The sequence below is a fragment of the Lytechinus variegatus genome, chromosome 16 (assembly GCF_018143015.1).
Source record: "Lytechinus variegatus isolate NC3 chromosome 16, Lvar_3.0, whole genome shotgun sequence".
NCBI lineage: Eukaryota > Metazoa > Echinodermata > Echinoidea > Temnopleuroida > Toxopneustidae > Lytechinus > Lytechinus variegatus.
In genome coordinates this window covers 24,814,378-24,886,466 of record NC_054755.1, presented here as the reverse complement: position 1 = coordinate 24,886,466, position 72,089 = coordinate 24,814,378, and the positions used below count along the sequence as shown (strand labels likewise).

The 72,089-nt window shown below is 38.1% G+C and overlaps 2 protein-coding genes across 2 annotated transcripts; both read right to left on the bottom strand.

Annotated features, from left to right (window-relative positions):
* Window positions 1-16,362: 16,362 nt before the first annotated feature.
* On the bottom strand, window positions 16,363-31,251 carry LOC121430304. Its single transcript, XM_041627583.1, has 7 exons — window positions 31,062-31,251; window positions 25,655-25,954; window positions 24,945-25,212; window positions 23,694-23,821; window positions 19,790-19,951; window positions 18,060-18,203; window positions 16,363-17,327 (listed from the first exon to the last, which is right to left on the bottom strand). The coding sequence occupies exons 1-7, from the start codon at window positions 31,159-31,161 to the stop codon at window positions 16,363-16,365; spliced, it is 2,067 nt and encodes a 688-aa protein (XP_041483517.1). The 5' UTR covers window positions 31,162-31,251.
* Window positions 31,252-39,089: 7,838 nt separating this feature from the next.
* On the bottom strand, window positions 39,090-71,798 carry LOC121430302 (BRCA2-interacting transcriptional repressor EMSY-like). Its single transcript, XM_041627581.1, has 21 exons — window positions 71,621-71,798; window positions 69,199-69,405; window positions 62,263-62,337; window positions 61,744-61,919; window positions 60,371-60,451; window positions 59,314-59,561; window positions 57,609-57,747; window positions 56,595-56,825; window positions 55,388-55,531; window positions 54,175-54,345; window positions 52,578-52,696; window positions 51,300-51,566; window positions 49,232-49,409; window positions 48,700-48,855; window positions 47,097-47,605; window positions 46,705-46,903; window positions 45,147-45,291; window positions 44,260-44,342; window positions 41,791-41,870; window positions 39,607-39,771; window positions 39,090-39,179 (listed from the first exon to the last, which is right to left on the bottom strand). Exons 2-21 carry the CDS (start codon window positions 69,357-69,359, stop codon window positions 39,090-39,092), a joined length of 3,417 nt encoding a protein of 1,138 aa, XP_041483515.1. The 5' UTR covers window positions 69,360-69,405; window positions 71,621-71,798.
* Between the last annotated feature and the right edge of the window lie 291 nt (window positions 71,799-72,089).

Sequence of the window (72,089 nt, the reverse complement as noted above, 5' to 3'; positions counted from 1 at the left end):
GACAACCAGAGGGAATGAACCATGCAGCGATGGCTTCGATCTCAACTACACCATACCAATGTTTGAGATCTGTCCAGGAATGCTTGGTGAAGATGGTGAGATGAGGCCAACTATCCCGAAGATCATTCCAGCTTACCTAACACAGAGACACGGATGCGAGAACCAACCCAAGAAGCGTCTGTCAGGAAAACGAATATGTCGAATCCCAGGTAAGTTAAAGACGCATGTTCAGTCTTGAACATTATTTTCCATTCTGCTGATCGACATTGATTAAGATATTTTTCCGGGGGGGGGGCACTTCCATTAACATTGAGTATTGACTGTTTACATGGTTTGTGTTCAATATCACATATTTACATGATTGTGAATCCCTAAAAAGGATATTGACCATTCATGCATTCCGCAACATGTGTTTACATATATGGAAACTGAAAATTCGAAGCTTGTATCCCATATTACACATTTACTGAACAGGGATATTGACTGCTTATATGCTACTTCATACTTTGACATACTTATATTTACATATATGGAATTTGAATGTTTACTATTTGTATTCCATATCTCATGCGAATACTGCAAGATGGTCAATCTCCTTTTTTGATTATACAAAGTTTATCTCCTCTATCGAGAGCTCAGCAGCATGTACACACATGTATCATTTTTATAGAAGAGCATTTACGAAAATCAACTCTTGTTCCACTATGTATAATATTACAGTTATGTAGCCATGTTCACTCACCCCCCCCCCCCCATTCTGATGCTGGTAACATTCCCCTCATGCAACTGATCATGTACAGATGTACAACTGCAATCGTATTCTCTTCTCCTTTTTCAACCATAGGGTTATAGACTACCTTAACAAATACGTTTCATGATGATCATGTATTCAAATTCTCGTTTTTGTTATAGCTATCAACTGCTAAGCAAGCTACTGTACACTCAAACGTCAAGGGATGCTCTTTTCTTGTAGCTGCTCTTTGTTATTCAAATCTTTTCAAAATAACGTTTGCTTTCTCAGTGATGTATTCGTAAACCATTCATGACAAATTTAATTGTCTCAATCTTGTATACATCATGAAATACCCTTCCTTGCGTATTCGTGCAAGTTCACCATTCACTTCTCTTTTTCAATCTTGAATGTTATTGTTAGCAAAACTTAGCAATATCCAAGCAGGTGGAAATACCTATTATGTAACACTCGCAGAATAATACTCTCATACATAATCACTCATGTACCATAACCTACATTGCACCCATTCAATCTATCCATCCGCTAGATGAGAGCAGTTTTTCCCTTATGACAGATCACCTATTTATTAACCGGTGTTTTGTCCAGTATAGGCTATACCTATGCGTAGTATGTTGTGTGCGTTATGACACACGCGATTGCTCAGTTTGTCCTAATCTGACTGAGTTTTCTTTTATTTTGTTCTTAAACACACAGCGGGGATGGTTTATTCACTCTTTATTTTATTTATGATTTTTTTTTTTTCTTTCACGCTTTCCTTTTTTTTTTACTTCTGAAATCTGGTATAGGAATGTACAGCCATTCCCATTTAATGTTATTTCTATGTTGATAACGGTTGGGCTCCGCTCAGTCAAGCTCGTCCTATGTGGGTCATGACAGGTGTTATCCATTCACAGATAACTCTTTCTTGCTTTTCATATTCGCATATGCACCTGCACGCAACTGCACAAGCACCTACACATGTTTTCTTATCTGCATTTCCCTTCTGGGGTTTCAATAATTTATCATGGCGATGAATAACAATCCTTTTATTTTTTACAACGCTACAAATGAATATCCTTTTGAGAGCAAATATTATACTCCTACTGAATTCAGTGAAACATTTCAAGATGATATAGAAGATGTTAAATTATTGCATATCAATGCCAGAAGCTTAAATAGGAATTTTGATGATCTTCAAAATCTTCTCGATTCATTGAAACATTTTAGATTCACTGCAATTGGAATAAGTGAAACTTGGTTACACCAATCTTCCCCACCATTGTTTAATTTACCTAACTATAATTTAGTCAGAGCTGATCGTATAGGAAAGAGAGGCGGTGGCGTCGCATTTTATGTAGCCAATCATTTAAATTTCAAAATTCGAAATGATATTAAATTTGATCAAACAGAAGTTCTCTTTATTGAAATTGACAATCTTCAATGCAAAAACTTAATTTTAGGTGTAATATATAGAGCTCCTGATACTCACTTTGATCTATTTTATGATAATTTCGAGCAATGCGTTAGCAAATTAGCAAACGAAAATAAGCAGATATATTTTCTCGGTGATTTTAATGTCAACTTTCTTCCATTGCATCAGAACAATCTCTCTAATAGGTTTCTGCAACTGATGAATTCATTTGGATTTTATTCTTTCATTAACAGACCAACTAGAATTAACATTCACTCCTCAACCTTAATTGATAACATATTTTCTAATATACACGACAAAAAGATAACTGGAGGATTGCTGTATTCCGAAGTATCTGATCACTTGCCTATATTTACTGTGTGTGGAAAATCATTGACTCGTTTTAAACCACCACAGCATTTGATGTATCGGAAAGAAACCCCTCGTAATATTGAAATGTTAAAACAAGATTTATTATTCGAAGAATGGAATGATATCCTAAATACAAATGATGTGAATACTGCATATGAAAATTTTAATTCAAAGCTACAATTCTATTACAATAAAAACATTCCACTTGTAAGAAATAAACGTAAACGTAATACACCCATGAACCCATGGATAACGAAAGGTATACTTAAATCTATAAAAACAAGAAACCGACTTTATAAACAACATTTGAAAAACCCTACGGATACAAGTCTAGTTGTGTACAAAACGTATCGTAACAAATTAACAAAGTTAATTCGTTTTTCTCGCAAGGTACATTTCTCAAACAAATTACAAAAGGTAAAATCCAACTCAGGAGCTACATGGAAAGTTATAAAAGAAATTATGGGAACAAAAAACGAGACTATACCTAAAGATAACCTTACTTTCAATGGTAACAAAATCACAGATTCTAACAACTATGCAGATAGCTTTAATTCTTTCTTCACTAATATTGGTCCTCAACTTGCCACCCAAATTGCTACTCCGAATAATGCTCATTTTACTGAATTCTTTTCAGAACCGATTCAAGACTCTTTATTTTTAAGACCGACAAACCCGAATGAAATCATTAATATTGCTAAATCATTAAATTCTTCGAAATCCAAAGGTCATGATAACATTAACACTTCACTTTTAAAGGAAATAATCCATTTCATTGCTGATCCACTAACACACATATTTAACCAGTCTTTACAATCCGGTATTTTCCCAGACTTGTTAAAAATAGCCAAAGTAACCCCAATTTTCAAAAAAGATGACCAACATGAAATCACTAATTACCGTCCTATTTCCATTCTCCCTAGTATATCAAAAATTTTAGAAAAAATTGTTTATAATAGATTATATAATTTTCTAAACTTCCATAAAATATTAAATCCAAACCAGTATGGTTTTCGAAAAAATCATTCCACGGATCTAGCTCTGGTTCAGATATATGATAAAATTACAGAAGCCATGGCCAAAAAAGAACACATTATTGGTATTTTCTTAGACCTTAGTAAAGCGTTCGACACTCTTAATCATGATATATTGTTTTCGAAATTGTATTCCTTTGGTGTTCGGGGCTCGGCGCTCGTATGGTTTAAAAGTTATTTAAGCAATCGAAAACAGTATGTGACTTTTAATGGTATTAACTCACGGTCTCTTCCAATCAAATGTGGTGTCCCCCAGGGATCTATCCTGGGTCCACTTCTGTTTTTATTATACGTCAATGACATAATCAATACATCATCACTGTTATCTTTTGTCCTATTTGCAGATGACACTAACATATTTTATTCTCATAAGAGCCTTAAGTCTCTAGAAAATATCTTGAATGCCGAACTAATAAAAATTTCGAAATGGTTCAAATGCAATAAACTTTCTCTCAATATTCAGAAAACCCATTTTATACATTTCAAGCATAACAATATCCATGTGAATAATAATCCAATTAATATTAACATTGACAACAATACAATCGAAGAAACGAAGAGTTCGAAATTCCTGGGTGTCATTATTGACGAGAATTTAACTTGGAATAATCACATAAATCATGTTACACTATGTATTTCTCGAGGCGTGGGAATTATTAATAAGTTAAAGTTTATGTTACCACGAGTAACTCTGTTTTTACTATACAATACACTAGTACTTCCTTACATAACATATTGTAATATTGTTTGGGCCAATTGTGGAACTACCAAACTCAACCCTATTCTCACCTTACAAAAGCGAGCTCTTCGTATCTGTACAGGATCGTCTTATTTTTCTCATTCTGATCCACTATTCTGTAAGCTCAAAACATTGAAGGTTTCTGATTTGAATGTCATGCAAGTTGCAGTTTTTATGTTCAAATACAAAAAACATCAACTTCCCTCCTCATTTCAAAATTTATTTAATCTAAACAGTACAATTCACACATACCCTACCCGTATTTCTGGAAATTTTCACCTAACAAACCCAAAGTTATTAATAACTCATAAATCAATTAGACACCATGGCCCCGACTTATGGAATAATTTACCCGAAACTACAAAAATGTGTTCCTCACTTTATTCCTTTAAAGCCACTATGAAGCGCAACCTATTATCATTGTATTCAAATCCGCCACATTGACTATACTTGTATTTTTTTTTAATGATGAATTTTGACCCCTCCTCTTCTAATGTAATTGCACTACACTTGCACTTGCACTACACATGCACTTGCACTACACCCTCATGACCTCTTGTTAAAAAATGTGTAAGTTTTACATGTCGCTTTTTTTACCTTGAGGCCGTCGTCAACATCAAGCAGGTCGCTCATGACGACGGTCTCCTGCGTTCTGAAATTGAGTTAAATAATATTTTCATATGCTTTTTTTATATTCAGAAAGAGATTGTAAATGATACGTGTGTCTAAAATGTATATATATGTAAAATCTATGTAATAATTGATTATGTTGTATTATGTTGAACATGTTGAACGCAGAAATAAATTTCAAGCAAACAAACAAACAAGAGGATACCATGCGCGACCATGGGGTCTCGAAAAGCACCCTAAACACGTATTTTCTATATTTTGAAAATGCATCCCTTAACACGTATTGGCGTGTGAAACCCTTAACAAGTATTGGAAACAAAACGACACTCTTGGCAAGTATTCCCTGAAATGAACCCCTAAACAAGTACAGGAATATTTTGTCACGGGTCCTTCGGTCGTTGGTTTTACCTTTTCATACACATCATTTGGTTTAGTACGACCCCACCTTCCACCTTCCTCGTGCAGATCGGACTCCAAACACGTAGTGTTGGGGCAAAAAGGACATCCTTTATATAACATTTTAATTTTGTTTTATCATCCCCGCAAATTTGACCCTAAACACGTAACTAACCTGGCGAAATAGATACATTTTTTTCATTATTTTTGTGTTTTTGACACCTTTATCACGTTACGTACGTAACGTGCCCTATCTTGAAAAAGACATCCTTTTTACGTTTTTTTTTTTTGGGGGGGGGTCGCGCATGGTATCCACTCGTCAATGTAAGTGGTCCCCTGGGGATATTTTGGCCAGATTGCTCCCTGTGGTGTTCCCGGGGCCAGTTGTAAAATAGATCCGGAGGGGGGGGGGGTCATTGGACCCCAGGGGTGAGATTAGTCCGTGGTGTCAGATTGTTCCTCAGGGGTAAGATTGGACCCCGAGGGTCAGGAGTTGGTCCCTGGGGTTAGATTGGTCCTCAGGCCGGGGGTCAGAATCGACTCGAATGTCAGATACTTTTCATGCTTGTGGCCACAATAAGTATTAATTTCTTCAACTGAACCCAATTAATATTTGCATGTCAATAAATTTCAATAAAAAAACAATATTCATTGAAAAACGACTAGAATGCAAATGATTTCCATTAGAAAAAAATGTAGCTTGATTTTTCCACGTTCTCTTTCCTCTCTTTCCGTATTTAAAACTTAACGATATTAAATATCCATTTTTTAATTTTCAAGGGGATCCACACTTTACAAGCATTGCATTATTGTATCCCCTCATTTTCATTTCCGTATGCTCTATTGTTTACTGCTTTTTAAAATTTTAAGAAATTCAATTTAATCTCATTCATATAACTTTTTTGGATGGAAATGAAATAAAGAATTTTTGTGGAATTGAATCTATCACTTTAAGAAATTGAACTAGAGACTATAGGCCAACACGTACATACGTGATTTTTTTTTACAGATTGTCATAGTAATCCATGTGAAAACGGCTGGTGTGAGGAGACTATGATCGGTTTCAAATGCCATAGTCCAGCAGAAAATTCTGGTAGGTGATAATTAAATGTTTTGATTTGACAAGAATCTTGTCATCTTTACCAGAAAAGTGTGGACTTGTGTACGGATCTATATGGGAGGTCTGGACAGCATCACTACACGGGATGAAAAACACATACATGTTAGATACTAATGTTCTTTAAAACAAAAATCAACGTATATGAGAAAACAGAATAAAAATTACAACAATAATAATGCATTAACTAATACAAACTGAGGGTGATACAAGTACAAGTTTGGAGGGGAGGGGCACTTTGTTTTACCGAAAAGGGCTAAGAAAAATTACAATAAATTGTGCATTCTTGCACAATTTAAAAAAAATCCATATTTTATTGTTCGAAATAGACACCAGAAATGAAATACTCCGAAAATTTGTTTTGACCAATTGATCGTGGGCCCGGCAGCCGCTGTGCAGCGCCAGATCGACGAGGCTCTATCCCTTTATTGTTGAACGCCAAACAGGGTAGCAGCAACTCCCATCTTTTAACGTCTGTTGGTCTGACGCGGCCGGGGTTTGAACCCCCGACCTCCCGGTTGTGAGATCGATGGGTTTTCGATGGTTATCGATGGGTTTTCCTGTTCTTAGCACTTATGCTATGTAAGGAAATTCAAAGTAGTTAATTGGAAGATTTTCAGTAATGAATATGAATCAGGGAGTAGCGTAGATAGGCATATTGGCTGTTTGCTTCTTCCTCACATCCCATTCATTACCTTATGTAATTTTCATTCTTATTTAACTTTATTTAGGAATCATTGGATTGACCCCCCAATACAGTATCGTATTTGTTATAGAGATGTGAAATAAATGAATTGTTGATAAACGGCGATAAGAGCACGCCACTTCTTTATGTTTGTATAGGGCCTACTCTAAGTCATATTACACAGCAAAAACTGTGGTGTTAACCGGTGTACATAGAGGACCACACCAGTTATTTTACACCGGTGTTAAATTGGTGGTGTTAGTTTTACACCTATAGGTGTTATTACAACACCTTTTGTTGTTACATTTACACTCTTTGGTGTTATGTTTAATCTCTAGGGTGTAATTTTAACACCTCAGGGTGTGGTCCTCTATTAACAATTGGTGTCAGTTTTAACACTGCAGTTTTTACAGTGTATATTCACCATATTTGAGAGGGGGAAATCTCTCTCTCTATTTTGCAGCCACTCTTCCTCGTTCTGTGACGACTACCATGACTAGAAGACAGAATGTTAACACCAACGCATCAACTTCTTCTCCAGAACCCAAGACAACCTCTCCCAAACCACAAACCACTCTACCAAGTAAGTCCAGGGTTAGTGATTAATCTTACGCTTGATTTTCATGAATAATTGTACATTGTACTCAAAGTAATCAATCGTTAAAAGAATGTTCTACAATTAATGCTAAGTTTTGTGTTACCGCCCCCCCCCCCATTAAGGTTCAAGACGAATGTCCTTATATATCCTTACATTGTTTGGATTGAACATTAGCTTGTACACTGTAAAAAGGCTGCTTTGAAATTTAAAGCCCATCACTATGGCAACTATATATATTGCTTATCTTTTAGGCAATCTGTTTGATCTTTTAAACAAGTTGAAGTTTTAGATTTTTGGGGGGAAGTATATAGGCCTAAACAATCGTTAAAAACTAATTGATGTTAGAAAGACGGGCTTAAATTTAATTGCTATTTAAACTTTTAGACAACATGAAGAGCAGTTTAAAATTTTCAACAAGTTGATTTTAAATGTTTAACAGTTGTTTAAAATAAAAAAAAATAGTTGTTAGAGTGACGGGCTTAAACAAGGTGCTTAACATTTTAAACAGCGTTTCTACAGTAAATGGGGTAAATATTACATGGTGCGATTTTAGGCCTGTAACTGATTAGTTTGTGACCGATTTGCGGGTGTTTTAAAGAAGGACTGAACAACCAAAATAAGTTATTAAAATTAATTTTACATTCAATGTGATATCTCTCATCCTATACAGCGATTGTAACAAATTATACGTCACAAGTGTCCTCGACCCTCACATCGAATTCTACAGAAGCTTGGACCACCACATTTAACCCTAACATCAGTCAACCAAGTAGGTTTTGTCTAATCAAGGTTTTCATTATCATTAATCCCAGACAGTTTCAAAGTAGTTATAATCAATCCCCTTTGTCCAAGGATACCCAATTACATGTTAATTCCTATTTTTCCGCTGAAATTGATTGAAATTGTTAATAAGTATCATTTATAGAATTATAAAAAACGCCCCGAATCCGTCTGCAAATATTACTGAAAAAATGAAAACATTTTGGGTAAAAAAAAAGAATATCAACGGTTTTATCAATTATCATCAAGCTCTGGGTCTGCGTTGCTTGAATGTGATATTCTTTTCAAGATTTGTAAGATTAAGGCCGTATTGGAGAAATCTAACTCATGGAATTTTCCACATCGATTCTCAACATTCAGTTTTATCTAATTTATCTGTGACGGTATACACGATATTGTGATTGTTTATTCTCGCCACTTTGAACTTGAAAAGGTATTTAATATTAACCACATGGCAGCCAACAAACCTGAATTGGGTGAAATTTACACGACATGATAAAATATATAATGTCCATCTATACACAGCACTGTTACAATGTGCATATATATACGTTTTGAAACATACATACATACATACATTTAATATTTATATAGCGCTTTTCCATGTAAACATGCTCAAAGCGCTTTACAGTATCATATTATAATTATGTTGAATATTCTGCTCTCCAACAACGTCAAAGAATTCATCCTACCAAATAACCATTCACCTGTGGGTAAATTTCTTGCTGAAGGAAAATACGCCATGGCTAGGATTCGAACCCACGACACTCTGATTGAAAGATAAGAGTCTTACCCACTAGATCACGACACCCACACAAGTAATTTTCATTGTACCTTCAGATCATGATCAAAGATGAACAACAAAATATAATGGAAAGAAAGAAAGAAAGAAAGAGAAACTAAAATAAGAGAAAGAACAGGTAACAGCACAAGGGGTGGGGTAGGCAGGTTAACGTAGTTGAGAGATCTTGGGAGATTTTTCCTGAAAATTACTTTTATTATCCAAGAAGAGTTCAAAAGGAAATTCGATCTTGAGGTACTATGAGAGCGCACATGCCAAAAAGGGTCATATTTTATTCTATGTTGCTCTTTCTGCTCTAGGCCTTGATGCCTGTTTCTGTCAAGCCTTGTAGAAATGGAGGTACTGGCTCGAGCACAGCACCCTCTGTGTATGAGTGCACATGTAACGCAGGACACACTGGAACGCACTGCAAATTAGTATGCAATTGAGAAAAAAGAAAGTGAATAAAATCTCGTATAAAATTCACTAGATTAAGAGAGAATTTGTCTTGTTTGGTAACTTTAATCCCTTCATAATTTGAAATATATGTTAACTATAAATTCAGAAGACAGGAGTGAAAAGCGATTGAAAATTCATTCTGTTTAATCTCTCATCCTATACAGCGATTGTAACGAATTATACGTCACAAATGTCCTCGACCATCACATCGAATTCTACAGAAGCTTGGACCACCATATTTCAGCCAAATACCAGTCAACCAAGTAGGTTTTGTCTAATCAAGGTTTTCATTAGTTATAATCAATCCCCTTTGTTAAGAATAACCAATTACATATTAATTCCTATTTCCGCTGAAATTGATTGAAATTGTTAATATCATTTATAGAATGATAAAAACGCCCTGATTCCTTCATTGCAGCACAATGTGTGTAAATTTCTTGCTGAGGGAAAAACACACCATGGCTGGGATTCGAATCCACGTCCCTCTGATTGAAAGACGAGAGTCGTAACCGCTAGGCCACGACGCCCCACAAGCAATTTTCATTGTACCTTCAGATCATGATAAAAGATTAACAACAAAATATAATGGGAAGAAAGAAAGAAAAAAAAGAAAGAAAGAGAGAAAGAAAAACTAAAATAAGAGAAAGAACAGGTAACAGCACAAGGGGGTGGGGGTAGGCAGGTTAACGTAGTAAGAGATTTTGGAGATTTTTCCTGAAAATTGCTTTATCCATAGGCGGAACCAGGGGTGCCCGAGGGGCCCGGGCCCCTCTATTGGCGGAGCAAAAAAAAGGAAAAAGAAAGGAGAAAAAGGAAGGAAAAGAAAGGATAAAAAAAGAAAAGGAGGAAGACGAGTGAATAAAATAAGATGAGAGGAGGACTTGGAAAAATATCTTTTGTGTCACTATATAAAATTTTCGCTCGCGCTCCGCGCTCGCATTGCCTGTTAGGGGATTCACATATTTTGTTCAACATGGAGCTTAAATATCTAGTTTTGGAAGTCAATATACAAAACATATTTCTCCTCGGAAATCGAACTTTTATTATTTTGTGTGATTTACAAATTGATTTTTAAAAAGTGTTCTGTAAAAATGTCAGTTTTATGGTCTGAATAATAACATTTTCTGCTCGCGCTGCGCGCTCGCGAATTTTGATTCATCAGGTACCTACTATTTTCATGTATTCCATAAAGTTTTCAAAATATCCCTTTTCAGGTCTGATTGTCAAAACGTATCAGCTAGCGCTGCCATGCTTGCATTTTGATTGGCGGGTTATGTATGTCTCAATATTGATTATATAACAAACTACTTAAATTCCCTTTTCATAACAGTTTATCAAAAATTTTGGCTCGCGATTTGCGCTCGCATTAATAATAAATATATCACTGATTACTGATGCATCCTGTTCATAATGATAAAAGTGCTTGAAATGTACAGTTTTGAGGCCATAATATCATCAGATTCCGCGCCCTCATTATGCATTAATAAAATAAGATATCAATTTAATAATTAAATTGTCCCTTTGTATAATCTCGCGCTTAGCAAGAGGAATAGGAAGATAGTCATCATATTCATATGATAACATGTAGGATGTCCCGGTCCTATGTCTCAAAGTAATAATAATGAAAAATATCAGCTCTTTATAAAGTGCGATTTATATCCACCTTTATTTTCCTACAAAGTGCTTGAAATATAAAGCTGAAATTGATCCCTTTTTCAGATCGGAATATCAAATATTTTAAGCTCGCGCTTCGCGCTCGCTTTTATTTTCATGATAAAAGATGTATTTAGAATGCCTAGATTCTAGGTCTAAATCTGAGAGACACGCGCGCATGTTCATTCAGTTATCCAGTTTCAGATCACAATATCAACATTTTTTCTGCTCGCTCTTTGTGCTCGAATTATTAATGTAGGAAGGTCCCCTATTTCTCATCCTTTTCATGATTTACAAAACATGAATAGAGTGTCCCGTTCTAGGTCAATATCCAGACTTTTTCCGCTCGCGCTTTGCGCTCGTATCAATTGTTTAGTTATATATCTATCCTGTTCACGATTAAAAAACTGATTAAAATTTTCCATTCTTTATGTAGAAATGTCAATTTTTTTCAGCTCGCGCTCGCATTATTTGATTTTTGAAATATTTAACGTCTTTTTGGCTAACTGCAAGCAGTCTTTAACAGGTAGGCCTACCTTTTCGATCAGTTTAAAACGTGTATCAAAAATTTCAGCTCGCGCTTCGCATTTTTAGTTTTCATTTAGTGCACATCTTTTTCAGGATAAAAATTTTGCCCAGAATGTTCAAATTTTAGGACAAAATAATACATTTCAAAAAAAAATTGCTCGCGCTTGGCGCTCGCATCATAAATAAGGTTTATGATATTATATGTTTGTGTTGATTTATAGAATAAAGCTAAGAAGTGACTTATAGGACCACCCCCTTCAAAGAAACAAACAGAAATCATCTTCGAGCGGCCGATCGGGAAAATGTGGCTGAAAAAAATCCGGGCACCCCAACCCTTCCTATTGGCGAAGGCTGGATCCGCCCCTGTTTATCCAAGAAGAGTTCAAAAGAAAATTCGATCTTGAGGTCCAATGAGAGCATGCATGCCATTCACCCATCGCCAAACAAAAAAGGGTTATTTTTTATTCTATTTTGCTCTTTCTATTCTAGGCCTTGATGCCTGTTTCTTCAAACCTTGTAGAAATGGAGGTACTTGCTCGACCACAGCACCGTCGGTGTATAAGTGCACATGTAACGCAGGACACACTGGAACGCACTGTGAATTTTGTAAGTGTGCAATTGAGAAAAAGATTTGCTCCCTATAAAAAATGAATAAAATATCAGAATAAATTCGCTAGATTAAGAGAAAATATCTCTTGTTTGAAATCTTAAATCCCTTCATGATATTTGAAATATATATAACCACAAATTCACAAGACACTACCAAGGGAGTGAAAAGCAATTGAAAAGTCACTTTTAAGTCATTTTACATATCCTGTGGGGGAGGCCGGGGCACTCAAGTATGATGTAAGAATGGGTATATGAAGCCCTTTGGACGCTCTCTTTACGCTGTTCCCAAGATTGAGCAACCCGTTTTCCCCCCGTTTACAGGCTAAGCATTTTCAGGCGTCAGTTCTCAACCCCCCCCCCCCCCCCATTTCATGAGGTTAAAATCCAGTTCCCAAACTCCCCTGAGTCAGATACATTATTGACGTCGATAGACGTGAACAGGGTGGTTTATTTATGACAATTTTCTGTCCAAATTTTTCATGTTTGCAGCTATCTGTCCTAAAGATTGGTTTTACTACGGAAACAAGTGCTACGTATACCTGTCTCAAAACAGAACATGGGGAATGGCTATTCAAGCGTGCAGCTCTCTGACAGTGCAGTTTCATGGCGAGACCGTCAATCGGCAACCGTCGATGCTTCTTCCAGAGAGTCAAGACGAAGCCGATGAAATGGCCCAACGATTTCCCGGCGCGGATGGAGCGGGAAGGATTTGGATCAATTGCAATGACAGGCAGACAGAGGGGGTGTGGATATGTGAGACAGACGCGAACGGGACAATTTCAAATTACAGGAGTAAGTCTGACACTTTGTAACCTTCGTCACTAATCAACCCCTTTCATGCCTTCTCGCAGGACAAATATTTTGTTCCTTCTTCCCTTGGCTCTGTTTGTTTAGCAAGTAGGCCTGGGGGTGTTTCATAAAGCTGTTCGTAAGATAAGAGCGACTTTAAGAACGACTGGTGATCGTTTCTTTTGGTAAATGGTATATACCATTGACGATGGTTTAGCGCGTAAGAAAGGTTCACCAGTCGTTCTTAAAGTCGCTCTTAACTTACGAACAACTTTATGAAACAACCACCTGCTCTGTGTTTGGAGTGTGTTTTCTTGCCTAAAGGGCTGTTCATTAGGCACTTCATACACTGTTTTTTAAAAATGTGATTTTACAGAAAAAAGAGAAGATTTTGCAGAAAGCAACAATAGAATCATTCTGTAAATTCATAAAACAGGAACCTTTCTGCAATTTGACAGAACAGGTCTGTTTAAAAAGGGAAAAAGGATGTTTTATTCAAGGAAATTTGTAAGATTCCATACATCAAATACCAATTTCATGTAAGATTACGCAATCTGGTAAGATTACAGGTGTTCTCGAGACTCTGCTGCGCAGGAACTTCTTTTATTTTAAGGGTAAATGTTCTAATAGTGTAGCCAGTTCTCATATTTTGCTATTGTGATTTTATCTTTATTTCAGATTGGTACAGAACTGAGCCAAATGGGGACGGTGATACTGCCTACCTAGTGAATCATTATATTGATCAGGCCAAATGGTTCGATTTCAACCAGTTTTCTACAGTCTCCACTCCTCAAACAGTGTGCCAAGTCATTCTGTAAACAGCAAATATTGAACAAGAGATAAAACTACTTTATTGCAGTTTTATCGATTCATATTTCTTAATTTCGCCAGTCATTAATTTTATGTCTTCAGCATTGTCATACATGACACACCGGAAAATGATTATTCCTTTTTTACCAGTTTTAATTCAGTGGGCCGTATTCTGAAGTCGGGTTTAACCTAAACTTAGGTTTAAAGTTGTGGTTTAAGTATGGGCAGCCAATTTTTACATAAATCACCAACAGTAGAGATATAATACTTCAGCTCGTTTGGCTCTCAATTCATTCATAATTGACGAGGAAGTATAAATAAATGATTGTCTTCACCATCGATGAATCAGGAAATAGCACAGTAAACATAAGAAACATACAACTTAATTAAAAATTTTGACACTTTTGGCTTCCCATAATTTTAGCAGACTTAGACCATGGTTAACTTAAACCTGACTTCAGAATACGGGCCAGTAAGTTTGGAAAAGGTTTGTTTTCGTGTATTCATGGCCGTACGCGGACTTTTTTTTCTGGAGGCGGGACGCATTGACAAAAATCGAAAAAAAAAGTTCAAAGCGAGAGCGCGAAGTAACAGAGCCTGTCATGGGAACGCTTTGCATTTTCTTAAGTGACTTTGTGCCCACTTTGGGATAATTTTGTTTCAGAAATTATTTAAAGAATTCTGGGGAAACATCTGCCCCCTCCCTCCGCTGCCTACAGCCGTTCGTGTGTGTCTGTGAGGTTGGATGTGTTTTATCCACTCTGGTAATATGTAACGTTATCATTTTAAACGATTTCTTTAAATAACAACTACATGTATACTGATGATGATGATATATGCCAACAAAAATAACTATGATGATAATACACTCTTAAAAAGGATTGGTCAAAATGACCAATCTGTTGGTTAATATGTGTCCGACCGATAAAATTGGTCAATATCAACCAAAATTTTGGTCGATTTGAACCAATAATTTGGTTGCTTTTGACCAATTTTATCAGTCGGACACATATTAACCAACATATTGGTCATTTTGACCAATCCTTTTTTAGAGTGTAGCTGTTTGTATATTTTTTTCTCGAATTCAGACACAGTAAGATATTCTACATAATAATGTATCTGCTTTTTATTGCTTTAAATGGAAATGATTTTAAAGAAAAGAGCTAAGTATGTCAATAATATTAATGAAAGTATAATGATAACGATGATGATGCATTTAGCTGTTAGCTGGCATTTGTCCACTTTGGCGCAATGTCAAATGGCAATTCGCCGGTAAGATCATATGTTTCCCGTGTTTGCGAAGGCATGAATACTAAATATGCCAGTATAGACGGCAAAGCCGTGTATATTTCGTAGTTTTCACATCTTTCGAAACGGAAATTTAGGTGTATTTTCAACCAAGACACACTCTCAGAAAGAGATACATTTTATTTGACACTATTATAATCTATTTGTACATACGCCATCATAGACAGTACACTATTAACTTGAGTTAACGATACAGCAATGAGCTAGACAATCAAGTATTATTTTGGTAATACTTACAATCAATGCTTTCTTATGCACCATTTGAGGCTAAGATGAATTTGTTTGATATCGATATGTTCTACTTCATTACATGTATAATTTATAATAAAATAAATTAAATCCATATGTTATTCTTCAAAATAAAAATCTAAAAATAGAAATATAATCAAAATAATTAAATTCTAAACGGAAAGGTAATTACAAATGAAGTTGAGGTAAAGACATTTTATGCTATGGAAATATTCATTAAACAAGCTTATAGTCGTAGTTATAACATTCTAATTACCCAGCATAACATCTCTGAACTTACAAGACAATATTTACATTGGCTTGTCACTTTTCAAATTATAACGTTGAAAGATTGGACGAGTGGCATTCGTTTCCTAATTTCATATCCAACCTTTGATAGGATAATGTTGAAACAACAGATTTAACGTTAAATCTAACTATTTATAGTGGTAATATTCGTAAATCCCTTATATTGCTTATTTGAACCTTTCATTTTTAGCGTGATGCACTTCCATTTCTTTAACTCTCTCAATAATGGGATAAACTGATTGAGTATAAAAACGAAGTATGATAAATTCTGTAACATCACTCATTAAGCAAGATTTCATTTTACACAAGCATAGCTGATCAAAATAAATATTAAGTAGATTTGTCCAATTTTGTTACTTGTCGTGTTTTCTTTTAACAGTTCACATAATTATACTAGATGTAACCTGGTTTTGTTTCGTTATCAATCAAGTAAGGTTCCTTTTTCAATCTTGGTAAAAATTTGAAGACAGAAAGAGAAGAGTTAAATCTGTTGGGTTTCGATCCATACTCTTGGAACGAGTTCAGATTGTCAGGCTCGAATTCATGGATCGAGTGCGTCGAAGAATGTGCAGGCGAGGAAGATTGGGACGATTTGCGTGAAGACAGCGATGATTTTGAAGTAGGACTACAATGTGATAGGGAGCTGGCTGGGCACGATTCAAAACCGGATGAGGATGATAAGGACATTGGCGAGGACGATGATGACGGAGACGTCGTCGATGGCATGGAGGATACTTGTGACCCTTGAGATGGTTGATCATGCCCGGACGAACTTGGAGATTGTCTTTCGTCACGCCATGACGTCTCTGTCCTTGTTAATCTCAGAACCTGTGGGTTGGAATTTACGTTACAATGAGTGTCTACAGGTGATGGACACGTCATCGATGACGACGATGGTGGCATTGTAATACATAACGACTGTCCACGAGAGAATCCGCTTCCTCGTCGACGTGGCGGTAGTCGAAGTCGCAACTGCTTCATCGCCCAATCATCCAGACGAGACTTTCCTTTCTGCTTCCATTTTATGCATTCGACATCATTGAGGACGTGATTGATCAGCTCTGCGTTCGAATCGGTGTTCGACAAGGAAGTCGGTCCCGAGTCTCGGTAGAGGAGTGGAATGAGGTGTGGGTGCATGGTGTCCAGTGCGTAATGGAGTTCAAATAAATGCCACTGATTTTCTGGAATACTGTCATCTGACAGTTTCACTGAAGATGATGGCGTGGTTGATGATGATGGATTACTTGCCGATGTCGATTGCGATGACGAGGTCGATGATTGCGTGTAGAAATCAGCAGATAATACCACGATACATCGCCGGCTTTTCGTCATTGCTTCAATTATTTCCTCGCTTTCAACTGAGGATACAAGATTACAAGAAGTACAAAAGAGATTAATGTTTCATCTTGGATCCTTAAAAATCATATGCCACAGAAGGGCTTTCAAAATTGCTGAATAAACAAAGCATGATCATAAAAGCCTTTACGTGAAAATGAAGGAACTAAGTTCCTAATCTGTCAAAAAGGTTATTCAATAAGGCAAGTATATTTCAGCTGATTCCCATATAATTGATATACTAGTATTATATTTACTATATAACTAAGGACGCAGCGCTCTACCTCGTATCATTCGATAAGATTGCGCGTTGCATACAATGTGCGCGTCGTCGAGATTATAATCATGATACAACTATGGCCTATATTCTGAAATCGGGTTTAATTTAAACTATGGTTTGCGTTTGTGGGTTTAACTATGGATAGCCAATAGTGGTATAAATCTCTAACAGTATCATTTAAATGTATCAGCTCGTGTTTTTTCTCAAATCATTCTTAACTGTTTCGGAAGGATAAATAAGTTCGATTTCTTTACCATTCACGAGTTAGGAAAAAGCACAGTTAATATAAGAAACATACAATATTAGAAATTTTTGACGTTTTTGGCTTTCCATAATTTTAGTTCAGAGTAGACCATGGTCTAAGTTAGACCTGGCTTCAGAATACGGGCCTCTGTCACATTTAGCTCTTTGTGAAACACCCCCCCCCCGTAAATGATATAATGATATCATGATTGTAATATAGAGCTGAACCCACCAGAACCGAATACTTTATCTCTCTCGTGGATGTATAGCTTATAGTGATCCGTCAGACTGGGACAAAGAATGTTGTAAAGAAAGGACCTATCCTCGCCCTCATAGCACGAAACGATGTAAGCGTCGTAGAGTTTGTCATCAATTTCTGTTGAGTAAGATACGGAGAATTTTTTTATATTAATTATAATAAAATTATTAATAACAATAACGTCATATTTCTAGCCAGGGTAGCCACTTCAGTTCCGAAAACTGCTCCCAGTGGACCCTGCTTAACACGACAACGTTATTATTGCCCCTGCTTTAGCAATGGCTACCTTGATCGGGCGTTCGAGGAATATTGTCTCCTGCCGGGTATTCATTTACTACATAGAACGGCAAATGTAGATAAATCCCATGCCGGAGAACGCGAGTTGGGATTCGAACCAGGATGGATATCGTGGAAAGAGAGGGAGAGAATATGAAAATTATAAGAGGAAGAAAGGGAAAAAGGACAGAGAGGGAGAAATTAGACAACGAATGAGGTAGTATACAGACACAAAAGCAGTAGTTATATGATACACTAACTTCAATATATTCCATTCGACAGAACATATAAACATATAGACATATTATTAATTAAAAAATCAACAATTGAAAAAGAAAAACGCAAATTATACGAACATAAAGCGGTTGTTGACTTACATGTATATTAGGCAAAAAAGAATCGAATTGAAAGTAAAGCAAAAGTGAGTTGAAATTGGAATTAAATGGGGGTTTTTACAATCGAAATATTTGGGTAAGTATACACCTGGACTAGTAATTGAAATAAAGAAGAGGAAATTTACAAAATTTATTTTAAACGTAATCTTGACAATACAAATGATCGACATTATATTTCGTAACTTTAAAAATTGTTGAAATACACAATGCATATTTTGCTACATCAAAATAAAGCTTATTTAGATTAAATAATTTGAATAATTTTTACAGTTCTCTAAAGAGCACAAACTGTAAATGCTTATTATTGTAATAACCAATCAAAATATTGGAATCATCATCAAAATTACAAATTTTGAAAAAGTAATGACCAAGTCTTGAGCCTTGTGGTACTCCATATAGAATTTGCATATAAAATGTAGTGACATCATGGCATCTTAGCTTCTATTATTAATGCTCTACCCAGGCTAAAGTAAGCCGAGGCAGGATCTAACCATATCTATAAAGTATTTTATCATCTTCAATTATTGCGCCAAGCTTTGCTTGTTTAAATCTTTTAGAAAGTCATATTATGTGAGTATCAATTGCAAGACGAAAAAATCAGTTAATGTTGTCAACTGAATATTCTTTTGACATCCAAATATATACATGAACTTAAATTGAGATTTACATTTATTACCAAGAAAATCATCGAAAAAATAATTTTCGCGAGTAAAATTAAAAACATCGGCTTTATTAAACACTATATTATCTTGAGAAATTTTAAAAAGATACCCCCATAATTTGGTGTTCTGTGATCAGCCACACTTTTTTGACTGACAAACCTAAAACGAGCTGAATCACGAGTGTATGTGCGCCCCCTCGCGGCCGTGCTGTGCCAATGGACTAATCTTTTCCGTTGAGTTAAAAAAGTTTAAAACTTTTTTGTCGGAGACAAGACTTAATGCACTTAAATGTATAAAGATAGTGAGAAACAACTCAATGAAGAGAGAGAGTTGGATCGATTAATAGAACAAAATAAAATTACTGTCTTACCTTCTGTTTCTAGTTTGGCGTGTTGGTCATGAAACAGAAGTTTGATGTCTGTGCCATATCGTTTCCATGACAACGTGAAAAGGAGTACGACGATGATCATTGTCACAACCAAGATCACTACGGTAGAAGTATTTGTGACAACAACAGGCTCTTCCGTAGTGGCTGTCAGAAAAACAAATATATCAAATATAATTATTTTTAGAAAAAATATGTAAAAACTATACAGAAATACGAACCAATTAAAACTTACTATATGCAAGGACCACTTCGTTATGGGACTAAATTCCTACCACAGATGTGATATTGATTTAGTTTTCTACTACCTTTCTACTCTCTCCCTCTTTAAAAGAAGATTGAAACAATACTTTACTTTAAAATATGTCTAATGTATCAGCTTTGTTACAATTTTATACACACAATATTGAACCCTCAAACATGTGTTACTTATATTTTTGTATATATCCTCCACCCATTACTTATGTCACCTATGTTTATTTATATATATTTCATTTCATTTCTTTTATGACTATACAGGCCGAATTATATCATATGCATCTATCTTAATCTATTTTTGTATGATCTATTTGTTTTTTTTTCTATTAATCTGTATATTTTGAAGTGTATATTCGATGTAAATATGCATTCACTGTTTTAGAGATGAAATAAATTGCGAACTGAACTGAACCGAACTACTATTTATTTTAGCTGTGGTTTATTTGCTAAAAAATATGGGTCATTTTTCATTATTTTATGATGGCACCATCATGCCCAAAGAACAAACGACAAAAAATAAGTTAATTAACCCATTGCCCACTAGATCCTGGTGGTCGCTGTACAAATTCTATGCATGGGAATTGCAGAATTCAGCAGTCCGCGGGTTAACAAACAATCTAAACTGGGGTGTGACTGCTAATGATTTTTTTTATAGCCATACTCAAAGTCTTGCCATATAAATCCCTGTCCTAAAAATAAAGCGCACATCATAATTATATTGCAAACCAGAAAAGATCATGGTCTTGTAACCTTTCGCCAATAAGTGGGGATGCATTGCGGTGCGTAAATTGTTAAAGGGCCCGTAACAAGTGACAAAGCAAAGCGACCAAGTCTATTTTAAATGTGTTTTTAGTCACTTTAATCTGAAAATTGTAGTAACTTCACGATAATGTGTTAATCAGAGTAACCTGGAATAAAATCTTAACATTTAATTTCATCAAGAACTACTAAAAAAAAACAGAATGGGGGAGTGCTGGTAAAAAGAAGCAGAAATAATGTCAGCTAAGACGCTTTCCCTATCCAGCTAAATTATCATTAGTATACAAAAAAATGATAGGTGAAATGGGCCGGATATATATAAAATAAGTTACAAACTCCCTTTGACATCATCATGACGATGAAAAAAAGGAAATTTGTCTAAAAATAACCGGATCATCCGGATGTTTATGTTCAGACGAATCAGAAAAGGATGAAACCAAAACGCAAGTATACTACAGTGCGTCCCCAAAAAAACTATACATTTTTAAAATGGCTGCCAAATAAGAAATGAAGCACTTTTTGGGAAAAGACTTATAGATATGGAAAGCCAATAAAGTCAACTTTCAAATGACACAAAAAGTTGGGAAATTATTCATGCTTGAGCGAGCACTGCCCACTGAAACAAAGGGTATGCAAATTAGGGTGGGCTGGAATTAGCCTTCCAATTTCTTTTAGATTTTTTGTTTGGTACTTGCAAAGTTGAAGGTTATTTGGTGAATTAAAGATCAGATGTGATCAGTTTGTTCTTTGTGAAAATTTCATACGTTATTAACTTGAAATTTAATGCATGAGTGATCATGAATTGCAATTTTTAGTGCAGCTTTATCATATGGATCATGTGGATCTCAACAATGTGTTCATGACAGTCAGGAGAAGAGGGGATAATATGACTTAGGTAGGTGAAGTAAGTTGATGGGATAAAGGTCAACAGAACATTTGCAACCCCTCCCTCCATCTCTACCCCCTCCCCCACTTCTCTACTCCTGAGAGACTAACCTTGGCTAGGCTGGGCAGGAATTAGCCATACATTTTTTTGAGAGGTTAGTCCTTTGGAACTTACAAAGCTAAGGGTGTTATGCTATTCATGAGTAAGATAAGTTTGATTTTAATAGGCATATTTCATGAATTACTAAATTGAAATGTAATGCATGAGTGAACAGGAATTGTAATTTTAGTGTAGCATATTCATCTTGTGGACATCAGAAGTGTGTTCGTGAGAGTCAGAGTAATGTGATGGTACATGTACCTGTTACAAGCAAGAGGGCGAGATATGCTAAGACTTGGATAAAAGGGCATTCCTCTTCTTTTTGTCCTTTTACAAATTAATAGTCATATGTACCTTCCCCTCTTCACCGCCACATCCAAATCCCCACCCCTTCCCCTCTCTCTCTGTCTCACCTCCTGGATTGTAGCCTTTCAAAACTTAACTGCCAAGTGACCGGTGGCTGATGGTCAGTTTGAATGATTACCAAAAAATTTAATGATTATGATGATTAATGAAATAATGTATTGGAAAAATGAATGTTTGTTTGATCACATTGCACATTGAATGAGTTGATTTACTAATAAATTGTTGATTAAATGATTGATAGGAAAAAAGTTGATGCCTAATTCATAATTAATCATTAAACCAACATTCTGCTCTGGACTTTGCGTACATGACAATAGCCATCAGTCTCTCAACCGGAGGGGAGGGCGGGAAAGGAGGGGGAGGGGGCTGAATGTTCTGTTGACCCTTATTTCATCAACCTACTTCTCCCACTTAAGCCCTATCTCACCCCTTATTCTCCCGACTGGCCGACTCCCATGAACACATTGCTGAGATCCCCATGATAAAGTTGAAATGCTGCTCCAAAAGAGATCCAAATGATAAAGTTGAAATGCTGCCCCAAAAGTGTAATTTGTGTTCATTCATGCATTAAAGTTCAATTCGATAACTTATGAAATTTGCTTAAGCATCCAAAACTGGTCACGGTTGATCATTAATTTATCACAACACCCTTAACTTTGCAAGTTCGAAAGGATTTGCCTCTCAACATTGAACAACTGACAAAAATTGGAAGGCTAATTCCAGCCCACCCTAATTTTCATACCCTTTGTTTCAGTGGGCAGTGCTCGCTCAAGCATGAATAGTTTTCCAACTTTTTGGTGTCATTTGAAAGTTGACTTCATTGGCTTTCCATATATGTGAGTCTTTTTACCCAAAGTGCTAGATTTGTTATTTGGCGGCCATTTCAAAAGTGTATAGTTTTTTTTGGGACGCGCTGTATAGGAAGGAAACGGATTGAATCGATATACTCATAATATATAATTCAAGATGAGAAATGGATATACAGTCACGTCATCGGATATGTAACTTTGGTAAAAAAGAACCACAGAACAGAAGTGCAGCTGAACCTAACGAAAAAAAAACGATTCCCAGTTCTCTTTTCTTTATATTAAGCAAATTCATTAATCATGTAATGAACCTGGAATAAAAACTAAACATTTAATTTTAATGAGAACTAAGAAAAAAACACACACGGATTCCGACTCAAACGTGAAGTTCTGAGCAAACTGAATAACGAAGAAGTTGATGATGAAGAAAAAGAACGAAAAGAAGAAGGTGGAGAAGAAGAAAACACTCAAAAGAAGAAAACAAATAAGGAGAGGAAGTACAAGGGAAAGGGAGCTGCAACAACTACTTCTACAAAAGCAACTAGAAGATGAAAAGGTATTTTTAAGAAAAAAAAAAGCATGAAGAAATCATTGACCAAAAAAAGAATGGGAAAACATGAAAATTTATAACAGAAGTTAGGCCGTCATCTTAAGTAAATCGTAGTTAAATCGGTGTCTTTTTCGCTAGATCGTACGGAAATCGTAGTAGGCTTACCAAGCGAGAGCGTTAGGTTGACTTTGGTTACGAACTGTGCAATCCGACATCGTACTTGGTACATTCCTAATGCCTCTTCCGTCACATTCGTGATGTTTAACCATGTAGACAAAATTTTAGGAGGCTTCCTGTAATTATGAATAAATCGTTCTGAGTAAAACATTAAACAAATTTAGCTGTTTAATTATTTCTATCATCAACTCTCTTATTTGCTATTATTAAATGTTAAGTGTAATAACTGTTCTGAGAAAAAAAATAGCGAAACTTTGAAATTCAATAATTTCCTATTCTAAATCCAACTTGGAAGAAATTGTCGATTCATCTTTGTTCAATATATTCCTCTAGGTTTTTTTTCATGAAATACCCAGGCCAGTGGTCTAAGTCGCCAAATATTTCACCTCGCGCTTTGCCATTAAATCATTGTTGTTTATTTCTATTCCCACACCCTGGTCATGATTACAAACAGCGCTAAGAATATCGAGTTTTAAGGTTAGTATTAGCTTTTATCTACCGATCGGGGGAAAATGTGGATGAAAATATTTCCGGCCCTCCTACTGGCAAGAACCGAATCGAACCTACAAAAGGTCCACTTTTGAATAAATTGGACCCACCCCCCCCCCCGTAAAATAAACAAGATCATGGCTACAGGCCTGATATCTTTTGTGGGATAGCACTTTAACAGCTTAACGGGAAGTTTTCGCATCCACTACGCATGCGCTTTCTGGAGCATTGGGAATCTATTGTCAAAAGCAGTCTTTGTCGAAAATCGGTGAACCAAATTCAGCAGTGTCCTCTGGATTCTGGACAAACGACATATCGTCGGCCTTATGCCAAAAGGGCCTTAACTGCTTTTGGCCATTCCGAGATAATGGCGTTTATAAAGGTTTTGGCCTCTCTAATAATCAAAAGTTTGTGGTCGTTTTTTTGCTTTTGAAGCCAATTTCGATAAACGTGTTAAGTTATTAAGTTTTACATGAAATGTGTTAAATTTATTATAAAATATTCAGAACCCCTAAAATCGGGTTAAGGCCCTTTTGGCATAAGGCCGACGATATTTGTGCATTTTCATCAAATTCAAATCTTAGGATGATCTGCTGTCCCGGTTCACCAAATTTCGACAAAGACCTCTTAGCTGTTCATTGTGATTTGACGGGTAGTTTCAATAGATTTACTATGTTGTAGAATATCCGTTCCTGTTGCAATTGTGAACCCACCCCCCCCCCCCAACGATGAGAAAACAATGGAGCTTACCCGGGACACCTCTTCCTTTGGGTGGTAATTTCATCGTCTTTGCTGCTTCCCTCCGAGAACTCCGTACCGGGCGCGTTATAGAAGTCGACCAACTCGTAACCCTTGATGGTGTCGTTAAACTTTCTCCAACTGTGTTGGAGGAAGGCTCCGGGGTTTCGGTACTTGAACTGGCAGAAGAAAGACGCGTTCCCACCGAGAACAGCTGTCTGGTTCTTACACACTAGACTGGATGACTGGTACGGGGTGGGCATGTTGAGCCATATACCCTCTGTGGAGACAGAGGTGGAAGGCGGGGAACAGGAAAGGGAGAAGGGAGTGGATCCGGGAGTGGATGGAAAAAGTTGGAGAGAAAATAAGAGAAAATGTAAAGAAAGGGAGAATACAAAATCATTTGACCTTTTTCAATCTAGATTGTGATAACTGAAGGCAATCACGGCACACAGGCTATCCTTTTGGAAGTCATTATAATTATGCAAAGATTTCAGCTCGCGCTTCACGCTTGAATTTAGAGAGGTCCATGGAATTACCACGAAAAGTAATTGAAATGTCCGGTTTTCAGGTCCGAATATAATAAAAGAAATTGTCAAAGCAATTTTCAACATTAGGCCTACTATTATTCCTTTTTTTTGTTGAAAATTTATGACAACAGATATCTTTTTCAATGCCTATCCTTCACGACCTCCCCTCCGCCTCCTCTAACTGAAGTTTACCTTGGACTTCAAGATCGATGCTTCGGGTGATATTCCTCAAGCCGTTGGATACCAGACAGGTAAACGTTCCTTCTGCGTCAACATCCGTAGAATGGAACCTGATGGTCTGGTTGTGATCTTCCAGATAGTATTTCGTGTCGGACTCCCTTCCCAAGCTCCATGAATCGTACGGGATCCCGTTGAAGAACCACTCGATCCTGCAGTAGTTGATGCTCCTGCATTGGAGGACGCGATACTCGCACACCGTCGAGAACACGAGGGGCGAAGTCTCATCCAGAAAAGAAAGGCCATTGACATCATCTGTGGGAACGAGAATTCGGAACATGGTTACTACCTATTTCCCACTGTGACGATAAATTCGCACCACGATTGAAAATTACCTTTTCGTGGATAAATCGTAGTGATCATATAAGATCGTATCAAATCATATAAGTTCAGTCGTGACAATCGTATTGATCATAGAAAAAGTTTCGCGATCAGTTACGAAAGGCCAAACGTAGAGTTCGCAACGGATTGCACCACAATGGGGACGAGCCGTAATACTACAGTTCTCCCTGTCACGATTCGAGCAACAAATGAACGGTGGTCTTACTCGTGGAGAAATCGTAGTGGTTGTATCGTAACGGACTGCACGACAGTGGGAACGTGGTATAACTTATAAAAAGTTACAGATATTATAATACTTCTTCAACAATTTGTTTTCCCCCATTAACTATGAAAGTTGAATTTAGCAAAATTAACTTATTTGAAGTTCGTAGTTATGCTAAGAACACGAATTTAAATTAAGCTTTTACTGCAAGCCGGTGTGTTGGCTCAATTGGTAGAGCGTCCGTCCCACAACCGGGAGGTCGGGGTTCAAACCCCGGCCGCGTCAGACCAAAAGACGTTAGAAGATGGGAGTTGCTGCTACCCTGTTTGGCGTTAAACAATTAAAGGGATAGAGCCTCGTCGATCTGGCGCTGCACGGTGGCTGCCGGGCCCACGATCAATTGGGCAAAGAAAATTTTCGGAGTATTTCATTTCATGTCTATTTCGAACAATAAATTATGGATTTTCATTTTCAAGCATTGTCTCCTGTGTCATGTTTTTTTCCAATGAGTTGAACTGAAATACTTTCAATTATCAATGTTGTTACAATTTCTCACCATGATCATTATCACCATTAATTCAATTATCATCACTTTGCAAAATAGATTTAATCAATATCATTATTATTACTATCATCATTATTATTATTTCAAATATTCTATTTTAACTTGTTGTATTTACACTTGCCAATGAGTCCCATATTTCAAATGTTTAATGTACTATCTTAGGGGGATCCACGCTCTACAAGCAATGCTTTTTAGTGGATCCCCTCATTTCCATATCAGATTCTGTTAAAACTATTTTAGAAATGTTTTGGAACTTGTAATTGATTTGTAATCATTGTTATCATATTTCATTTGTATTTGTTTATATTTATGATGTATGCTTGATTTGTATTTGCTTAAAATGTTGATAATGGAAATGGAAAATAAAACTTGAACTTAAACTTGAAAAATAAAAAAGAAAGAAAGAATCAAAGAATCATTACCACTGCCGTGAAAATCGTTATCATTATCATCGTCGTCGTCATCATCATCATACATACATACAATGTAAGGACCAAGTGCTTGTCCCCTTTTCAGCCCCCCCCCCCCCCCCCACTTAGAGCAAGATATAATAACATGATTGCGTTCCGGGATACATAATTTAATGATATATAATTTGTAATTGTTTTCCGGGACGGTTGCCACGCAGTCAAGCAATGTTTTTGGTGACAACCTTATTGAATCGATAAGTTACACTGTAAAAAAAACCCTGATTTTCTAGGGGAAAAAAGATTCTGCAGAAAGCAATAACAGAATCATTCTGTAAATTCATAAAACATGGATTTCTCTGCAATTTAACAGAACAGGTCTGTTAAAAAAAGGGGAAAGGTTATACATATACCTACCCTTCTTTCATGTAGGCCTATCTATTTTTTTACCATTAATAATAAGGTGATCAATAATGTTTCCGTGTTTTTGTATTACGCTGATATTTTATGTCTTACCCTGTTTTTCGATATATGCCTATTGTTATATGCCTATTATTGTCATTGCAATTTTATCATGTTTTTATACACCAGGACCAAGATGCAAAACAGTAATTTTATCTCTGATCTTGTGAACCTGTTTAAATATGTGTGAATAAATAAATAAATAAAATGTTTTACTTAAGGAAATTTGTACGGTTCCATACACCAAATACCGATTTCCTGTAAGATTACGCAGTCTGGTAAGATTACAGGTGTTCTCGAGACTCTGTTGCAGGAATTTCTTTTATTTTAAGGATAAATATTCTAACAGTGTATAGAAAATACAACTTTCTTCATTGTTCGCATGTGAAATATTGTGTGGCATACTCTAATTATTGTATTTCTTGGTTAATTTGGGTTTTTTTAAAAGTTACATTAACAAAAATAAAGTGACAACAATTAAGATTTAGTCTGTTGTTCCATTGGAAGGTATGAGTAATGGTAGCAGCACAAGCACTTCAATCGCTAATCTTGTTGTAGCACGACATTTGCTCTTGCTCCAGACTTTAAGTTGTCTCAGAGGGTATATTTGCCTGCATTGTGCTGCACTTAACCCAGGTGAGGTGAATGGGTACCCGCCATGGCCCTAGGAAGAGGGGGAGGGGGTGCTGAAGCACCCACTAAGCAGCACCCCCAGGTATTCTGGAAGATGTGTAAAAACGGAAAAGATGTTACCGAAATGGCCCTCACTTTGTAGTGAAACTTTTTTTTTTTTTGCTATTCAAATTTCTCGGGACATATTTGACTTCCACTTTGCAGTGATAACCTCTTTCTTTCTTCTTCTTTTTTTCAAATTAAAATCAGCACCCCCACTTGAAAAATCGTTCCCAGGGCCCTGATACCCGGAAGGAAGAAATTCATTGGGGCCGTTTCATAAAGCTGTTCGTAAGTTAAGAGCGACTTTAAGAACGACTGGTGATCCTTTATTGTGCTAAATGGTATATTCATTGGCGATGGTTACGTGCGCAAGAAAGGTTCACCAGTCATTCTTAAAGTCGCTCTTAACTTACGAACAGCTTTATGAAAAACCCACCTTGAATGCTTCAGCGCCTATGGCAGCACAGCTGAAGCCGGGGTTTGTATCCTCAGGCAAAGAGCGTTTTATGAATCCAGCTATTATAATTATTTGTTGTTGTTGTTTCCGGGTGTTGTTTTCATTTTTTTTTAACATTCTGCTTTGTATACACTCACTTTGTTAACCTGTTTGACTTTGAAATGAAAAAGAATAAATTCAATCAATCAAACAATTGTTAAATCCAAGGTTGAAGTTAGTCATTCAATTTAATGTGTTGAATTACCAATAGCAATAGCAATTGTCGTAGGAGCAAAATAATGTCATTAATCAACAGCATAATCAGCGTATTCATCGAAAAAATATGTCTTTTTTCTCGAAAGTTTGTCACGCGATCATCTAACAACCCAGGCAAAGAAAGATCGCATTACGCGATTAAAATCTAACTTTTATGCCTTCCACACTCATCTATCATGTCTATTGGTTGTAAACACGGGTAGCCCCTCGAAAAAAATCTACAAATATAATTAAAAAAAAATAGAAATGAAAATGAAAGCGAATCGGAAGCACTTAAAGTTGATCTTGATGCTGATTATTTTTATTATATTTATATGAAACTGATAACAGGAAGTGTAATTATTAAAAGATGTTCCCGAAATGGCCGGCCCTCACTTTGTAGTGAAACTTTTTCTTTTCTTTTTTTTTTGCTTTTCAAATTTCTCGGGACATATTTGACTTCCACTTTGCAGTGATAACCTCTTTCTCTCTTCTTTTTTTTCAAATTAAAATCAGCTCCCCTACTTAAAAAATCGTTCCCAGGGCCCTGATACCCGAAAACGTGTTTCCTTTTTTGTGGGACGCACTGCATATTATGATGAATTCAAATGCCACATGCAGCGAATGAGATGTTATTGTTTAAAACTGATAACAAGCAGGGGCCGCGGAAGCGGGGGCAGGGGGCTTCAGCCCCCCCCCCACTTTTTTCCAAAACCGTGTACAAAAACGTTAAAATAACGATGTGATTGTATTTTTTTCCTGTTCGCCCCCCCCCCCCCCCCACTTTGAGAACCGTTCCGCGGCCCCTGACAATAATAGTGTCAATAGTCTGAGATAGAGATAGGAGACGTGCTGATATTCTCAACAGAGATTATATTGCATGTCCACGAGGATTTCGTACACCTATTAAATATCAATTTTCATTCACCTCTTGCCTTTATCAAATACTTAGTAATTTGTATCGTTTATTTTTTATCTCACTAAAAAAGTCGTGTAATCGCATAATTTATCATTCGTTGTTATCATAGAGTTAAAGGGATTGTTTAACTTTGTGAGCAGCCGATTTAAAAAATTCTCAAACCAAGATGAAACATGTGTACAAGTGCATGTATTAGAACTAATAAACCCTGAAAACAACCATTATTGAGAATGAAAAGCTAAAACTACAACGCAAACCCCGATTTTGTAAATAGGCGTCTTATAGACGCCTAAATAGTACACATAAGTGTATGGGATGAAATTAAGATGTTTTTTATTTGGTCACTTTATATTTCAATTTTTGAAGCACTAAATAATTATTTTCGAATGCAATTTTTTCTGGGCTTTATTTTTGTAACATATCACAGACACAGGTGACAAGTGTGACCTTCTAGCTCAGATTTTTTAAAGTCAAACCAATGTTAACCGATCACTTTAAGGGGATGGTATGGAGTTACTACTATGGTCGTGCGATCTAGTGGTTAGAGCATTGAACTCAAGCACGCTGTTTAAGCCCGTCACTCTAAAAACTATACTGTTTAAACTTGTTAAACAACTGTTCAAACTTTTGAAACAAGTTGTTCAAAACGTTTAAACAATTATTGCAAAAAAAGTTTAATCAACTTTTTGTTAGAGTGCCAGGCTTAAACATTACAACGTGCTATTTTCTTATATTTTTTATTGTGTATAATGTTAAAGAAGGAATGTACCCCGGACTATACTATGAAGGCATACAATGGAATAGGGGATATTAAATAAATAGTGAATGACATCATCGACTCTCTCATTTGCATGTCACTGAGTTGTGCATATATATATATATAACTGTTTTGTGAAAAATAAGCAAAACTTTAATTTTCGTAACTTTCTTATTTTACATCCGATTTTGATGAAATTTTCAGCATTTCACTTGTTTGATTTTTGTCTATTGATTAGAATTCCCGGGTTAAAATTAAAGTTTTTCTGGGGTGGACTAGGCTTGACCTTTTTAATTATTTATAAAAATATATAGGGCCTATATAAATTATAAGCCAACTCACCGTCACCATCATGCAGGCACTCCACCAAGGCGTGGACACCAAGACCAAACCAACAGGTACCAAACCAAAGAATCACAAGCCGTATCATAAAATGAACCATGCTTGAACCATGGAGTTTATCTCAGACTTGGTCAGGAAGAGTCTACGAACTTGAAAAATAAGTTCTGTACCTTGAAGCAGTTAGGGAAATACATGTACAAGTGCCTGTACTAGCCAAGGCGATGTGACAGAGACTGCGCTATTCATGTGCGTTCTTTTAATTTAATTTCACTAGCTTAATCAAATATATTTGCCAATCCTAAAAGAATGTCCACTGGTCATCATGAGTTTAAGGATGGACCATGAGCATCGGTTCCTCCTGAACACGTGTTTCACGAACGGCGGCTGATGAGCAATGTGAACAGGGAGCTAGGCGCTAGCAGTCGACATCCACACACCGACAGATTTGATATATCAGTCCAAACTTTGACTCGGAGGAAGGAATCGACGGAAGTGATCCTTGTATATTTTGATGCCAGCGGATCTGAACTGAAGCCTAAAGTACCATATCACATGTCACGTCTGTACTTCCCGTCTATACCAGTGACTGACTGTGCTCAGCTAGGCGCTACTTCCAAAACACACCGGACTATATTGATGAAAATTTCAAGCCATGAAAGACATCCGGAATCCCGGAAAGTATAAGGTTAACACTTGAAACCTTTTTGTTTGCCGAGTATACTGATTTGTTTGCGGAGTTCATGTACATAAGCCCGTAACGCCTCCTACGTATATACCATACCTGGACCATTTCATGGTCTAACTGAAACCCAGTGGAACCGAATTCATTCAGTGATGAATCCATTTTTGGTGATTCATAATAACCTAATATGTATCATCGGGACGTCACAATACAGTATCTCACGCTCGAGTGAGCTTGTTTGAAAGGACGACAACGTACGGCCGGATGACTGGATTTTCTATTTTGGTCGCATTTATTTTTAAATAATGGACAGGTAAAACGACAAGGAAGACATACCAAGTCTGTGGTTTGTTTTGTCAAAAATGAACACTATAAAATAGAAGCTGTCAGAAAATGAAGACGGGCGTGGTGCGTGACTTCATATTTTTAGATCCGGGAACCAGCGGCGCCGCTCGAGAAGTGTGGCGTATAGGGTAATCTCACAATTTATAGAGATCAGTGTGTAATCTAGGGTAATCTGTATACGCGCGCGCGGGGACCGGGGCTGGCGCTACAATATTGCACTCCTTTGAACGTTCAATGATTTATAGGCTTCATTTGTTGTTTATGGACCTTTCTATTTTTCTTTTTTTTTAAATATATATATTATTTTCACCCCTCCCCCTTAATCTTCATGCCCTCTTCTAAGCTTCGTCCCCTTCACCTGTCTAGCTCCTTCCTGTTTTCTTTTCCCCCTTCTACTCCCTTTCTCATTCTTTGGCTTCTCAATTTTCGGCTTCTTTATTTCATTCTTTATTCTTTTTCATCTTCTTCTATATCATTATCATTATTCATCTTCTTCCTCTTTTTCCATACCGGGCGTGATGGATCAGTGGTATAGCGTCCGCGCCTCATAAGCGGGAGATCGTGGGTTCGATCCTCGAGTACAACGTAAACTTCCTTCTTGGTCATGTTGGTAGGCCCTCAGCGTTGGAGAAGGATACTAATGACATGATTATTATGTTATGCAGGGCCCGCTGGTAGAGCATAAGTGGCTACCCTGATTAAATAAATTATTATTATTATTATCATTATTTGTCATTTAGTATTAGTATCATCATGCTTCCTCTAGCCTGGACTATTGGGGATTGTTTAAGAGTACGTGGAATACATATTTTCTTTCGCAGGCTTTACTTCACGTACACAGCACATTCCTGAGGACAACAAGAACACACTTGTCGAAACGTCGAGATTGGGTGGTCCTTTTCAGGACCAACACTTGCCCAAGAAAGATACAATGGTGTACCGTGAAACCTACTATTCTTCTTCGCCATGGAAACCTTCAGAAGTTACACATCCATCGTGAATTGAACTTGTAAAAATAAAAAAAATTCTTGGTAGATAATTGCAATGCAATGAGGCGTTGGCCATCAAAAAATTGATGACCCCGAAATAGTAATAGTTGACATGAAAATGACGTCAGTCGTCAGCCGATCTCAGCTATCCGATATTCGGGGCAGGTTGGGGGATTCCCCTTCCATTGATCACCTATAGATTCGATGCATTGTAGAGGGTTTTCCAAGTACGTTCTTTCAAATGCTCTTTCCAAGATTTTATGGGGGCATGACAAGCCCGGGGGGAGCTAACTAAGGGGTTTGCATGACACCGGGGCATGACACCAATTACGCAAAAAAGTTTTAAAATAGATACAAACTTCTTTGACATACAAAGCTTCTTCTTGTTTGGTTTTGGTTGGCAACCAGTTAAGAAATTATTATTTTTGCCACTGCTTTTGAAGCTTTTTTTCTTTGAAGAATGATATACTCTACCTGAAAAAAAGTACTATTTTTACGGATATTTTTTGTGTTATTTTTCCTTTTCTAATAGCCTTGCTAACATGGCAAGGTTGAAAAAAAAAGCAAAATAGTAATTGCTTTGAAATTAAACTAGTAAATTTCCCCGCCGTTGATTGGTAAATAAATGATGTCATAATCACGTCATAATGTGGTGATATGAAAACGCAAATTTCTTTGTCGTTGTTTGCCAATAAATTATGTCATAATCACGTCATAATGTGGTCATATAAAAATGCAGATTTACCTGTCACAGATAGGTCAATAAATGACGTCGTAGTCATGTCATAATCTGGTCACACAAAAATGTAAAATAAAGTTGTCGTTCAAAGTCGTCAAAATGACGTCGTAACAACGTCGTACAAATAACTCACGACGAGTTTTACCAGTTTTTGACCAAAAATGACGTCATCACGACCGTGTCGATCTGTTATCAGGGTTATTCAGAATTTCCAGTTTTTCGAAAAATCGAGATATTTTCAAGCAATTTCTTTACTGTTTTGTTTGTTTTCCTTTGTTTCATCGCAATTTTCAGAAATTTCAAAGGGCTTTCAAAACGCCTTCCGTATAAGAAGGTTTTCTCCCTTTATGATGGTTTACAAATTTATCCCGGTGCTGTCGCGGGACGGCGACAACGCTATAAACATGATATAAATGCATTCACAGTAGAAAAGTTGTCCTAGCACAGTCCCGGGATAAATTTGTATGAATCCACTCACACTGCAGCAGGTGAGTATGACCTGCGGAACAAAACACTGGTAGGCTTGTGACCCGGCGTGACCCAAATCTGATACATCGGAGACACGTGAGGGCGGGGAATCGAACCCATGTCCTTCAGATTGAAAGACGAGAGTCATGACCACTAGACCACGACGCCCCCACATAACAGTACAGATATCACAAGTGGTTTATATTTAGCAAATTTTCATATAAAAGTTACCTAGTAAATGCTCTCATTTATGATTTAATTACGTTTATGCGGGTCCACTTGTTACCAATCACATGTTCTTAATAATTTATTGCATCTAATTTCACTCTCTTCCTCTGCCTCGTCTCCCCTACTTGCTCTTTCCTCCTCTATCCTCTTATCTGGTTATTTATGTCTATTTATATTTCTATCTATCTATATATCTTTATTTCTATCTATCTATATTTCTATCTATCTATATTTCTATTTATATTTATATCTATCTATCTATATTTTTATTTATCTATCTATCTGTTATGTATATTTCTATTTATCTATCTACATTTCTATCTATCTATATTTCTATCTATATTTCTATCTATCTATATTTCTATCTTTCTATATTTCTATCTATCTATCTATATTTCAAACTATCTGTCTATTTATCTATCTATCTATATTTCTATCTATCTATCCATCTATCTATTTATATTTCTATCTATCTACATCTGTCTATCTTATCTATCTATATTTCTGTCTATGTATCTCCTCCCCTTTTCTCTTCCACTCTCTCCTACATGTATGTCCCATCCTTTCTACCTTCTCTCCTCCCTTCTCTTTCTTTATCTCTGTCCTTTCACCTTTTTAAAGGTATACTGTGGTATAGTTTTTTATATTTTTCATTCTTCGCTCATCCCCCTCCTATATTTCACATTGTCTACTTTTCCTCTAATTCTTTACCCCGTGATTTTGCGTTAATCTTTGGCTTTCCTTTGTAGTCTGATTTTTCTTCAGTGTCCGATCTCCTTACGAACTTCATAATTACTTTAAGGAACCTGCAGACATTACAAGATCTGCTTTTATGCAGGTTCATTCATATTTCACTTTATTTACTGCCATTATCTTTGTATTTTCTATGTAATCAAATGTATTTCTTGTATTATGTTATTATTTTGTGAAGAATGAAAATAAATTCAATCTCTACCTCCACCCCCCCTTCTCCTTTCCTTCCCACTTTACCCTCTGACTCTAGCAATCTCTTTCATATTCTGTCCTCCCCTCCGCTGCTCTCATTCCTCCCCATCTCTCTCTCTCCCACACATATCCTGCACATCCGTCAATAAAAGGCAATATAAAAGGGAACATTGTGGCGTGGGCGATTCCAAAGAATCTGAAAAGAAAATCAAAATTTACACAGCTGTAACTGCTTTCAATTGGCATATATTTACATTTATGATACAAATTGACAAGTGAATATGAGACTGTTCATATCACTAGTTCCCCATGATGCATAAGAATATATGATTGTAGTAGGTGGTATTCTGGAACACTGTCATAACTTTTGTCATAAATTTTGTCATTTCTCTCCGAGATGTGACACCCCTATGATCGTTACAAATCGGTATTCTGAACATTGTCTTTTCCCTGTCATATCCCTCTTAGTTCCTACCCATCTTTTCAGAGGCAAACAAATCAAAATCATCGTTAGTTTCCAGTGGGAGCCCTTCTAACCAATAGGGAGGCCCGGTGGCACGTGGTCGTATCCTTAATTGAGCGCATGTATTGATGTGCTTAATTACAAAGAGATACAGGGAGCTGTGAAGGATTTTTAGAAGAGAGATAGAAAAAAGGGAAAACAGAGGAATAAAGGAGGAATTAATATGTAGGGCCTGTCTAATTTTGGCATAAACAAATATTTTTGAAAATAGTTATGGATGATGAGTAAACTAATACCACAAAACAGAGGAAAAAAGGAGGAATATGTAGGACCTACCTAATTTTTGCATAAACAAATATTTTTGAAAATAGTTATGGATGAGTAAACTAATACCACAAAACAGAGGGAAAACAGAGGAATAAAGGAGGAATTAATATGTAGGGCCTACCTAATTTTAGCATAAACAAATATTATTGAAAATAGTCATGGATGATGGGTAGCCTATCTGATATGCGCCGGGTTATAGTGGGCAAGTTACTGGTCACGCAAAGCAGACTGACGGGCGAGGGCGAAGCCCAAGTGCCTATCATCACTGGTAAAGTCATCAATATGCATATATGGTTATCATATGCGTGACATACTTTTTATTATGCATCATTCATGAGATAACCCTTATATGGCGATTAACTGTATTTTCTAACCAATCAAATATCATCGCAGTTACGTCACCTTCAAGTCTCATCGCTTATTGGTCCGTGTTCGCGGACAGTTATGAATATTTATATTGAAGCTTAGTTGGGGGTTCGTAGAATTTCTACGAATGGAACAAGGTAAATAACCAGTGATGATAGGCGTTCGGGCTGCACCCTCGCCCGTCAGTAGTTTGCCCACTAGCCCGATGCATATCGGATGGGCTAGGATGATGGGAAAACTAATACGACAATCTATTGTATGCTTGATGTTGAGTTGAGTCTGCAGGGTTCTAGTATATGAATATCTGATACTAAAAATTGGGATTATGCACATTTAAGAACCACATATTTTTGATTAGCGCTAAAGAGAAGGGTCAGAATTTATGACAATTTTTATGAAAAAAGTTATGACATCCACCAGAATACCGATCCTGTCATGAAATCTCTGAGAAAAGACAATGTTCAGAATACCACCCCTGAATATCAATCACTTCTAAAGATATCTTGAATGGGTCGAACTCATGCCAAGACCTCTCTTTATCTTACATCTTATTGAACCAAGAAGGTTACAGATAAATGAAAACAGTTACAATACATAAATATACCAGGCTTTGAGTAAGTACAGCAGGAATTATTCATCTAAGGTTGGACTGGCATTACTATTATTTCCAAGGGGCGAAAACAAGGGGCAAAGCCCTGAGGAAAGAAGAGTAATTTTGCCAGTACAACCGAGGATGAATAATTCCCTCTATACTTTTAAAAATAAAGGCCTGGTATATTTGTTTTATATCCTACTTTAATAACTTAGAGCAACAGATCTTGACAATCTAGTTCTTGTACTCGCACATGGTAATTCATTTTTTAAAAATCTGAATCAAGATAGCCCTGCTGCGCTGACTGACCTACCTTTCCTGAAGCCACGCACTCAGCGTGCAGATTGCATATCAGCACTTGCGACCTTCATGATCTGTGACGTCAATGATGGAATAGTGCACTATTCCATCATTGACGCAATTTTTCTTCAGTGGGCATTTCAATTTCAATTTCAACATCATCACAAAAACAGTACGAATATGTTTTGGTCACATGATGCTATTTTTAACTAATCAGCATACATGATTTAATTTATGTAGGATATAATGATTTTCATGAGGAAGTCTTCAAAACCAAGATTAATTTTCACTATATCATCATAATCTCACTCTGGTACAGTTACATTTACTGAACTTTGCGAAATATAATCCGCTTTTACATAGCGCTTTATACATCGGAATGATGCATCTAAGTGCTTTACAGATATATTATCACCCCGGTCATCGGATTCAATCAGTCATTCACGCACACAATGTGTGCAACATCCTCCACTCCCTGGGGAGTATTCCAGTCAGTCGCCGTTGAGGCGCACACAGTACTGGACAAGCTACAATGACTTTCACATCCTACCAGGTAGCACCTGGGTCGAGAGTGGCAAAGTGTGGATTAACGCCTTGCCAAAGGACGCCAGACTATGGTGGGATTCAAACACACGACCCTCTGTTTACAAGACAAGAGTCATAACTACTACACCATGGCTCCTCATTTATGAAAGTTCAAAGCCATTGACCAGTTCGTAGTTACCTCATGGCCAAGTTTCCTTTTCTTCCATTAGGACGAGCACATCTCAAAGCAAGATATTATGTGTTAGCATGTCTGATATAGGACGCAGAAATTGCATAGACAAGGGTCCCGTAACACAAAGGTTAACGATTGATCAAACGCTTGATTTTCACAATTGATTGTACATTGTAGTCAATGGAATCAATCGTAGAAAATCGTTGAATGATCATTGCTAAGCTTTGTGTTACGGGCCCCAGGTGACTAGAATAGCACATTAATGATCAATTAATGCTTTATGACGGTAATTATTACATTTCTAAATTGAAATGCATTCTCAGGTTGCTATTACAATCATGTACTTAACCAACCTGTACTTAATGTCACTGAACGCATTCGGTGCTTTCCAGTGGATCCAATGAAAAGCACAATCCAACAGAATATATGAAAATCAAGACATCTCTCTCTCTCTCTCTCTTGTGTTCTTTCTCCACCACGAATAGAGATCAATGGAACGATTGGAAGGGCGGTAATTCATTGAAGGCTCTAAATTGCAATCATGAAGAAGTACCAAGTAGGTTTTGACGAGTTGTGTGGATGTTGTTGCTGATGCGCCCAGGAGGTAGAAAAAGGACCATCAAAGCTGGTGCTCATCTTGAATGTCAAATCATCACCCCATCTGAGTTCGAATGACCTTCTTCTAATCATGCGCAGAATTGGAACTACGAACCGGCTTACAGTTTTCTTGAGCAAGGCTTTTATCTATCTCATAATGACATCCTAGGAATGGATTGAACGTCCTTAGTTCTCTAGTTACTAGCAAAGCAGCCAGACTCAGTCAGGAAACATGTTCTTCACCACATACTGGCTGTCAAGTTAGGATCTCACTGCTGCTGTGTTGGTGTTGGGGGTTGCAGTGCAGCTGGCGGATCGGCTCGTATTCTCTTAGGGGACTTTGGCATCGAGAGAAGTTGCTAAGAGACAAGAAATGGAGTAGAATCGATTATATGAAGGTGATCTGACCTTAAATCATCTCTCTATAACACACTCACATACACAACTGCACCTCAAATGCCTAGATTCGCAAAAGAGTTCTCCATTTACTCCAGGGGCCCCATTTCACAAAACTTCTTATAATGACCAATTTGCAATGACCTTTTATAGCGCTACTGAAATCAATCTATATGATTGGCTGATAGTAATCTTGTTACAGCTACTCTCCATTTGTTATTATAACAAGCAGGCATTTTTTTTTTGGGGGGGGAGGGCGCTACTTTGCAAAACCTATTGTCTAAATCTGCAACATCGGATTGCAAAGAATTGGGATTTCCAGGACTCCTTGCTTTAGTTTCCTGGACTCTTTGGAGCCAGGCTTAAGGCAACAGAAAATAAGACTCTTACCTTTTGCCATCTATCAAGTGTCTTGGAGTACTCTGAAGAATAGAATTGAAAGACTTCTTCACAGTCTCTTCTAGCTGCATGCCCAGGAGGGTTGTACTGCAAACAGTTCCCTCTCACCAGCATCATATCATGGTGGAACTCGGCAAAGTCTTGGTATGTCGCAGCCTGAGGCAAAAATGATATCATAAGTGGTTATGGAATTAAAAAATCAATGTGAAAATGCAAAAGTAATTTACCAAAAAAGCAGCTGGAGGTGGCGTCTTGTCCTGATGCTGCTTGTCCACCTCCTACAACATAGTCATATTGATGATAATGGTAGTGATTTTTTACCGGATTGCTGTGAAAGCATGAATACTAGTAAGCAAGCAACCAGAGGACCGACACAGTGGGCCTGGGCGAAACAAAAGTGCGCCAAAAGTCATTTTGGGCAATTTCAGAATTTTAATTTTTGTCATGCCCAGCTGAAAGACAATACTTTGAAGAATATTTCAGCAAAATACTTCATTCCAGAATTTACATAAAGGTTGTTAATTTCCTACCTCAAATCGTAAAATGTGACATTTTGCGAAATATCACGTATGATTATTTTAAGGGGAAAATATTTTATGTTTCCTAAAAGAAAAGCCAGTCAATATTTTCATCGTTATCCACTCCAGAAACCTTGAGCAAAAATCATGAAAATTTAGATATTTTATAGTTTAACAAGTGGAATGCCTCTGGCCGTCTCACCTGCATCACGCGATTCAACATAGCAGCAGTGCTGACTTTGAAAACTACTATAACTCACACAAGATGTTCAGTGATACTTGGTTATTCTTAATTCCACGTTTTATGAATTAGACCAATACACTTACAGAGATAGGATGGTAATTCAACAAATACCCCCAATGCGGCCAAAGTTCATTGATCTCACATGACCTTTGACCTTGATCATGTGACCTGAAACTTGCACAGGATATTCAGTGATACTTGATTACTCTTATGTCCAAGTGTCAAAAGTCAGATCAATAAACTTGCAAAGTTATGATGGTAATTCAACAGATACCCCATTATGGCCAAAGTTCATTGACCTTTGACCCTGGTCATGTGACCTAAAATGTGCACAGGATGTTCAGTGATACTTGATTACTCTTATGTCCAAGTTTTATGAACTAGACCAACATACTTTCAAAGTTATGATGGTAATTCAACAAATACCCCCAATTCGGCCAAGGTTCATTGACCCTAAATGACCTTTGACCTTGATCATGTGACCTGAAACTTGCACAGGATGTTCAGTGATACTTGATTACTATTATGTCTAAGTTTCATGAATGAGATCCAAAAACTTTTAAAGTTTTTATTGTAATTCAACAGATACCCCCAAATCGGCCAAAGTTCATTGACCCTAAATGACCTTTGACCTTGGTCATGTGACGTGAAACTCATGCAGGATGTTTGGTGATACTTGATTAACCTTATGTCCAAGTTTAATGAACTAGGTCCATATATTTTCTAAGTTATGATGACATTTCAAAAACTTAACCTCAGGTTAAGATTTTGATGTTGATTCCCCCAACATGGTCTAAGTTCATTGACCCTAAATGACCTTTGACCTTGGTCATGTGACATGAAACTCTAATAGGATCTTCAGTAATACTTGATTAACCTTATGGCCAAGTTTCATGAACTAGGCCCATATACTTTCTAAGTTATGATGTCATTTCAAAAACTTAACCTCAGGTTAAGATTTGATGTTGACACCGCTGCCGCCGTCGGAAAAGCGGCGCCTATAGTCTCACTCTGCTATGCAGGTGAGACAAAAATGGGAATCTATTTTGTCATGTTGAGCAGGCTGGGCCTCTCAATTTTACCATTGTGACGTAATTGAAATGACGCGTCCCAGGCCTGGGGACGCAATATCAAGCATTGTCTCAACTTGATTAACATTATGACGTATAGCACTGCGCGGTTCAATAGGATGCGTATAGGGACGCGTAGAATACACTTCCACCCATTTTCTTATTGACTTTCCTGAGCGGGCAATAAATTAGGTGCATGGATAAACAATTGAAAACGTGTTGAACAACCATTTGATCACAGTTATAAGCAAGCAATAATGTATGAAAGTTGCCCTGCTCAGATGTCTGATATGGTTAATCATTACTAGTATCATTATTATCATTAAGTGTTTTGATATCTCACCTCTAGATTTCTCTTGATGGTACCAAAGTCCATTGGTTTCTTTATTACCTTGTGATATCCTGGTGCCTCAGAAGGGTCAACTGAAAAGAAACAATTACATAGCTTAAAGGTAGAAGAACAAACAATTCTTTCATGAGAAAGTCTTTTAAATCGAGGTTAATTGTCAAAATATTATCATACATCTAGATCTGTTACATTAGTGTAAACCTGTTTTTGTAAAAATCATGAAATCTTAACCCAAAATTGACAATTCTGATGATCACTTACACAGAAAAGCATAGGTGGGACAGAGCATTGATATTGCTTCGAAAAAATACCCGGCATTTGATGGAATTCCGTGCTTATTTTGCTCATTTCTCAGCAATCACACATTTTCTTCCAGAGCTATTTGGCACAGATTTGTTATTTACACATACAAACACTTTGGTGTTAATTTCATTGGAATTTGTTTGAACTCATTTTGAGATTGTTACCACAACTGCTAATCTTTAAAATCACTTTCACAAATCAAGCCTGAATGTTTTGAATTTGAATTAAATTGTTTATTTCCAATATACTCTGAAAATAGCATCCAACCAGCTGAATTACATTCAGATAACAAATGGTATATAAACAGACACATCTAAAAAAAAAAAACACACACACATAACTTACAAGTTACAATGAAATGGGAAAAAATCAAAATGAAATGGTTCTACAAAATAAGTCTACATATATGAAATGGAAATACCCAGCATATGACAGGATGGCCTCAGAGGTAAGACAAATTAGCGAGAACATGTTGGAAAGAAAGAGAGAATGAAATAAGAGCAAAGGAGGGAGACAGGAACAAAGTGTATCATAGAAAAGAGAATTTGATCGATGTGTAAACATAATACAAATAGCGAATAGGCATGAGTGCGATGGTGCGAGATTTCGCATAAGGTGAAAGAAAGATGCTCTATTCAACGAGGCGTTAGCCGAGTTGAATAGAGCGTTTCTTTCTTTCACTGAATGCGAAATCTCACACCATTGCACGAATAAGAATATTCGCTATTTGTGTTGTACAACGCCTCAGAATTTAGCGAAAATATAAAAAAATCAAGAGTTTATCCCTAAAGTAATCTATGAAAAGGGAGCAAAAATACAGAGAGCGGAAAGCAAAATCCTACAAGCACACATGACCTTGGGCATCATTGCGCATTTAGCCAGCAGGCTTATACGCGCATTGCACCTTCATTTTTGCTGAGCGCAATGAATTAAATCGTATTGTGACGTCACCTCCTAAAGCCGTGCAACAGTACATTTTGGATGGTACGTCTTTTGTGCAATTGTACGAATGTTTGACATTCAGCCTCCCATTTTCTCGCGTACAACAAGCCAAGTAGGCGTTGTACAATACAAGACATTCCCTTTTCCATAATCACACGAATTTACCAGTTGTTTGGTTGTTGCTTGCGAGGCTGTAAGAACTTTGTCATGGCTGGGTTTATAAAGAAATAACAATATTTAAACTGAACTTAATGACCCGAATTCACAAAGACGGTTTTAAAAATCCACGGTTGAGTCCATGGTTTATGCAGATTTCCTGTATAAATTACTCTTAATTTAGCGCGTATCGGGCGCTTGTATAAAAAAATGTCCGATGCTGATGCACGCTTTTGTCACAGTGCGCCAAATTGACGCCTGTTACCATGGTTACATACGCTATTTTATTCATGAATCCACTGTTTGAAGAGTCGACTCATTATTCAAAACAGTAGACTCATGAATAGAATAGCGTGGATAACCACAGCAACAGGCATCAATTTGGTGCACTGTGACAAAAGCGCGCATCAGCATTGGACATTTTTTAATACACACGGAGAATAAGCGTAATTTATACACGAATCTGCATAAACCATTGACTCGACCATGGGTTTTCAAAACCACCTTTATGAATTCGAACCAATATGTACATGTAGGTCTACATATATGCCCTCCAGATTTTCCCCCAAATGCAATAGAAGTATGATGGTGGGCCCCAAGTCTGCGCACCTAACAATTTGAGTTCAGATTTAACATGATTTTTTTCTTATTACACAAAATCTTTGAGTTGAAAATGTTCCTTATATTATTAAGAGTAAGTGTACCAAATTTCTCATTAAAATAAAAGAAAATATAGGATTTTCTTGAAAAAACTGCAGGCAGTCATTTTCAGATTGAAAAAAACAATGGTACCCCATGTCTGCGCACTCATTCACTTTGCACACGTTTCGGGGATTTTGATGACAAAGGCTGCATTTTTTAGGCTGTCACATGAAATGCCCTGAATTCATTATTTTTCCACCATTTGAGTCGGATTTTTTAATGAATACCTGCCTATGTATTGCATTTGTAAAGTTCGTGCTCGTTGCGTATCTTCTTTAACTAGAATAGCGCAGATACGCGGGTGCGCAGACTTGGGAGACCGCGCAGACATGGGGGAACTGACCATAGGGTTTGTCTTACCAGGTCTAGTGAACCAGGACGCTGCGTTGATCCCTCCTTTGGGTCGGTTAGCACCCCGGAAACGCATTACTCTCTGCAATAAACTGAGGGAGTAAAAAGAAAAAAAAGGAATTTGTCGAGACGTATCACAAGATTCAGCAACACACCGCGGCAACAAGCTTTGGCAACAAAGCTGGAAGCAAACCTAGGCAAAAGAACTTGTATATTTTTATATGTAGTTCCCAGGACCCCATATTTTGCCCTTGTCGTCAGTTCGTTAGAACCCAATTTTTTCAGGGTTTTGTAAGGCACACCCACATAAAAATATACTATCGAGTGCCCCCCCCCCGACTGTGCATTATTATATTATAGCTTGAAAAAGTACCCAATCATTGATATGAATGCTTGCTTTACTTATTTCTCAGCATATAAAAATAATGCTTGTTTTACTTATTTCTCACCTTTTGAAAATAATTTCTTTCAAAACCCTTTGGCACATATTTTGTTTTATTCATACATACAGACTAGGGTGGCCATTTTTTAAAATTCTTTATGAAATAATTTTGAAACCACTACCACAACTGGTATTCATCTTTGTTGAGCATTGTGGCCCAGTGGATCAGTCTTCTGACTTTGAAACAGAGGGTCATGAGTTCGAATCCCAGCCATGGCGTAATGTCCTTCAGCAAGAAATTTATCCACATTGTGCTGCACTCAACCCAGGTGAGGTGAATGGGTACTCGGCAGGATTAATTCCTTGAATGCATGAGCGCTGAAAGGCAGCTCGAGCTAAAGCCGAGTCAATAATAATAATAACAACCCACCTCGGAATAGAATATTTCTAGATAGATGGCGCTATATGAATGCCTATTATTATCATTATTATTACCAAAAAACTTTGTATTTACTTCCATGCAGCTCTTGCCCAGCTTGGCATGCTAGATGGGCCTGTCTCTTCGTCGATGGGTGTGGGCGCTTTCCGCTTCCGACGGCTGACCCGCAGTCCATCTGGACCAATAGCACCCTCTGAGCCCGACCCTCCACTGCTGGTATCTGAAAATTAATGTAGAATATTCAGGATTATCAGATGTTGTTTGATGGTTAGCATGGTGGCATGTACAATTGCTGATGTAGTTTACGGTACACCATGAGGAGTGTTATAGAAACAGTGGATAGAAGAAAAGAAATGGATAGGTGAGAAAGTAGAGATTTGAGAGTAGAATATTCTTTCTTGAAAGTAGTCCTGAAAAGGACTGTAAACCAGAAGAGATTGATGAGTTGAGAACAGCTTGAATAGTAGAGCTGATGAGGAGGTGCTGGCTTGAGTCGGCGAGTAGAGATGATGAGTAGAAGCAGTAGAGAAACTCAACGTTTCTGGCAGGTTGACTGTCCGTCTTCCTCTACTACTCAAGCTGTTCTCAACTCATCAATCTCTTTTGGTTTACAGTCCTTTTCAAGACTACTTTCAAGAAAGAATACTTTACTCTCAAATCTCCACATCAGCGATTAAGGATTATGCTTCAAAATGGTTCTACAATAAATTTGGCACAATAAAATATGAGGTTCAATAAAAAAGAAATTCATAAAACAATAAATACATAAATTATTGATTTCAAAACCATTTTTTCGAACACATTATAGTTAGGAATGCTACAGACTATTTACAAATAGCATTCTACTCTAGGAGCTATATTCAGCGAATAAGAGCAAAAAAGTATGATATACATGTAAGCATAAATAGTACCCCTCAAAAATATAATTGTTTATAAAATAAAGTTTAATCATATAGCCTTGTAGATTACATCACACCCTACTATCGTCCACATTTTCGTGGTGCTAATGTGATTGGTGGCCGAGATCCCCTCCCCCATAAAGCGCGCATAAATAGGACAATTGATTCACATAACAGACATCTTATTATTTCCAGAAATAAAACTTAATCATACAGCTTTGCAGATTAAATCGCAAACTACTATCATGCCAGAATTTGCGGTGCTCAAGTAATTGGCGGGCGACATGCCATTTCCCACCCCCAGCCAGAAAACAGCCAAAAATGACCAGCCCCATTTAATAATAATCCGCTTTTATATAGCGCTTAATCCATTGGAACGACGTGTCTAAGCGCTCTACAGATATATTACTACCCCGGTCATCGGATTCAATCAGTCATTCCCGCACACAATGTGTGCACATCCTCCACTCCCTGGGGAGTATTCCAGTCAGTCGCCTGTGAGGCGCACACAGTACTGGACAAGCTACAATGACTTTCACATCCTACCAGGTACCCATTTAGCACCTGGGTCGAGAGTGGCAAAGTGTGGATTAACGCCTTGCCAAAGGACGCCAGACCGCGGTGGGATTCGAACACATGACCCTCTGTTTACAAGGCGAGAGTCAGAACCACCACACCACGGCTCCTCCACCAGGGATAACCATATTTGTAAGCAACTTTGATCAAAGTCTTACCCAGGAATGACATCAATTCACTGGAACTTCCCAGATCATCTCTCTTGTCATCGTCCTCCTCATCGTCGTCCTCGTCCTCCCTCATCCTCTGACACGAGAGATCCTCCAGATTCATTTGGGTGATATCAAAGGATGATGCTGATTCCATCACTACGCTTGTCACCGAGGGTTGATCGGACTCTGCTACTGTCGGTGTCACCTGAATGAACAATTAGATTAGATTATTACATAATGTATAAAACAAGCAAATAGTTATCTTTATTTATTTTTTTGGGGGGAAAGGGCTACATTTCACAACTTACTGCCTGAATCTGCAATATTCTTATCAAAGTTCCTTCACTCACATTTTAATCTGTCTCTGATTTGCATAATACATAAAGCCTGACACTCACCTGGGGTGTGATCTTATGACCTATGACCTGCGCCCTGTCCATCACTGCTGCTTTGGGTATCTCCTGCCCATAGTTGACCTTTGACCTGGACGGCACGCTCGATTCGGACTCCTTGGAGATGATCTCCTCTACAAACTCAAACGGATCAATCTTAGAGCTGTCCTCCACCTTCTTTGGGTCTCCTTGTTCGGGCGACTTCAACGCGGGATCTCCCCCGGACGACTGCTTCCCGCTCCCCAGCGCCTCCTCGCTCTCCAGGAACTGCTCGAACTGGTCCACGACGCTCGAAAGTTGATCGGATGAGAATTCGAGGCGTTCGGCTGTCGATGCCGTCTTGGGGTCTACAGTGATTACGTTGTGACTCTGAGAGAGGTCTTTGGTATTGTCAGAGCCAGAGATGTAAGACGATGATGGCGATGATGACGGAATTCGGCGTGTGACCGAGGATGGTTTGCTCATTGAGGACGTCGGGAGGCCCGGTGATACTCCAGAGAAAGGAACTTGTTTCACTGAAATCAGATAAACAAACAAAATATCAAACTTAGGTCCGTAGAAAATGACACCGATGGATTTCAATAGAGTTACGATTAATTTGATCAATTGTAATTCTTTGTAAGACGAGCCCCTGGTCAGTCGTCACTTTTTCTGAACTCGTGTCTAATTCAAAATTTAGTCTAAAATTGCGGTTTAACTATGGATAGCCAATGGTGACACAGACTTCTAACAGTACAGGTCCAATTGAATGTCAGATCATCTGTTGCTCACATCATTCATAACTATATGGGAATAAGAACTGACTTAGTTTTCTTCACCATTATAGGATAATAATAATAGGAATTTATATTGCACCATCTATCTGTAAATATTCGCTATGTTATTATTATTATTATTACCCTGGCTTTAGCTCGAGCTGCCTTTCAGCGCTCATGCATTCAAGGAATTAATCCAGCCGGGTACCCATTCACCTCACCAGGATTGACTGCAGCACAATGTGGATAAATTTCTTGCTGAAGGAAATTACGCCATGGCTGGGATTCAAACCCACGACCCTCTGTTTCAAAGTCAGAAGACTAATCCACTGAGCCACAACGCTCCACGGATGAAGGATGAAGAAAGGGTACAGTGGATGTCAGAAAAACAAAATGTTAGCAGAATTTCAACATTTACGGCTTCCCATAATTTTAGCAAAGAGTTTACAGACCATGGCCTATTTTGTTAACCAGACTCCAAAATACAGGCCCATGCATGTGGAAACTTTGTTTTGATTTGATTGTGGGCATGTCGTGGTCTAGTCGTTCTGACTCTTGCCTTTCAAACAGAGGGTTGTGGGCTCGAATCCTTGCCATGGCGCGTTTTCCTTCAGCAAGAAATTTATCCACACTGTGCTGCACTCCACCCAGGAGAGGTGAATGGGTACCCGGCAGGCTTAATTCCTTGAATGCTTGAGCACCTAGGCAGCCCAGCTAAAGACGGTGTAATAATAGCAGGGCCCGCTGGGAGAAGTTTTCAGAACTGAAGTAGCTACCTTGGGTAAATATACCGCTATTATTATTTGATTTTATATAGGGCTAATAGAATAGAAGTGATTGCAGAGAACACTTACCAGCAGTAGTAGGAGGTAAAGGCTGCCCTCTAATCTCAAGCAAGGCCTTGATGGCCGAGGAAGCTGATTGACTGGCTGGAGGAGACCCATCGTAATCAATCCATTCTGTATTCGGCTTCCCGACTGAGGATTGGAAGATTAGGGAGGGGTCACGACCTGAAAGGAAGAAGAGTCTGGATTGACTCTCATGGAGGAGACTTATGCTACGAAGCAGCTATTACCAATACACTCCGGCTTTGCATTAGTTGTTGTTTGTTTAACTAGGATTCGCTGTGGGCTTTTTGTTACAAAAAACTGCCAGCAGAAGTTTGTTGATTAAAAAGAATTCACACAAGACTAATGTGTATAGGCGCCAACTACTATAGTCTTCCGTATCAAAAGACATGTTACTGATGTTTCACGTAACAGCCTCAGACTCACATTGGCAAAGACATAAACAGAAGCCTCCGCTTATTATAGATTAATAAAACAGGTCCCTGATTGGTAATATCAAATGTAAGAAAGCTTGAGGTTAAATGCATAATCAACTTACCTAGGCTGGCACTCCTCATGACACTGCTAGGAACCTCTTCCACTACGACCTTGGATGATCCATGACCTAATGACCCCGCTGATGACCTCCTATGACCCTTGGCCTTGCTGTGTAGCTCGAGATCGGCTGAGAGCATGGACATACTCTGGGCGATGGGAGACTTGGATCGTACCATACCCTGGTCAGTGGTAAATGATTCAAGATAAACTTCAGTTGTTGAGTTTGTACATAATACAGGGGTGTGAGTGGTCACACATAAAAAGATCTGAAAAAAGCTGAAGAGTGTTGAAAAGGTCTGATATCAAAAAGAGCTCCCATTCTTTTTTGTACAGAGGAAAGCCAAAAACAAGCTGAAATTAAGCTGAAAATCAAACAAAAAAATCTGAAATCAGATAAAAAATCTTGCCTAATACCTCTTTAAATCTTTAATCTCTATAAAGCGCTCTACAATAAATGCATCTTTACCCTAGCTTTTGATTAGCCGAGCAGCTGTTACACGCTCAAGCATTTCCAGGGATAAATTCCTGCCAGGTACCCACGTACCTCACCTGGGTTGAGTGCAGTGCAACGTGGGTCAAGTTCTTGCTCAATAAAATGATGCCATGGCTGGGATTCGAACCCCACGAACCTCTTATTTCGAAGTCCGGAGACTAATCCACTGGGCCAAAACTCTCCAATAGTCCAATTACATGACCATCCAAGTATTTGTAAGGTATGTACAATGACGAATACATGTATGTGCCAAGTGACAGTGGAAGAAAATGGGTAACTGCTGAGAAATGATCAAAATAAGCATGACATTCCAGCCAGATGTCACAGCCCCCGTATTACAAAGAGTTACAATTGATCTGATCGAACGTGACTATGGACGGCCAGCAACGTCAACATCTATTATGCATGTTTGTTCAAAATATTTTCTAGCTTTGGTGTATATTCATACATTCATTGTTTTCTTGAAAATTCACGTTTTTCGTAGAAAAACATCATGGCACTGTTATGATTGATCGGATCAATCGTAACTCTTGTAAGACGGGGCCCAGGTCTTTTTACGAGCTATAGTAATACACTGTCCCACATGTGCTAATCTGTGTTGGCGATATTCAGTGTGATTGTTTTTTTTTTAAGCCAAGATTCTACGCCTTCACAAAGTTAGGTTTACATTAACGTATCGGATCTACATGTAGATCTATGATAATCAACCCCGAATTGATTTTCAAAACACTTTCTAGTAAAATAATGCCGAAAGTACATTCTTTCAGCTCTGCATAAGGCTTTTGCCCATGAATGCTCGATTGTACTCAGAATTATATTTTCTGGACAACTTGATGCATCCCCAAAAAGCATACGGTAGAAATTCTTGATCAAGAATACATTACAGATCAAGAATATCTTACAAATTTAACTTCTAAACTTATCAAAATGCTGACCTCCGTGACCTTTAACCTGTTAACACCAAAATTTAATCAGATTTTGATGTTGATCTCACAACAGAATCCTCAGTCATCACAAAAGGAGGAGGAGCCCTGGTGTAGGAGGAGCCATGGTATAGTGGTTCTGACTCTTGCCTTGTAAACAGAGGGTCGTGTGTTCGAATCTTACTGCGGTCTCGCGTCCTTTGGCAAGGCTTTAATCCACACTTTGCCACTCTCGACCCAGGTGCTAAATGGGTACCCGGTAGGATGTGAAAGTCATTGTAGCTTGTCCAGTACTGTGTGCGCCTCACCGGCGACTGACTGGAATACTCCCCAGGGAGTGGAGGATGTGCACACATTGTGTGCGGGAATGACGGATGGAATCCGATGACCGGGGTAATAATATATCTGTGAAGCGCTTAGACACGTCGTTCCGATGTATTAAGCGCTATATAAAAGCGGATTATTATTATTATTAAAAAGTTCTATTATTTTCATCTCATCTCATTTTTAAATCTACTAATGTGCATATATTATCTAATTTGTAATTGTTTTGTCCAATGTTTTGAATGACTTGGAAATAAAGTCCATCTAACTATCTGCTATTCCCATGAGCATGCTTTCACAATAGTGTCTGCAGAACGCTTGAAACTAACCTGACTTTTGCCTAATGCTCCCATCCCTCCTTGTCCGGCACTTGGACCACGCCCGGAGACTCCACCCATTATGGTTGACATGGAAACGGGCGACGGGCCACGGACAGTCTTCTGCTGGGCGGAGGACGGCGGCGACGGGAACCGGATGGAATGCATAGCCATGGTACCTGGGGAGGTGGGTGTGTTCGGTGACGACACGCTGCTTGCAAGACCCCCAGTCATGGTCATGGCAATCTTCGGACGGGTCAGAACGGACGTGGTGTGTGACTACGAACGAAGGGGAGAAATAAGGGTGCAATCTTCAAAGGAGATATAGCTGGATTCATACGATAATGATCACCTTGTACTGACGTGATTAACTCTTGAATGTGGAAGAGCCATGGTGTAGTGGTTCTGACAGACCTGCCAACCTTCTAAACCCCCAAAAGAGTATTCTTATAAGGAAAAAAAGTATTTTTTTATAAAAGGAGAGTATTTTTAAAAATTTGTCTCAACAAAGCAATCGCCAGCCTGTTGTAGTGAGTTCCGTGAAAAAACGTGTGAAATGACTCTACTTGAAAACTTGATAATTCAACCTTTTAAACATGTGCTCGTAAGCAAGAATGTACTTGTTCTTTTGCACCAAGTTACTGGCCCAACATTGATTTTTACTGGTCTGGGACTTTCATACCGGCGCTAGTGTCACACGCTGTGTATAATAAATACTCCATGATCAGAAATTTAGAAAAAAAATAACAAATCATACAAAAAAGAGTATTGGTGTATTTATAGCAGAAAGAGGAACAAGCACTCTTAAAAGGGAATGGTTGGCATGTCTGTTCTGTCTCTTGCCTTGTAATCAGAAGTCATGCATTTCAGTCCCAATGCAGCTAGGCATTCTTTGGCAAAGCATCACAACACACTTTTGCACCTCTTCACCTAGGTGCTAAATGGGTATAAAAAATATTGATGTAAATCCATAATTCATTGTTTGAAATAGACATGAAATGAAACACTCCGAGAATTAAGCTTTGCCAAATTGATCGTGGGCCCAGCAGCCGCTGTGTAGCGCCATATCGACGAGGCTCTATCGATTTAATCGTTGAACAATAATAACAGCAGGGCTGGTTAGAAGAACAGTTTTCGGAACTGAAGTGGCTACCCTAGGTAAATATACCGTTAATATTATTAAGAAATCATGCAGAATAATCATATCACCTAATGAAAACAGGTGCATCTTGTTACGACATTTCAGAATATATTTGACAGTAAGTTTCTAATGCCTTTACATCAACTTACCACAACCCCTGGGGCACCGGTACGTGGCGTACTGATCATCTTGGATTTGATCTGGGATTTCTGAACGACAATGACGTTTGTCTTCCCGGGCATTACAGAACCGGGCTTGGTGACGACAACTGGGAGGAGGAGGAGAAGAAAGTATGTTTTATACGATTTGAAGGTTAAGAATGTGAAGAAAGGCTCACCCTGATAAAAAAATTTACGGTAAACGGGGCATTAAAGATAAATTCCAGTATTGGTAACGATCTCAAAATGACTTTTTACAGAATCTAATATAATGACCACCCAAGTGTCTGTTTGTATGAAAAAAAAAATATGTGCCAAAGGATTCTGGAAGAAATAGTGTAATTGCTGAGAAATAAGCAAAATAAGCGCGGATTTGGTCACTTCCGTCGGGTCTTTATTCCAGCAATAATAATACACTGCCCCACGTGTGCCTATCTGTGTTGGTGATCTTCAGTGTGAATATTTTTCGGCGTAGATTTCAAAATTTCACAAAGTTCAGTTTATGTAACTGTACCAGATCTAGATCCTCGATGATATACTGACAATTAAGCCTGGTTTTACAGACTTTCTCATGAAATCAGTGTTTATTGCAACTACTGGCATTTCTCTTTAAAATGATAAAAAATATTAGTGAAAGTTTGATGAAAATCCATCAAAGATTCACCGTGAGTTTGAAAGATTGAGGAGAAAAGATGGTATGAAGTTTGGAGTTCGCTCAAGCATGAGATGTGCACGCTGTGAAACCTAGTTCAAACTTCCAAGCAGTCAGGAAAAAGAAACTCGTAAATACGTATAATCTTTTATCTAAATTTACAACTTCAATTTTTGGCTGTATGAAGCAGAAGGATTATTCTTTTAAATAAGTTAGTTTTCTAATAATTATTTACTCTGAAGACCAAATTATTGATTGAGACATTTACAGTGAACTTTCCCTTGTGACATGTTGTTTGGTTTAGGGGGGGTGGCTGGTCACATTTGAGAGAAGGAGGTTAAGCCTTGATTATGCACTCGCCATAGTAAACGATGTTCATACTAACCACTAGATCAATGAAAGAAATGAAAGTAATTACATGCTCAGGAAAAACTGAAATATTAACAGGTTAGGTGCAAAACAAAGAGATTTTAAAAAGTGCAAAACCTTTTATGATGAATCTTCTAAACTCACAAAAAATGTCTTCTTTTTGTAATGGATTATCAATATGCATGTCCATGCCATACATTTTACCAGTATTTCACTTTGGTTTGTTTTTAATGTACTTAATGTATTTTTAGCAATTATGAATTTTTAAATTAATATATTAATTCTTACTTAGGATTGGTAATTTTTAGCAAATTTATATTCCACATAGTTTTAATTAATGAATTAATTAGGTTTTAATATTCCATATATTTGATGCCCTCACAAATTGGTGTAATAATGGTGTCATGCCTACATGTATGTCTTTCTCATGTTTCTTTATTTGAAATGCAATGTGATTGGCAATGTATGTAAGCATGCCATTTGGCTACCTTACGTATGCAATGGAGTTTTGAAATAAATACCATTATTGAATTGAATTGAGCATTTCCTGAATGAGGATGGACTTACCAGTTGTGGCTGTGTTCTTCCCTGCTGTCTTCTGAAGTGACATGGGCGACAGCGTGATAACGTTACTGCTGCTAGACGGATGGCGCCCTCCCATCTGACCGGGGACCGTTACAATCCTCGGACCAGGCGACGTCACAATGTTCCTAGCTCCTAGACTAGTGGACTGGGGGCCTGTGATAACATGGGGTGGTTTCAAATGAAGATTTAAAGTAACAATGGTTGATTTCAAGTCCGGTGTTGGCCTTGGTGTTGGTGTTGAAATTTTGATTGCTTCCCCTTGCTCCAAAACTTACTCAGAGTTACCGTAGTTAAACTGATCCAGATTGACTGTTCGGGGCCATCTTCATTTTATGTTTGGTGTTATAATCATGTAAAATTGACCTAACACCAACACCAAAAGGTCAACACTGAACTTGAAGTCACCCAATATCTTTTAAAGGGGAAGAAGATGTGACCTGAAACCCCAAAACCAACAATAAGTCGACCCAAATGAATATTGAGGTTTTTATTGAGCTTGAAAATTCATTTCCGAAGCTTTAAAATAATATATAATATGTTAACATTGACCAACAATAACCATTACAAGTACTTGATCGAATGCATAGGAAATTCAGCAAGAGCTTAAAAAATGAAGAGAAAACAAGGTTTGAAGTTTGGGGTTCACTCAAGCATGAGATGTGCATACTGTGTAATCTCAGTGAAACTTCCAAGCAGTCCGAAAAAGTAGTGTCAAAGAAACTCTTGCATCTTTTCTTTTATTCAACTTCATGACTTCAAATTTTTAGTGTGAAGAAGAAGATAGCTCTTTCAGAGAAGACATTTTTTTTTATCTTTGGTGTTTTGAGACTAAATTACTATTTTGGCTATTTAAAGAGAACCTCACCTGGTGACTTATTGGTGGTTTTTGGGTGGTAGGTCACACATGTCAAAATATTCCTAGCTCCTAGACAAGTGGCCTGGGTCCCTGTGATTAGAGCAGGGTTGGCCAGAGTGGGGGATACTTGTGGTAAATACCGGTGAATACTGCTTCAATAATTTTGAGGAAAATGGGAAATGCAGAGAAATACTACCAAATATTTCTTGAATATTTTCAGGTATTGCCCAAGTATATTCTAGCACCCTATACAAAAAAATAATTGCTCCAGTGCTGGTAAACTTTCACAGACATAAACCATTTTCTCTGCGATAAGTCATTCAATTATTCAGCCCCTACCTGAGGAAATTGTGCTCCTTGGTGCTTGAGCTCCTATGGTGGTTGTTCTAACCGACGGTGTTGACAGGGTTGCTGTTACAGTCTTAGAAGACATTCTACCTGACGAGGTGCCACTACCAACCGTCTGGGTGATTAACTTCATACCTGCATAGCAGTTACAAAACATTATCAGTCATCCGATCGATAAATTGACTTTACGTCTATTGCCAACAAGTCCACATATCACATGATCTACCTTCATTTAGTTCAATGCAATTCCGTCCATCGACATTTGGTCCAGGAATCACTTCCGCTAATCGCCAGTTCATCTATGACCATGTCATAACCCATGCCATGGCGTCATTTCCTTCAGCAAGAAACTGATCCACAATGTGCTGCACTCAACCCAGGTGAGGTAAATGGGTACCGGTAGGAAGTAATTCCTTAAAAAGCTGTGTGCGCTATGAACGCCTAGCTTAGCCGGGTAATATAGGAGTGCTTTGAGCACCTAACAAGGTGGATATGTGCGCAATATAAATACCTTATATTATTATTATATTATAACCAATTGATCAAATAACCATTATCTTTTCATTCATATCGCCCAACTAACACCTAGTCCAATTAGACCACATGGTATATGGACATAAGTAATTGGTTATTGGACCAACTTGTTATTAGATGGAATGGTGGGTGAAATAACTGGCATTAGACCCTGTGGATAGTGGACAAACTCCACATCATCATCATCATTATATAATCATCACCGCCTTCATCATCATCATCATCATCATCACCATCATCATCACCATCATCATCATCATCATCATCACTATCATCATCACCATCACCATCATCATCATCATCATCATCACCATCATCATCACCATCATCATCACCATCATCATCATCATCACCATCACCATCACCATCATCATCACCATCATCACCATCATCATCACCATCATCATCACCATCATCATCATCATCATCACCATCATCATCACCATCATCATCACCATCATCATCACTATCATCACCATCACCATCACCATCATCATCACCATCACCATCATCATCATCATCACCATCACCATCATCATCACCATCACCATCATCATCATCATCATCATCATCATCATCCCACCACCACCACCACCAACACCAACACCACCACCACCACCAACACCAACACCACCACCATCACCATCATCATTTTGACCCTAACCAGGTTCTGGTCTCTGTGGTGCCGTTCCAGCCCTCTTACTCCCCACTGCCATCGGTGCACCACTGCCACTGCCGGTAACCTGTGTGCCGTAACCACTGCTTGTGAAGGTGCCCACACCTGCACTTGGGCTTTGTTGGATGATGGTAAAGGGCTTTGAGCTCTTATGCTTAGAACCCTTGCGATGGTGCTTGGTCACAGGAGGGTAGGGTGTGACCACGCCCGTCAACTGATCTGTTGATAGCACACAAAGACAAATAAACATGGGAATTGATCACGTGGCAACATATTGTAGTCCCACATGTAGACTTTCATGTAGGTAAACCGAGTGAAACATCAGCTAAAAATGATCTTTCAGAGTCAAGAAAGGGAATATTTCAACTAAATAAAAACGATTTCTAAAATATATGGAATATAGATGTCTGTTTCATGGATGTAAAGATGTGAAATGTGTTATTTCAATTTTCAGCAACAATTTGGGAAGGGTCTTTTGTTTACCCCCCCCCCCCCCGGTTAACTGGCGCTTGAAAAAATATCAACCAGCTACAACTTTGTAAGGTTGCACCGTTAGAAGATAATCAACAATAATTCATATTATTGGCCCTTTGCCCAAATTAAGGACAGGCTCTCAAATAAAGTTAAAGTGTCTTCATTCAGTCTTCTCCCAGAAAACCTACATCTTTAATGGAAAAGACCCATGCATTCATTAAAGATAAAGAGATGATTCACTTTTATAAACTTGTTTATAGAAACTCCCGAAAGGAACTCAGCAGGACAGCGCTTTGCTGGTAAACGCCAATCTGGTATAAAACCAATAACTAGGAAACATTTTACGTCTAGGTTAATCAGTCATAGTGGCTGACCTTATAGACGACATATATTACTCTCGACCCTTTTTATCAAAGTGGAGACAATGGCAGAGTAGGGATTCGAACTCACAACCTTGCGATTATGAGCCCAATGCTCTAACCACTGGAGCACATGACCCATGGCATTTGTCTTTATTCCTTAACTTACCTTCGTAAGTCATCTGGAAAGGTGGATGACCTTCAGACATGGCAACCTTACTGGATGGAGGGAAGCTTGGAGAGCGGACAGACATCATCTCTGCCGGCGGAATCTGGTCGGTGTTTCCACTGGACATTATTATTACTTGCTGCAGATAACAAGAAACAAATAGTAAGTTAAGAGGCTTTTATAGGAGGAGATTATAATTTGTTTAACAAATTTTCGGCATTACTCCTATTTGTTTAAGATCAGTATGCTTGATCTGTAATGAAAATCATAAGATCAGTATGCTCGATCTGTATGAAAATCATAAATCATAAGTCAGAAAAAATTGGAACCAGCGGGATTCGAACCTGCCATCTACTGCTTTCCGGGCAGCGACTCAACCACCAGGCTATTCTGGTTCACGGTTAAGCCACGATGAACTGGAATTCAAATACCCTCGATCCTCTTCTTTCTGACTCATTACTATTCAAATGCCGTCCGCCGTGGACAATAGATAGTAAATTAAGAGGCTTTTCTAGGAGATTATAATTTGTTTAACAAATTTTCGGCATTACTCCTATTTGTTTAAGATCAGTATGCTCGATCTGTAAGAAACAAATAGCAAAACATAATAGCCATTGAAGAAAAAATAATCAAATGTTCCAATTGTCAGGGTTTTGTGCAATCGCAGACACTGACAATTCAAACATTTCACAATAAACAATCTAACAATGTCATAGCTACATTGTATCATAGCATTGTGGCCCAGTGGATTATTCTTCTGACTATGAAACAGAGGGATGTGTGTTCGAATCCCAGCCATGGTGTTATTTCCTCCAGCAACACATTCTTCCACACTGTGTCGCACTCAACCCTAGATGATAGACAATAACGATTACTTTGCATTTGGATGTCAGCAAACTCCCTACGAAAGCAGACTGTTAAATACGTAACCTACCCTCAAATCCAATTTAAGTGTTTGGTTCTTGTACATCAATGTCTCTATGGACTTGCTCTTTTGTAATAGCCAATTTTTATATAGCGCTTTTCCCAGAACGGCTCAAAGCGCTTTACAGCATCTTACTACCCCAGTCATTGGATTCATTTTAATCCGCACAAAAAGTGTGCAATATCCACTCCCTGGGGAGCATTTCTTGCATTCGTCACAGCCTCATTATAGCGCTGGCAAATTCAAACATACAATAACTATCGCATCCTACCGGTTACCCATTTAGCACCTGGGTCCAGAGTGGCCAAGTGTGGATTAACACCTTGCAAAAGGACACTGGACTGTGTTGGGATTCTAACACACGACCCTCTGTTTACAAGGCGAGAGTCAGAACCACTGCACCACAGCTCGTCCACTTTCACACTTAAATGATTTTAAATCATTTAAGTGTGAAAGTGGACGATAGTTACATGTACTGTCTACAAGCCAAAACGTCATCTACGTGTATGTTCACACCATCGTTCCTCCAATATCAACATAAAACATATGGTGAAAGTTCATTTGCTCATGCAGCTCCTGTTTGAGAGAACAAGTTCCCAATTCCCTATTTCGGTTGACATTTCGAAACAGCTTTAAAACTTGCTTACTAGAAATGTACCTCGATTCAACAAAGTGACCTCAGCAACATACGTTTTTTTTTATGAAGCGCATAGAGACATTGTTATATCATGTGATATGCCCTAAATAAAACCCGACCATTAATATCATTATCACTATTACCTTCTGTGCAGCTTGACTGCTGGTGGGAGTGGTTCCACTTCCGACTTTCGTGAAGGTGATCTTCATGGTAGAGGGCGCCGCACTGCTGCCGCTAGACGCCCTACCCTTTGACCTTCCCTCCGACGACGAGGAGAGCTTAGCAGAGGTCAGGGCGCTGAGGAAGGAGGCAGGGCTGCTGGAATACGAGGACGAGGATGACGGAGGGCGCCGTTTGGCCAACTCATCGAGCTGCTCAAGATCGGGGGATGCTGGATAACAAAAGGAATCACAATCTACCAAGTGAGCCAGAAAAACTTAAAACCTCAAAAATCACTGATTTTTTAAAAAATTTTTAAGCCTAGAAAGGGAGACATCAGGCCATCAGGGGGCCTTAAGGCTAATATAATGAGGGATCTTTGGAAACAGAGAAAAAGGCAAGACAATTTTCAGATGAGATTTTGTGTGCCATTTACATGAGCTGTAAAATTTTACCGTTACACTTACACAAAAATCCTGTGACTTCTCACGTCCATCCCATCCCATCGGGAAAGACTTTGTATTTGACCTCTTAACCCTCACAATCTATCTTGAAGGTGGTCGACCATTGGTCGGCAGATGAAACCAAACTTGGCCACCTTTTTTTATCGACGTTGGGAGTGACTTGCAAAGTTCGAAATGTTGCGTAACTTCAAGGCCCTGTCTTACAGAGTTACAATGGATCCCATATACTACAACCATAGAAAGCCAGCCACATCAACATCTAAACGGCATGTTTATTCAAAATATTTCTAGATACGATGTACATTCACACACTCATCATGTTCTTGAAAATTCATTGTGGTTTTCTTTGTTTACTAAGGACATTGTGCAAAATTTCCAGCTGTACATGACATCACAAATCAAAATCTTTAAACTTGTAATAACTTTCTTAATCTTTGATGGATTTTCCTCAAACCTTCACCATTATCTTTCATTATCTTTTCTGCTAATTTTACATCACACATTTTGTCAGGGTGGACTTCCCCTTTAAATCTTAAAACAGAAACACTCTCCACGATAAAACACTCTCGATACTTACACTTTGGCAAGACGGTCCCCGGAGGAAGTACAACGTATTTACTTTCACTGGAACCATCCGATGAAGCTCTCGATTCATCTCCTAATGAAAGGTTAAAAGGAAAGGAAGAATAATGAAGAACCAGGGGGCCTGTATCACAAAACTTACTATGATCAATTTGCAATGACAGTTAAAAGCAACTGAAATACTTCATTCTGATTGGCTAATAGTATATTCGTTACAGAAATTGTACATGTTATTATAACAAATTTTTTCTGAAACAGGACCCCGCTATTCATCTTATCTTCCAATGGGAAGCATGTGAACTTATCCAGTGAATACATAGAAGCCTAGCCACATTTATTACACTAATAAAAACAGCTAATGTATGTTGACAGAGTCGAATGAACTGGGGAGCATTTCATCAACATTTTTTGTGTAACAAGTATTCAGATCTGACATTTTTCCTTGATTTTGATTGGCTGAGAGGTACTGTTCCCATGGTGACTGTCGGATGAAACAGGACTTGTAGGATAAAACATCTGACAAGTCCTTTCATAAAAAGGTTCTTCTGGGTCCTGGGGTCCTGTAACACACAGCTTAGTTATGATCGTAGAACATTTTTCTACAATTGATTCCATTGACTACAATGTACAATCAATTGTAAAAATCAAGTGTACGATTAATCGCTAACCTTTGTGTTACGGGACCCTAGTTTAAAATATAAAATAAGTTCAGTGTATGGGTGGAAAGTCGTCTGAACGACAGAGGGTTCGTAGCCTGGAAAAGAGTTTGCTGCGGATATAAAATTCTCACACCTATAAAGATGAAACAAGAGTATTAGTGCATGTATTTGTCCACAAAACCCTGAAAGACACCAAAATATAGGATGAAAAACTTTAATTTAAAAATAAATAGTGATTTATTAGCCTGATTTGATAACCACCTCCAAGATGCATTTAGCAGTAACTTATGCCATGTTTTTGAAAATTCAAATGTCTGCTGGCTGTGTTGACTGCTTTCTGTAACTCAAAAGTATTCAGGGTAGAATGTAAATCACTTTTATCTAAGGCATGCTGGGTTCATCCAGAGTTCATGTGTTGCAGTACAGGGGCTTGTTGCAGAAAGAGTTGCGTTTCAGTTGCGCATGATTTTTAGAGTTGCGATTGATTGCAACTCTTTCTGCAACGGGCCCAGATTCGCTCTACACACGTGTTCATTGAAACCTACCCTCATTCATTTTCAAACTTTGGTTTACATCTCCAAAATTTTAATATAGTTCAACACCAGACACAGTTTGAAAACCTCCTTGAATTTCTTTTTTAAAAGCCAAAACGTTTGCAGGAGCAAATACTGGATCAGGAAATTATGACATCATTGAAGAAAGTCGTTACCTTCTTTTTTGGCTGTTTGCTCTGGATCGGGTAGCGATGCATTGTGGGCATGGGCCATATTAGCCACCTGATTGGCCGTCATCGTGTATGCCGTCTGAGGGATGAACCTCGGCGTCAGAGGAACTAGTCTCCTACCCTCTGATGACCATTCCATGGAATTATTCTCACCGCTAACCCTGAAGGAGTCAGACATACAGAGTCAACAGTCAAACAGAGGGAGAAAGTCGAGGAAAGAATATAATCTAGTAATTAATTAAAAATAAATACATGTAAATCTTTAGTTCATTGACCCTAATGACCTTTGGCCTTGATCATGTGTCCTGAAACTTACACCAAACTGTTCTGAGACACTTGATTGCCTTTTTGTCGAGGTTTCATACTTTTGATGTTATGTACAATTACTCAAACTTCACTAGTCATTATCTCAGAATTACTTTTCCTATTTTTTTTTCCTGTCAAAATCAATTCATAAGTGCACAGATTGTACGAGTTCAGTTCAGAATCTGAATCCCCAAATACCTTTCGGCAATCGTTGTCAGTTTCTCATCGTTGACAGCTCTGCGGACTTCAGCTTTATGCCTCTCTGTGGAAACACTACATGGAAAGGATAAGATCAGTGAAAATAAAATTACTAACTTCAAAGTCTGCATGTGGGACTGCATATTGAAGTCACATTTAGTCCAACATGAAGACTTTCATGTAGGTAGAGATCATGAGTGACATCAACTAACATGAAAGTCTCCATGTGGGTCTACATGCAAATTGTCTTCCTACATGTAGATTTTTATGTAGGTAAATCAAGCGAGACATCATCTGACAATCTTTCAGAGTCAAGAAAGAAGGGAATGTTCTTTTGGGTTTTCCAATAATTTCCGACTAAATTTCTAAGGAAATGTGGAAAAAAGAGGGCTGTTTCATGGACGTAAAGATATGAATTGTGATATTTCAGCGACTTTTGCCTACCGTCTGTTCATTAAAAGCACAAATTAATTTACAGTCGGCAATCTACAGTGCATCAAGGGGTGTCCAATGTCTACACACTTTAAAACTTGACCTTAAGAGAATACATAAATTTCTTTAAAATTTTACAAAATTTTTAATTGATACTGTCCCTCATATTCTAAAGAGTAATTCTGCCAAAAAAAATATATTTACAAATGCAAGGAATTGAAAATTTTCTTTAAAAAAACTGCGGCCTATCTTTTCAAGTTGGGAAAAAATGGTGACCCACGTCAGTGCACCAATTGACTCCACACACGTTTCAGGGATTTTTTTTAAGAAAGGGTGCATTTTGAGGTAGTCACAGAAAATACCTGAAATGCAATATTATTTCATCACCATTTTGATTCAAGATTTTTTAATATTAGTCAGTGCATTTGGTATAGAGTTTGTGGTCACTGCGGGTCTTCTTCATAAGAATCACACATACATGTACACCCGCAAACAAGGGTCACTCCGCACACTTAGGGCACCATACCATGCTATTTCTACTTCTAAAATGTTAGGTCAGTAATACACCTATCAATTGTAAGACGCACCCCCCGACCCCCGGGGATGGTGCGTCACTTGTCAGATGTGAGTCGGATTTTCATGTACCATGACGCACCTGTGTGTCTCGACTGTGACGGACCTTTTCTTACGATGACTGTGCCTGGACGAAAAAATATGACGCACCAGTGCTAGATTTTGACTGACCATCGACTGTCTCCATGACGCACCCCGTCAAGTAAATCTCCGCGGGCGCGGCACGAACGTGCCGCTGTATGTACGGTACGTATCCGCGTACATCTCTCGCGAAGGAACCTTGCAAAGTACTATGGAATAATACCCATTCAGGGGGCGAATGCACGAGAGGGTCTTTGAAAGGACTGTCTTTGGTATCGCCCATTTTATGAGGCGCATTTTAATCATGAACTACCGTATTTGCCGGCGTATATAGGCAGCACTATTTTTTGATGAGAAAAAGAAGCAAAGTCGGGGTGCGGCCTATACGTGACGATAGTCATAAGCCGTGTCCCGCGAGCCCGCGAACGCTGAATACGTGGTCAAAACAGCACGTATGCGTACGTTTGGGACTACAGTGACGCTTCCATTGTAATGGTAGTTAAAACAGCGCGTTTATAGGATGAAATAGTAAAAAGCATGACTTAACTAAGAAAACATTTCGTGATAACTTATTTTTCAAATTAAATTCTATTTAGGTCTAAATTTGTTTCCATATATTAAACGTAGCAGAGCTCAGTCAGAGACCGTGCAACTCAAGCGATCTGACTCTGTCTGGGGGTCTGGGGCCTCCCTGGACCCTGGCAATAGCATGTGTAATAGTACGTTTGCAATATGTATTGGAAGACTTTTGTCAACAACATTAACAACCTATCTAATTGTAATGAATGTCTTTACTATTTATGAAATTATGTGGAACATTGATTTAACATGTTATCATTTCTATCTTCCTTGCAGGAGCCAGGAAGATTAGCAGCACCTCGCTCTTCATTTTTAAATTTATTTTTACATCGTCATCGATCATGGATAATGAAATTAAAATATTTACCTTTTGATATTTTCTATTGTTTTGCATCTCCAAGTCTCATCGGCCAAATAATAAAACCTACCTTGCGATGTGTGCTGTGGTCTGCTGCGGGAAATAGCGGTAGTGGTGATGATTCGCTGGTTGGTTGTGAATACAAATATTTTGGATGAATTGTGTGATGATAATGGTGACAATAATGATATAAGAACGATTGCGTCAATGAATTGCCATAAAATGATAATTAAAGTTACAACATTGAGATGGATATGAGTGATTTAGATTTTAACTTGTTAGGCATGGATTATTATGATGGCGACGAGGATGATGATGATAGAGCACGTTTATGTTGACAATAGTAAATGATGATGCACGATTTGCGTGCGACGATAAAGATGACACGGTGATACACGAAGTTTGCATGCAATTTAATATTCTATTGCAGGTGGAAAAATAGCGTAAGTATTAAAAAGAATCATGCCGCCTTCAATATTTTCCCGCTGAAAGAGACCGAGGGAACATGACAAGGTATGTCAATTAAAATTGCTTTGTGCGTGAATTAATAACGGTCTTTTTCAAGACCACAAACTTCCCGGGGGGGGGGGGCACTTCCATTCATGAGTGGATACCATGCGCGACCATGGGGTTTCGAAAAGCACCCTAAACACGTAATTTCCATATTCTGAAAATGCACCCCTTAACAAGTATTGGCGTGTGAAACCCTACCCTTAACAAGTATTGGAAACAAACGATACTCTTGGCAAATATTCCCTGAAATGAACCCTTAAACAATTAAGTACAGGAATGTTTTATTGTTACGGGTCCTTTGGTCGTCGGCTTTACCTAATTTGGTTTAGTACGACCCCACCTCCTACACCTCGCGCAAATCAGACAATTTATTCGACCCTAAACACGTAATTTTCCTAGCGAAATAGATACCCTTTTTTCCTTATTTTTGTGTTTTGACACCCTTATCACGTTACGTACGTAACCCTATCGTGAAAAAGACATCCTTTTTATGTTTTTTTTGGTCGCGCATGGTATCCACTCGTCAATGTAAGTGCCCCCCCCCCCCGGGTTCATCTTTATTCATAGGCGGCGGGGGGGGGGCAGGTCCCCCAAAAAAATTGAGATGGGGGGACGATCCCCCCTAAATTTCTAGTTGATAACTTTTTTTTTTTGCTTGTCAATTTTGTTTCCTGCATCCCCCTCCCCTAAATTCTGGTGGACCCCCCCTAAAATTTAGGTTGATGACCTTTTTTTTTTGCTTGTCAAATTATTTTACTTACATTTGTCCATCACTAAGGTAGACCCCCTCTAATTCTTTGGGCTTCCGCCGCCAATGTCTTTATTTCACTTGGTCTTTACCTCTCTCTCACTCTTTATTTTTTCAATTCAATTCTGGTTTTATTGTGAAAATGGTACATGAAAAAGTCCGAAGACTCATATCATATTTACAAAGTAAAAATGTACATGTATATTATTAAAAGATTACAATATATCACGATTCTAGTGCTTGACAAATAATCAACAAATAAAGCCAGAAAAAATAATTTGGACAATCTCAAAAAAAGATTATTGATTGAAATTATAACATTGTAAAACTATCATCGTCAAAATCACATCAGCAAAGTTGCGAGTATTAAAAACATATATAAATTAACATTTACACTTTTAAAATATCATATTTAAAACAAGAAAAATATGTACATGTATAAAAAAATTGTAAATAGCAAGACAATATATAAGTCCTATAAAAATATAAACCAAATCAATGTTGTGAATAATTGCAATTTCAAATTAGTTTGAGCCTTGTATGACAGTCATAAAACTAAAGCGAAATAAATACGATGTTACAATAGATTGGTATGAAGTCTGGAATTAACCATGTGATATACTGTAGATAGTACACCACCAGTCACAATCCCTTGACCACCCGTTTACCTGCCTAAACCAGAGAATAGCAAATTCAGTGCACTGAATCCAATGTTCTCCGGCCGAAACAGGCAAATAGGTATATAGTCAAAGAAATGTGACTGGTACAGTATATGCTTTATAGTAAAAAAATAAACTAACCAAAAAACTATTGAAGTTGGGCAGAATTATTTACATATCGAACAGTCGTATTACATGTAGGTGGAACTCAAGTAAGTAAAAAAAAAGAACATTGGAATAAAAAGGTGACAAACCTAACATAAAATCAATAAGATTAAAGATAAACAATAAAGGGGAGTACAAAACGTTGCTTAAAAAAATAAAGCTGCATATAAAATTACATTATATTACAGAGTTCAACAATTGCACAAAGTGGGGGATTAGCGACTGTTGGTATCTTTTTGTTCTAGTCCGAGGAATCTCAAGATGATGTGCATTTCTTAGGGAAAGACCAGTTCTAACCCTACGGGTTTCAGGCAAGAAGTGGTGATGTCGTTTCGATTTTAGCAACGAGCGTGCAAATCCTTCAACAAGTTCACTCCGTCTGTCTTTAAGAGATGACACATTCATACTTTGTAGAAGTTCAATGTATGTCAAGACATTTGGCCAGGCAATGATACGCAGAGCCCTCTTCTGAACCCACTCAATGCTAGCGGATTGTTGGCAGGTAATGCTAAATGCCCAAACAGGCACGGCAAACTCAATCAATGGCCTGATGTACATCTTGTAGATTATTTATCTCATGTGACATCACCGACTTCAATAAAAAAAAACATTGAAACACTGCCCGTGCTTGTGTGTTTATTTAAAGGACAAGTCCACCCAACAAAAACTTGATTTGAATAAAAAGAGAAAAATTCAACAAGCATAACACTGAAAATTTCATCAAAATCGGATGTAAAATAAGAACGAGCCAGCTACATCCAAATGAGAGAGTCGATGATGTTATTCACTCACTATTTCTTTTGTTTTTTATTGTTTGAAATATGAAATATTTTGATTTTCTCGTCATTGTCATGTGAAATGAAGTTTCATTCCTCCCTGAACACGTGGAATTCCATTATTTTAACATTTTGTGCTTCAGGCAAGGAAGTCCTAATCGTCAAATTCGTAAAAATTGAAATATTGTATAATTCAAACAATACAAAACAAAAGAAATAGTGACATCATCAACTCTCTCTTTTGGATGTATAACTGGCTCGTTCATATAACTGTTTTGTAAAAATAAGCGAAACTTTGAAATGTCATAACTTTCTTATTTTACATCCAATTTTGATGAAATCTTCAGCATTGTGCTTGTCTGATTTTTCTCTATTGATTCAAATCAACATTTTCTGAGGTGGACTTGACCTTCAACTTTATTTGTACGAAAAGAAAACGTTAATTGAAAGAAATAAAATATATTCGCCGCGCTTGTTTACTGTCGCAGCGCTTGTTTATCTCCGCCACTCTTGTTTACCTCCGCAGCTCTTGTTTTCATCCGCAGCGCTTGATTACCTCGATCGGCCGTTTCTTCACGTCGATGGTGGATTATTTTCCTAATTGCGTCGCCTTCCGAAAAAGATGAAATAGTAAGAAGAATTACAGCATGCGTGTTTATTATTTCCCATTCTGCGGCGATTGTTGAACAATATTCCAACCAAGATTTTTTCCGACTTCGCCGGGAATTCTGTCATGCATTTTTTTTTCAAAGATGATTCGCAAAATGGGGGTGCGGCCTTTACGCCGGCAAATACGGTATTATTAAGCAACGGTTTTTGTTCACCAACAAATGAATAAAATATGTTGGCAGGCATTAAAAAAAAAAACAATGTCCTACGGCGCATCATAAATCCGCAACACGAAAGACGTCCTTTGCAAAGAACACCCCCCCCCCCATGAGAATCAGTTTTTGATCTGAGAGGAACGACGTACGAGACGCGTGCTGCATGCAAGACTTGTTTTTCATCCTGAGCCATCGTGCGGGCTTGCGGGCTGGATATATAAAAATGGATCTAAAGAAAAGTGAAATAACTTCTTATGCAAGGTGACAGAAAATTCAAGACAAGATTTTAATCCAAGGATGAGCATGCAGGGTTGAAATATAAACGCCCAACGACGTGAGTAAAGTGCGCGGACAGACCCGTTCGTACCATGCTGAGGCTTTATGACGCACCCCGGTAAAATGACTGACTATGACGCACCTATTCTCCATGCTCTGACTGACCAATTGCCTCCATGACGGTACCCTGAGTCACTACTTTGTTGGTAAATGACCCACCCATGACGCACCATTCCCGGGGGTCGAGGGGTGCGTCTTACAATTGATAGGTGTATAATATACAAATACATCAGGCTTTGAGTAAGTATAGCGCGAATTATTTTCTGTGGTTGGACTGGAATTATCGCTCTACAATTTCGAAATAAAGGCCTGGTATATTTGACTTACATCCTTCATAATTTATTGATGTAGAACAATAGTCTATCTACTCTTGTACACGTAGTTCATCTCTTCTTAATCTGAATAGACAAAACGCTGCGCAAACTGATCTACTTTTCCAAAAACCACATGCTTAGCAGAATGCGGCTTTATGCCTGCACCGTCCATTCACGGGACTTGCCCGGTAGAATCAATGAGCTGACTGGTGTGCCTGAGAGATTGCATGATGATCTGTGATGTCAATGACAGAATAGTATTATTATTATTATTTGTTGGCGTCACCTGTGCCTGGGAGGTGAAACGCGAACTGAATCACTGTGACCCACAGGTCTCTCCTCCCGATATAACTGATTGGGGGGAATGCAGGTGGACTATTATATAGTAGACTATTACAGTAGACTACTATATAGTAGACTATTCCGTCATTGACAACGGAAAAGCAAATTTTCTTCGGAGTGCGTTTCATTTTTGACATCATCGCAAAACAGTGAGAAAATGTTTGGTCACATGATGCTATTCAAACCAATCAGCATACAGGATTTAATCTATGTAGGATATAATATTTTATATTTACCTAAGGGTGGTTGCAATAGTTCTGAGAAGACTTTTCTTCTCGGGTGTGAGGTCACCCTGTGCCCTGAAGGCACTAATGACGGATGAGTAGGCCTCCAGTTCAAGCCTCCGCAAGACGCTCCTGCACTCCTTCTCCTCCATATCGAGTAGTCTCGGCCACATGGTGATTGATTTAATCTGTCCTTGTGTCCGATGACCAAATCACATGCTGTAATCTGTAAAGAACAATGTCAAGCATAAGTGCATTACAGACAGAGTTGATTATGACCATTAATAAAAAAAATCCTGTTTTGACTTTAGTATAGATCAAATCCAACACAAAAGCATTGAAAACTTCAGTTGATCAGAAGAAAAAAATATCACAGTGTAATCTGTAATGTCAAAACATAACAGGTAGAGTTGATCACGATCAGTAATAAAAAAATCCTGGTTTTAATCGCTTGAGCGGTAGAGGGTATTCATTTGTCTCGCAATCTACTATGGTCAACAAGGAAATTCGTGATCACTCTCGCAAAAAGTGTTCAGTGGCTTTCTATGAAATTCGAGATCATTCTCGCAAAAAGTGTTCACTAGCTTACAAGTTCACGAGCTTTCGAGTGCTGCTGCAACTCTTTATCAAGTGACGAAAATTTCATCACTTGATATGTTGACCATAGTAGATTGCGAGACAAATTAATACCCTCTAGCGATTATTTCAATCCGCAATAATGAACCTATTTAGTATTAATCCTGGTTTTGTTTTGTATAAATCCCATACAAAAAGCATTGAAAAGTTCGGTTGATCAGGAGAAAAAAAGGAAAAATATCAGAGTACTTAAGCTCACAGGGCCGGCCCAGGGTCAATTTTGTTGAATAAGCCATGCTAAAGTACTGGGTTCCAAATCCAAAACCAACAAAAATTTACAAGGGCACTGCACAGATGCAGATTCCCCTCAGAAAAAAAAGAACAATATTTTTACACGGGCGCAAGCTAGTTTCAATAATCTTTGACTTTACTAAGCTAAGCGCACATGTCAAACGACAGATAAGTTTAATCACAGAGGCTAAGAATAAGATCATTAAGAATAGACTGTCTTCACATCAATTGGTATCAGAATTTAAAGACCGAAAACTGAACTTGCCGTCAGTCAAACTCAAAGACAATAGAAAAAGATCTAACTTTATGATAATGGGCATGGGATTTGTATAAAATTAAACAAACTTCCTTCCTGTTTTCTAATTCTATAGTATCAGAGTATATACTATAGGGCCGCTAGGGCCTACTAACTATAATATTAAACAGGTCGTCAAAGTAGACTCGATAACAAAGAAGCTACAGCCCAGGAAATCAACATTGATCAGAATTTAAGATCACTGGAACAATTGAATTCGCACAGCAAGCGCAGGCCGGAGCTCCCTGGGTTAATATTAGTATAAAAAAATAAAGTCGTGTAGGCCTACCGTAAGTTACTTGTGTAGCATAAAAAAATGGCAGTGTATACAGCCACACGCGTGTGTCTTTACCATCCAGCCACACGCGTGTGGTTATATCCAGAACACCTATCTGTGGATACCGCCACACGCCGCCAGTAATAACAGTAAAACGCATATGTAGGTCTGACCGTCTATATCACGATCAAAATAACCTCATTTCTTCATTAAATTCTTACATTCTAAACCACTCTGATTTCTTTAAATCGTTTCAATTTCATTCTCACCGTCTTCTTTCCTTGCTTTTCTTGTCGTTACAAAAGGCCGCCTGTTAAATAGCAAATTTCCACACTTTTTCTACTTGTGTCGATTCTCTACTGACTCTAGGCTATGTGCGTGTACGTGCGTACGTACGAAACTCGGGATTCGTGCATGCTTAACGCTTGGTACGAAAATTATTCGTACCAAACGTAAACGTAACCCAAACTGTATATGTCTACTGCGCTGCGCTAACGCTGTATGGGTCTGCCACCGTACCGCGAAGGAAGCCAGAATCGACACAAGTAGAAAAAGAGAATTTGCTGTTAAACAGACGACCGTTTGTAACAAGACAAGAAAAGCAAGGAGAGAAGACGGTGAGAATGAAATTGAAATGATCTAAGGATATCAAAGCCAGGGGTTTAGAATGTAAGAATTTAAATTAATGAAGAAATTAGGTTATTTTGATCGTGATATAGACGGTCAGACCTACACACGTGTTTTACTGTTATTACTGGCGGCGTGTGGCGGTATCCACAGATAGGTGTTCTGGATATAACCACACGCGTGTGGCTGGATGGTAAAGACACACGCGTGTGGCTGTATACACTGCCTAAAAAAATTGCATTACAAACTTACAAATTTCGAAATTAATGCAACGCAAATTTTGTCTAGATTCAACGTTAAACAACGGTATATCGGTACAATTGTCATTGACGTTGGACCCATTATTCTAGCGGTCCAACCTTACTTACATAATCAAAATGAGGGACAAATTGTCGTGTCAAACTGTTCACCGTCTCGATTCGCTTTCCACTCGGCAACAAAAACGTAGGTTACGTATTTATGCGCATATGGGACTGAAGACAAGATGTGTATTCTCAACCGGCAAGACTACGCCACTACACCCGGCGGGAACGGAGGGAGGAAAGTCCCTCATAACTCTAAGGTCCCGGTAGAGTTAAATACGTACCTCTATGATGGTCCCTGTACACGTACACGCGAGCGCGGCCGATTGTATGTGTAGTATACACTGATAAGCGCATGCGCATTGTCATTGTATTTTTTAAATGGGAAATTAGACAGTGCCCCCTGGCCTGCCCCCTTTCAGTTCCGCTGCCCCTGCAGATTTGAGTAAAGGGTGCTAATTACATGCCATTACCTTACCTTAACAGACTAAAAAACTTGAACACACTGTACAATAGGCAGATTCAAATTAATGCG

Coding starts and splice junctions, on each gene's coding strand:
- LOC121430304 (XM_041627583.1), bottom strand. CDS start 31,161: ATGGTTCATTTTATGATACGGCTTGTGATTCTTTGGTTTGGTACCTGT. Junction 25,955..31,061: donor GTGCCTGCATGATGGTGACG/GTGAGTTGGCTT, acceptor TCGTTCCCACAG/ATGATGTCAATGGCCTTTCT. Junction 25,213..25,654: donor CATCGATCTTGAAGTCCAAG/GTAAACTTCAGT, acceptor CTGTCTCCACAG/AGGGTATATGGCTCAACATG.
- LOC121430302 (XM_041627581.1), bottom strand. CDS start 69,359: ATGTGGCCGAGACTACTCGATATGGAGGAGAAGGAGTGCAGGAGCGTC. Junction 51,567..52,577: donor CCGGTGCCCCAGGGGTTGTG/GTAAGTTGATGT, acceptor CTTCGTTCGTAG/TCACACACCACGTCCGTTCT. Junction 45,292..46,704: donor TGAATTGATGTCATTCCTGG/GTAAGACTTTGA, acceptor ATTAATTTTCAG/ATACCAGCAGTGGAGGGTCG.